At 35.4% G+C, this 55,891-nt stretch overlaps 2 long non-coding RNA genes across 6 annotated transcripts; both read left to right on the top strand.

Annotated features, from left to right (window-relative positions):
• Positions 1-22,121: 22,121 nt before the first annotated feature.
• LOC113303432 lies at positions 22,122-24,792 on the top strand. 5 transcript variants are annotated; one of them, XR_003337482.1, is made up of 5 exons: positions 22,122-22,609; positions 22,716-22,813; positions 22,979-23,337; positions 23,417-23,476; positions 23,681-24,789. It is a non-coding gene; the product is annotated as an uncharacterized LOC113303432 (long non-coding RNA). The 5 variants fall into 5 exon arrangements; XR_003337479.1 differs by having other exon boundaries at positions 22,979-23,109; positions 23,247-24,792; XR_003337481.1 differs by having other exon boundaries at positions 23,417-24,790.
• A 26,692-nt stretch (positions 24,793-51,484) lies between these two features.
• On the top strand, positions 51,485-54,521 carry LOC113306953. The gene is made up of 5 exons (XR_003338933.1): positions 51,485-52,070; positions 52,635-52,835; positions 53,872-53,980; positions 54,174-54,234; positions 54,393-54,521. It is a non-coding gene; the product is annotated as an uncharacterized LOC113306953 (long non-coding RNA).
• The last annotated feature ends 1,370 nt before the right edge of the window (positions 54,522-55,891 follow it).

Genomic DNA, 55,891 nt, shown 5'->3' with positions numbered 1-55,891 from the left:
AGTCAATGATACTGAAACATACTTAAGTAATCATGTTCCTTAGGAAAGAAGTATGAATGCTACTGTAGAAGAAAACCTTAGTAATGTCATTAGATGCTTGCCTGATAACTGTCATATAATCTGCAGTGATGCATCCTTTGACAAGAACACTAATTTATCTGGCATTGGTCTGGTTATGATTGATTCAACAGGTTCATTCATTGGATGCAAGCTCAAAGCTGGGAATGTAAGGAATGCTGAGGAAGCGGAAAGCTTGGCTTTACTTGAAGCGGTGAAGTGGGCGAAAGCGAAAGGACTAGTAAAAGTTTGTTTTGTCAGTGATGCTAAAATAGTCATTGATTCTATCAACTCTAATAATAACCAATTATTTTTGTATAATAATTCAGTCTTAGATGCCTGCAAAACTATTATTTTTAGTTTTAACTTTGTTAAATTCCATTTTCTACGAAGGAATCATATTGTAATTGTTGATCATGCAGCAAAGTATAGTAGAAGGTCTAGAATCTCTGGAGAATGGATGGGTTATATCCCTGAATTTCTCAATTCTACTATGTAATCTTTTCCTCCAGTAATACAAGTATTTTGTCTAGCAAAAAAAAAAAACATCTTACAAAATATAAGTCTATTAAAATTTCTTGTTTCTCATATCTGATTCACGTGCCACTTTTATATTTAAAAATATAATATTTTTTACGCTTCAAAATATAAAGTACTTCATATATATTATAATTTTAAAATAACACTCTCTCCGTTCCAAAATCTTAGTCCGCTTTGACAAAGTCAAAATATTAAGGAGACCATGTGATTTTCCTAAGATACCCTTATCTATTTATCATAATTTATTGAAAAGTAATGAAGATAAAATAATAAAGATATTAATCGTATTTGTTTCCAATTTAAATAGATTTTTTAATGGTTTTTTTTTTAAAAAGAAGAAGATATTATTGAAAATATACTTATAATGAAAATAAATTAAGTATATGTTTGAGATTTAATTGAAAAATATGATTATAAACAGGACTAGGACATAATTTTGGAACTAACAAAAATAGTATAGAGGATAATGAAACAAAGAGTATATATATATATATATCTATATCTATATGATTTAGTTTTTATTGTTATAATATATTAAAAGTTCCATAAAAAAAATTATGAGTTGTTAATTTTCCTCATAGCTTGTCTGATTTATATTACATATATATACTTTCCCGTAAATCTTTGATAGCATCCTTGTTTGAGAGGAAATTGACTTTATCTCTTAGTTTTTATTTCACCAATAATATAATCAATGAAAATGTCAATCTCATGAATGTCTTCTGAATCTGAAGTGTGCATCCTAAGTGAATGTTTTCTGATTAACACATTCGCATCAATACATCCTTGACTTTGTTCGTTGAATGAACTAACATTGTTGAGCTATTGTAAAGGAGTTGAAAACACATTGGCTCTTATTAGAGAGATATGTGGGCTAAGCATTCCAACACCTAGTCATACGTTAAATGAGTTTCATTTAGGATTTACCGAAAGACCGGTTGAGTCATTGTCTTATAGGTTGGATTACATTAAACAAATATTTTTAGGTTCTATCGTGTTTTCCTGCTCTGGTATCAATTTAAATGACGAAGGTACCAAGTACAACACAATTTTTTTGATATCAACCTCTACAAGACACACCTTTTGTAATCTAATACAAACAAGAACCGTAAAGGAGATTACAACAACAAGATGTACATTTAATATATAGCGTAAGTTCGAAACAGAACCAAACTATGGTATCAAACCAAGTGTTATATTAGGTAAAGTGTTATTACTTTAATTACAGTAAAAACTCCATATATTAATAAACTCTATAAATTAATAAAAAAATCATGGTCCCAACTTGGGCCAGTTATCAGTAGTAATAAACTCCATATTTTAATATTAATAGATTTTTCTAGCCCCTCCATAAGGAATTTACCTCCATATATTAATATAATCAACATAATTGGAGAAATACAAGTCTTGTTACATCAAAAATTAAGATGAAATAAAATATTTACCTATGTTTTTAGAGAAAATGATGTAACCTTTTGGATTGTTATCGCATCTTTTGATTTGCGTATACGTAAGACCTCGTTAATATGTGTACCTTCTTGTTGAAGCCAAAATATTTCCAATTTGGCGAGCATGTTTAAAGCTTCTTTACATATATTGAATTGGCTACAAAAACATCAAAAAATTCTTAATAGTCTTATAATTTCATAAATAAATACATGTATTTGTTTATCGAACCTACAAATATGTATATACATTGTATCTAATATTATTTACATACTTTGAATTAGGAAAGAAATAATTTTTTCTGGTATACCTCCTTATAATAATAAACTCCATATATTAATAATATTTTAAAGTCTCAGGACTACTAATATATGGAGTTTTTACTATATAAGTATAACAATAATTATTGTGTGAAAAGTAAAGTAAAGGAACACACCAATATTTTGTTAACGAGAAAAACTGCAAGGCATCAAAACCTCGGATTTTAGTCCAATTTTGAATACTCTCAGAATTAAGCCTATATACAAAGAATACTACAAACTCCTATAGTTGACACCCATGTTACCCAGTTCATTATCCCAGCGCCTACAACCAATATGGTTTATGCACATGAATCATAAAGATAGAATCCACTATCTAAATTCACTTCACCTGCTGTGAAGAGTTTAACCACTCAAATCCTTTGGATCTTAGTCCTAAACAATAAAGTAATAATTTATTTCAGTAACCACTCTATCAATCTCCTTGATAAACGAATTAATCATAAATATAATTAAGCATAAAGATTCCTCCATTTAATCAATATAAACTCATTTGTTTCTAGTTACCCACCAACGGTACTACTAGTACCTCTTTGATCCACAAAAGTTTTTAAACGGAACGTCCATCGAAAGAGTATTCATAAGTGCTTAATTCTTATGTATTTACTACTCAAATTTATATCTATTAGTTCTCCATTATGTACGTAATTGATAGTTTGGTTACTTTACAATTTTTAGGAAATAAAGCTCGATTGACTAAAATGTGGAATTTTTCTGAAGTGATTTAATGGGATAGATCCAAAAGGAAACATGAATTATTGGGCCAATTATTTGGACACGGGCGTATATTAAAATGCGTCGCAGCGTGTGTAGAAGTGTGCCACAACGTGTGTAGAAGTGTGCCACAGTGTGTGGAGACCATGTGCAAGAGATTAATTGAAAAAGCGTGGGTCTAACAACCTCACCCAACATTTCTCTTAGCAATTTGTATGGATTAACTCCAATACACTTTCAAGAGAATCAACTAGACAGTTAGACCCAATCTTAAGAAAGATATATTAAAGAGTTAATATCTCTATTTCTCAATTCAATCTGCAATCAGCAAATAGAAATCTGCAAGCCCGATTGAATAAGAGAGATGAAAACTTGAACGGTACCAAAGACCAATGTTCAATGATCAATCAATTTCAATCAAGAATCAGATGTTGGATTTACCAATTGATCGATACAACGCACAACCTGTGATATTTCAATTATATAACAAAATATAATGCGGAAAAGAAATAACACAGACACTAGAAGTTTTGTTTACAAGGAAACCGCAAATGCAGAAAAACCCAGAGACCTAGTCCAAATTTAAACACCACGTTGTATTAAGCCGCTACAGATTCTATCCTACTACAAACTAACTTCGGTCTGGACTGTAGTGGAACCCCAATCAATCTCACACTGATTCAAGGTACAGTTGCGTTCCTTACGTCTCTGATCCCAGCAGGATACTATGCACTTGATTCCCTTAGCTGATCTCACCCACAAATAAGAGTTGCTACGACCCAAAGTCGGAGACTTTAATAAAAGAATCGGGGTCTCACACAGAAAAGTCTACAGTAATAGATAAATATGTCTCCCACAGAAATACCTACGAGTTTTGTTCCCTCTTTTGATAAATCAAGGTGAACAGGAATCAATCGATAACCCGGACTTATATTCCCGAAGAACAACCTAGAATTATTAATCACCTCACAATAATCTTAATCGACCAGCGAAACAAGATATTGCAGAATCACAAACGATGAGACATAGATGTTTGTGACTTCTTTTATCTTGCCTATTGGAGATATAAATGTTAACACAATTCTTACAATTGTGCTTATACGATAGAAACGGCAAGATCAGATCACGCAACTACAGAGAAAATAGTTGTGTCTGGCTTCACAATCCCAATGAAGTCTTTAAGTCGTTAACCTACAGGGTCTCGTGATAAACCTAAGGTTAACGGAGAATCGACACTAGCTAACATAACTAGTATCACATATGAGGTGTGGGGATTAAGTTTCCCAGTTGCTAGAGTTCTCATTTATATATATTTCAAATCAGAGTTTGCAATCTAAGTTACCTTGGTAAAAAAGCATTCAATATTCATCGTTAAATGAAAACCTGATTAGATTCAAGCTAATATCTTTCAACCGTTAGACCGAACTTAGCTTGTCATACACAAATGAAATGTAACTTCATTTAGGTTTGGGTAACCGTGCCTAAACGTGTACACTTAGTTGGTTCAACAGTAGTTAACCAAATGGTTAGCCATATGAGCACTTTCATATCAACCTTATTCATCTTCACTACAACTAGTTCAAATAACTTCAAACGAACTAGTTAGAGAGTTGTTTAATTTCTTAGATCTTATAGAACTGTACAATACACAATCGAAACAAAATCGGTTCGATTCATGAACATTATAACCACGGTTTGCAAAGATTGCATTCCTTATTATTTAAATGTTTAAGTTCATGAACGGACCGATTTTCAGAAAGTAACCCACTTAAGTATGCGTACTGGTATGCGTACTTAAGTAACCGGATTTGAGTTTGTTTTGGTTTCCAAACTCACCAGAAATTCACGGACGTGAACATTCCGCCAGTATGCATACGGGTACGCATACTTTAGGTAATCGGATATGAGTTTGTCAATTTCCAAACTCAGCAGAAATTCATGGACATGAACTTCTGCCAGTATGCATACTGGTACGCATGCTTACCCAGTCTCCATCAACCATTTTGTACATACACAAGTATGCGTACTTTAGGTTCCCGGTTTATGGACTTATACACTAATGTGCGAATACACTATTCTTATATCCAAAGATGGTTACATAAACTAAACTCTAATTTCAATCATTGAAACTTTCTTAGAGGATGTTATATTGTTGTTATTCAAAAACTATTTTTCATCAAAGTGGTTTTCAAGTTATTGAAATATCAACATGAATTTCGTCACGAGTAAAGATGAACCTGGCTAAAGCGAAATCTTACCAACACATATTTTTAGAAATATATAAGCGAGATAAACTCTGCTCGAAATAACAAATGTGTATAATCGAAGTCTATATAGCTATATGACTTTTGTCTCAAAATAGGAGATAGAATATGTAGACTTTTGAGTGATAGATAAGTTCAAATCTCCACATACCTTTTGTCGATGAAGTTCCACCAGTTTCTTTATTAGTTCTTCATCTTCATATAATGATCGTCGTGGAGTCTGGAGCTCAACTACACTTAACTTTACTAGTCTGAGACTTAGCTATAAGTAGACTAGAAATCAATACATATAGTTTTGGCAACTAAACTTGACAAACAATCTTGAGATAGCAATGCTTGCGAGTTCAACCAAGCAATGATCTAACAATCTCCCCCTTTGTCAATTTTAGTGACAAAACTATCAATACGTATGGAATACAAAATAAATAAACTTTGTAGCTTCTCGTCCACATGCTTGATCTCCTTGGTTCTTCAACATTACTCGAAATCTTCGTCATTTCCAAGTACTCCCATGATTCCATAGATGTTCAATTCATCATCATAGTTGTTGAAGATCTGTAGCCATAACAATGAGAAAAACAAAATCTCTCAACCATTGTTATACAGTATCATAGTATTATTACACAACATCAAAGTTCAATTGTATCACAACTTCGACAAAAATACTATGGTGATATGTATCACTCCCCCTTATTCAATATTTTCATCTCACATGAAAACCACTCTCCCTTACATAACGATCTGAAAACCATATGTATTTATCATATGAACTACACATCAATTCTCCCCCTTTTGTCAATAAAATTGGCAAAGGTACGAAAAATAATGGGATCCTAATGAAATTTTCATGGAGATACTTCATGACCAAAGAAAAGCACATATCAACTTTTTTTAGATGCAATCATAAAGCCGAAGCTAAATGCATTCATCAAGGAGTTTATAAAGATACAAGATAACCCCTATAATATTCCACAGTCGCACTCCCCACAAAGATATGGAAATTAAGTGCAAGTTTTCATTCCCGAAAGAACAACAAGAGCGACCTTACTTTTACAAGAAAAGAAGGATTTATTTGGACATTGAAAAATCACATAAGAATATGAATTTGTATCCAAAAAATCTCAATTAAATTAACCACAAGAGAACCCATAATTAATTTAATCGGAATACTCAACCAAATTAACCACAAAAGAATTCATGATTTATCTAATTGGAAATGCTCACATAAGTAAACTTACGGAGCCGCACAGTATATACATAAAAATGGATCAAGTAAGATCAATATTGCGGAGTAGACAAAGATTCTTTCTATTTTCATCACTATTTGCATAACTTTCTTTATAATAAGAGACCCCGAATCACCACATGTCGGCCTCATAATAACTCTTGATTCTGGTGAAGCCACCTAGGCACTAGGTGACCCTGTCACCGATATATGATTGGCTCTCTTATAAGACAAATTCTACTAGGTAACCCCAACAGTCACTTAACGTCTAATGGACACAATATGCAACTATAGGTCTGGAACAACCACCCAAAAATGACACTTCAAATGTTCAATTGATTCAATTTTAGAAATACATTCGTGTTTGGCAGCCTTGATATCCTAACCTAGGTTGGATTATCCCTTAAATAACCATATATTGTATTTGTGTGGGTGCTTATTCTATGTCAAGATAAGAATAGTGTATCCTACCTAAATTTTAGGAAGCTAAAAAAAGTGAGATTTTGGAATCACCTGAAACCTGGAATAACTTAATCCTTGCTTGGGTTAGACGGTTATTTTTATAACTACTTTTTTTATTTAAATTTTTCTTATGCTCGAAACCATAAATTTATATTGTTTAATTCTTTATTTTTTTCTTATTTTTTTCTCAAAAACGAGTATGTCATTTACAAAATACAAAAGAATTTACCCTAAGTTGTTAGAAAGGGTAGGGAGCCTAGCAACAATCTGCGTCCCAACACCTTTCTAAATAGGTAAACCTATCCTATGAAAGAGAGAATTGCCCACCTAATAATTTTCATCATAGTTGGCAAAGCAATTCCTCAATCTGTTTAACAATACTATAAAATCACCACCCAACTCTCCTAACGCCGAGAAGGAAAGAACTGTAAAATTATTCCCATGAGATAAGCATCTATCAAGATACTTATTGTTCTTGCGCCTAGTAGCAGCGGCAATAGAGCATCCCGGAACAAAACCTCGAGGCCCATCACCTGTAAAAGGGGAGATCACGGTAACATCGAAGCAAGTGTCACGTCCATTTTCCCAATTATACACTAGTATATCATCCGGTCGAATGTTATTACCATCGGACAGAAAATTCAAGTCCACTTCTTTCCTCGCAGCCACTCTAGATATATAACAAATGTCCATAACTACATCTCGCACAATGTTATGTCGGAATTTCCCTCCTATTACATGAGAACAGTGTATGGCATGGTCATCAAACACATCCATGGCATGACCACATCAAGAACAAGAGCTGTCTTCAGAGAAAAGAGGCACTCCTAACCGATATTATAATTTATCTATTTATTTCTTAATTAATTTATTTACTTTGTATACAAGTCTGTTGACAAACAACATACTACATTAACCCAATGTGGAAAACAAACACCATATAAAATAACCATTGTCATGATAGATTTGGATAAACCAAGAAATACCCTAACCTCGACACCGTTTTTCATATCGACGCTGCCAAACAGACCCCGCCTTCAACATTTGCAAACACTTAAATTTTCCATGGATGCAATCTTAAATATATAACACAACCACACCATCAACAGTTTCCTTAAACATTTCCTTATCGCCATAACAGCCCATTTTCTAATGCCTTCAACATTTCCCTATTGCCCTAACCGCCCATTTGCTAAATTTTGGAAAAACTTTTTCCATCATAATGAATTCATCAAATAAGCACCTTTCTAGAAGAATAAGAAGAAGAAGAAGAAGAAGAAGAAGAGAATGGAGGTTATTCTGTAAAGAACAAACCAATGATGATTGTAACCCGAAAATTTAATACTTCTGAATAATGTGGATCTATTGTATGATATGGAGAAAGAAACATCTAATCTGAAATTCTAGATACGTTGTCGATATTGTTGTTTTTAACTAATTATAGTGATTCGAGACACAATTACTTGGTGAAAGTGGTGATTATTAGAATGTTACATAGATTCAATACAACATCATGTATAGTTTAACAATAGGTGGGGTATTCACCAAGCGATGAGAATGATCCGATTGAAGGGAAGGACCTTATGTAGGTATTCGTCAAAAGATTTCATGCATAATACGGAAAATGAAGGGAATATCAATTTGACGGCAACAATAGGTGGGGTGATTAATCCTCTTTGCACAGGGGTTCAGAATGGCAAGAGATTTCCATGAAGAATCTGTAAGGGACACCTTTGAATTTGATGCCATGGCAAAAAGAAGGAAGACTGAATGATACTGTCTCAAGGGTTTTAAGTTTGAATTAAATAAACTATCATGATAATTGTTTCTACATTGTATGCCATACGAATTTCAGAAGCGAGGGCTTTTTCTGGCGTATATTTTGTTGATCCTAATCCTGCATCACAAAGATAAATAAAAGTCGTCTTCGAAATGGTGATAAAATCGTACCAGCAGGAATACCAAATAAAGATACGAAGCATATGAGGTTGTAGTTCAAATTTATGGGTTAGTTGATGCGAATTTTGGGTACAGATATTTACACACTCTCGGTGCGTATGCACCGGGTTAGATGCTTGTGACATATAATATACATAATCTTTGTAAACAAAAATTCATCCTATCTTCCATAAATATTTTCATAATGAAATAATAGGTTTAATTTTTGTTTGTCAAAAGTTCATTCAATCTTTTATCAGTACTTGCATATCGACATGTGAAAGAGATAACTTTTGACCACGTATGGGACAATCATAGTTCACGGACGCAAACACATATATCCCATAACAATTTGCAACATTTAAAACCATAAAGATTAACACTGCAAAAATCATCTTCCAAATAAACTTTAGAATTTAAATAAATAAATCTAAAACCATTGCAAGATGAAAACGTTGGACATAGCTATGTGTACTCACAATAACGGCTATTCCAAAACCTAGTTATCCTTTTTAAATAAAAACAAGAATAAATTTCTCATAAGAAGTTTCCCAGGCATTATAGAGTTTTCTCAGAGCATCTCCCGAGAATTCCTTCTCATTATTGAAGAATCCATTGATTATTAGATCATTCAATTCCTCTAAGTCTTCAGAAATATCAGTCAACTCACTAAGTTCTCCTTTTAGCTCACGCAAGGTGTTCTTAGTTAGAGACAACATTTTTTCATAGTGAGTCATCTTTTCTAAAGAAGAAACAATTTGAGATTTTAAATTATTTCTTTTGTTGATGAAATCTTTCACCATACCTCTAAAATTATTATCAAAATGACAAATAGATAAGAGGCAGTTAGAGGAAGAACCTTCTCCATTATTTGTAGACTTCTTTCTTCATCCTTGAGGAAGTGATTCCTTCACAAAGATACACATTAAATGCATCTCTTTTTGTGGTACCTCTAGTTACAGGAGCCATGAAACTGTATCTTTCAAGGAGAAGGAAGTAGAATGACAAATGATATAAATAGACTTTATAGACACAGAACCCTAGAAGAACTTTGAACAAGTATTTCATGATTTACTATCTATTATCTAAATTATTAGGAGAATATTTTCTTAACAAAAATAAGAAAGTAATACAAATACAAAGACTTGAGCCACCTTGATGCAAACCTCATTTTCCCAAGTTAAAGATGAGGATGCGGACATCACCGGTATTAGAAAATGACAGAGTGAGCCAAGTGCTCAAATATTTTACCATCTAGTGGCTTACCAAGGTTTGTTGTATAAACAGATTTCTTACCTCGTCTAGCTCTGGATTTACTGGATTTTTTAGGAGGGCCTTGATTATCCAGTGCCAAACTCATCCTTTGCATGTTCTCTTAAAGTTTATAGATTCTTTTGTTGTTTATTTTCAATATACAACACATGCTTTCAACATGCTCTTTATTTCCACAAAATGAACAAATCAGTAAGGATTTTTTGTTTTGCTGAATTGCCTCCTGTTTATCACAACAATCAACAACCGTTGTTCCATGATTAGTTGGAACAAAGGAGTTTTTTGAGATTGAAGTTTTGGTTTTAAACACTAAACTATTTGTGTTTCCAAAGGATTTCTGACCAAATAACATTGCTGAGATTTTGTCAGAACTTCCAGATAACCTTTATAGATCATCCTTAAGAGTATTAATCTCTTCTTCCTTTAGAGACAAGGTTCTGGTGAAATCATCATTAAGACAATCTATCTCAAGATTTTTCACCTGGAGTGATGATTCAAGTTTCTTCAAAGATGCCTTTAGTTGAATATTTTCTTGAAGAAGTTCTTTATTCAAGAATTCAAAAATCTCTGTGTCGGACCCAAGTTCTGAATCAGAAATTGAGCAGGTGGAGGATTCTGCTGTAAGAGCTGAAAGACCATCGCACTCATCAGAAGCATCTAAGATGTTGACACTTAGAAAAGATTTTTCTTGTATTGAATCATCTGAAGCATTAACTGAAGAGAGATGTTTATCACATCTATTGCTCTTTCTTATAAATTCTTTGATCTTTTCTGTTATCAGTGATTTATCAAAATCAACATGATTAGAACAACATTCATCAGCCCAAGACAAGTTAGAGGATTCACTTTTTTTTGGTCACAACATTGAATGCAGATGTTCTGACTGTGTTCTGATCAAGATCAAGAATTTTTAACTTTCCAATCAGAGTATTTCTGGAAAGCATATCAAGGTTTTTTTTCCTTCGATGATGGCATGCTTCTTAGAGTCTTATCTAGATGGCAGTGATCTGAGAATTTTCATCATAATATCCTTTTCAGGAATGGTCTTACCCAATGCAACAGATGCATTAACAATTTCAGACACTTTGTGATTAAACTCACTAAGAGAATCTTCATCTGCCATACGAAGGTTTTCCCAATCAGAACTTAGGTTTTGAAGCCTAATTTCTTTTTCACGGGTATTTCCTTCAAATATGGTTTCTAAGATATCCCAGGCTTCTTTAAAATTTATTCGCTTGGTCACATGATGCTGAAGATCTAGGGTAATGGCATGTATGATAGCATTTAAACCGTCAGAATTTTGCTTTGCAGCAAGGATTTCTTCTGGATTATATCTACCAATATCCTTAGGTATAGATATATCGCCTTTTGTATCAACCGGAGGATCATAGCTATTTACAACTCATACCCATGTTTGAAAATGACTAGCTTGAAGAAAAGCACGCATAGCGATTTTTCACCATAAGTAGTTTGATCCATCGAAGACTGGTGGTACGTTTATAGAGATAGAATTTATGTCCATAGAGTTAGATCGCTATAAACACAGACTTTTGAGGTCTTTAAACGTGTTTGCCTGCTCTGATACCAATTGAAAAAACGGGGGTCTAACAACCTCACCCAATATTTCGCTTAGAAATATGTATGGAATAACTCTAATATACTTTCAAGAGAATCAAATATACAGTTAGAATCAATCTTAAGAAAGATATATTAAAGAGTTAATATCTCTATCTCTCAATTCAATCTGCAATCAGCAAATAGAAATCTGCGAGCCCGATTGAATAAGAGAGATGAAAACTTGAATGGTACCAAAGACCAATGTTCAAGGATCAATCAATTTAAATCAACAACCAAAGGTTAGATTTACCAATTGATCGATACAACGCACAACCTGTGATATTTCAATTATATAACAAAATATAATGCGGAAAAGAAATAAGACAGACACTATAGTTTTGTTAACGAGGAAACCACAAATGCAGAAAAACTCCGGGACCTAGTCCATATTTGAACACCACACTGTATTAATCCGCTACAGACTCCATCCTACTAAAAACTAACTTCGGTCTGGACTGTAGTTGATCCCCAATCAATATTACACTGATTCAAGGTACAATTGTGTTCCTTACGTCTCTGATCCCAGCAGGATACTACGCACTTGATTCCCTTAGTTGATCTCACTCACAAATTAGAGTTGCTACGACCCAAATTCGAAGACTTTAATAAACAAATTTGTCTCACACAGAAAAGTCTACAGTAATAGATAAATCTGTCTCCCACAGAAATACCTACGAGTTTTGTTCCGACTTTTGATAAATCAAGGTGAACAGGAACCAATCGATAACCCGGACTTATATTCTCGAAGAACAACCTAGAATTATTAATCACCTCACAATAATCTTAATCGACTAGCGAAACAAGATACTGCGAAATCACAAACGATGAGAAGAAGATGTTTGTGACTTATTTTATCCTGCCTATCAGAGATATAAATCTCAAGACAACTCTTATAATTGTGCTTATACGATAGAAACGGCAAGATCAGATCACACAACTACAGAGAAAATAGTTGGGTCTGGCTTCACAATCCCAGTGAAGTCTTTAAGTCATTAACCTACAGGGTCTCGTGAGAAACCTAAGGTTAATAGAGAATCGACTCTAACTAATACAACTAGTATCACACAGGAGGTTTGGGGATTAGGTTTCCCATTTGCTAGAGTTCTCTTTTATATAGATTTCAAATCAGGTTTTGCAATCTAAGTTACCTTAGTAACAAAGCATTCAATATTCACCTTTAGATGAAAACCTGATTAGATTCAAGCTAATATATTTCAACAGTTAGATCGAACTTAGATTGTCATACACAAATGAAATGTAACTTCATTTAGGTTTGGGTAACCGTGCCTAAACGTGTACACTTAGTTGGTTCAATAGTAGTTAACCAAATGGTTAGCCATATGAGCACTTTCATATCAACCTTATTCATCTTCACTACAATTAGTTCAAATGACATCAAAACAACTAGTTAGAGAGTTGTTCAATTGCTTAGATCTTATAGAAGTATACAAGACACAATCGAAGCAAAATCGGTTTGATTCACTTGAATCGATTCATGAATATTATAGCCACGGTTTGCAAAGATTGCATTGCTTATTATTTAAATGTTTAAGTTCATGAACGGACCGATTTCATAAAGTAACTCACTTAAGTATGTGTACGGGTATGCGTATTTAAGTAACCGGATTTGAGTTTGTTTTGGTTTCCAAACTCAGCAGAAATTCACGGACGTTAACGTTCCTCCAGTATGTGTACGGGAACGCATACTTTAGGTAACTGGATATGAGTTTGTCAATTTCCAAACTCAGCAGAAATTCATGGACATGAACTTCCGCCAGTATGCGTACGGGTACGCATACTTACCCAGTCTCCATCAACCATTTTGCACGCACATAAGTATGCGTACTTTAGGTTCCCGGTTTATGGACTTATACACTAATGTGCAAACACATTACACTTATATCCGAATATGGTTACATAATCTAAACTCTCATTTCAATCATTGAAACTTTCTTAGAGGATGTTATATAGTTATTATTCACAAACTATTTTTCATCAAAGAAATTTTCAAGTTATTGAAATATCAACATGACTTTCGTATTTTGGTCATCTAGATGCTGCCAAGTCAGTAGACATAGGACTTGATTTGGGTGCATCAAGTGAATGTGGGAAAGACTAGGTCTATATCTCCAACGGGAAAAAACCCATTCACTATAACGTGTATTTAGTGGTGTTCGGATCTGGGATGATTTGTTACAAGTTGTACCACTTCTTTTGGGAGTGGAGAGAAACTAGGTAGAGTGGGTTGAAAACGTACTGTTTTCTTTTTCTATAAATGCCCTTGTTTCTACTAAGAAAATCACTATGTCACAGTAAAGCAACCGGTCTCCCCACCTCTAATATATTCTCTCTTATTTTCTTTCATTGTCTCTCTTTGTTTCCACTGTGTTTTGTTTCTCCCTAACCAATATTGCAGATCCAATATTGGTATCAAAGTAAAGATGAACTTGGCTAAAGCGAAAGCTTACCAACACATATTTCGAGAAATAGATAAGCGAGATTAAGTCGGCTCGAAATAGAAAATGTGTATAATCGAAGTCTGTATAGCTATACGACTTTTGTCTCAAAATAGGAGATAAAATAGGTAGACTTTTGAGTGATAGATAAGTTCAAGTCTCCATATACCTTTTGTCAATGAAGTTCCACCAGTTCCTTGAGTAGTTCTTCGTCTTCATTATGATGATCGCCGTGGAGTCTGGATCTCAACTACACTTAACTATCCTAGTCCGAGACTTAGCTATAAGTAGACTAGAAATCAAGGCATATAATCTTGGTAACTATACTTGACAAACAAGCTTGAGATAGCAACGCTTGCAAGTTCGACCGAGCAATGCTCTAACATTAAGGATATTTTAAGGGATTATTTAATAAAAAAATATTTCTTTGTGAATGTGGAGTAATGGAATATATAAATATTTTTGAAAGAATATTACTATTCTTTATGGTTGGAAATAATAGTTAATATTGAAAAGACGAGGGTACCCAAATATACCTCAATATACTTTTCCACCTATAAGTTCTCTTACCGAAAGTGATTGTATGTGGACTCAGTCGAGACAATACAACGAATCGATATTCACACTTTGTGTGATCGTCTATGGATACGATATCGAGACAATACAACAATCAAAGTGTGATTACTTGATAATAGGTTCGTACTTAACCAAACTCTATAGGATCACTATCAAGTAATTCAGAATTAACATTTGTGTAATTTACTTTAAATTATAATAACAACAATTATAATTGTGGAAAATAAAAGTAAATGACACAACAAGATTTTGTTAACGAGGAAACCGCGAATGTAGAAAAACCCCGCGACCTATTCCAGAATTGAATACTCTCAGATTAAGCCGCTAGTATAGTTGAGACCAAACAATTAAAACTATAGTTCACCTAGTTTCTTCAGTATCCCTGTGCTTCCGACATTCAATAAGTTCACACACTGGAACACTTCCTTTGGTTCGTATTCCAAACAGTAAAGGAACAACAAATCTGTTCGGTAACAACTCTTTTCAACCAAGTGATTTGAGTTTGACAAAGGCTCTTCTGTTTAACCAATAAGCTCCTTTGTCGGGTCTAAGATCTGTCTAATATTTAACTACCAATGTAGTTGGGTTTAGATTTTGCAATCAATATTTATATCACAAAGATAAAATATATTGATGCCGATATACACAACTAATCAATCAAATTTATCACAAAGATAAATCGATTGTAATCGAATCCCATACGATCAAGTTTTATGCACACCAAAGATCAATCACGCACATAACGGAGTCTGTTAACAATGGATTATCACAAGACGTCTTTAGAGCTAAAAACAGTTCTAAAGATACCTTCGACCCTTTGATCTAGTTTGAGTGAATCTTATATCAGAAGAGAAGATTCTCAAGCATAAACAAACTAGGTGCAATCAAAGTTCAAAAACCGTTAGTCAATAAAATAAATCGAAAACTAATAATAAACTACAATTATCTAGTTTCCCACCAACGGGTACTCGTAGAGATTCTCGATCCCAAAGAAGGATTTAAAACGAGCGATCGTAAGAGATTTCGCCTAATTAAGGTACTTTCCTTTCCGAATAAACGGCTCCACTAGTAGCAACACAACTAGGTAGTTTTGCTGCTCTTAGGATTAGTTTGCTCGAAATGCAAACACAAAGTATTTATAGACAAAGGAAGTTTGGACACCAAGGAATTTCCAAAACCGAATATTCTCAAGGTATGCAATAAATGCCCAAATTCGGTTTTCATAATTCCGGGAAATGCTATGTCCAATATTGCCCGAAATCTCACTAGAAAATCTCCAGTTAGTAAATGCACATTACTAATTATTATTCTCCAGAGATATGAATTTAATTGCTGGAAATTAAAAGCATATAAAACTAAAAACCTTAATTAAAAAATTATCAATTTATTTCGGTTCAGGGATCTCCTTTAGTTGTTAAGGTATCTCCAGATATATGCATTTAATTACAGAGTCGTTGACAAAGCCTCTTCCGTTTAAACTAATAAACTCCTTTGTCTGGTTAGATCAATCTAAATGTTAGGGAAATGCTCGGTCGAACTTGTTTGTCAAGTTTAGTTGTCAAAACTATAAGTCGTGATATCTAGTCTACATACGATTAAGGCTTAGTTTGGTATTGATGCGGCTTTTATAAAAACACTTTTCTGTTGTGCGTTGTTGTGCTGTGATAAAAAAGCAGTTAGACGTTTGGTAAAATTTTAATTAAAGTTAAAGCTGATTAAAAAAACAATCAAAGTGTGTTTGGTAAAATATCAAATTCAACCATTGTTGTTGTGGCAAATGAGAAATAGAGACATGTCTCTGAAAATATTTTTTATTTTTATTGGGTTAAAAATAATTAATTTTTTTATTCTTAGATATAAATATATAAAATATTGAATTTACTAATTGTTACTATTGGTAAATTTTTTTTTTTTACTTAACCACTTTTAATATATATTTTTTTTCCAAACAAAAATCTCTAAATAAATAATGAGTCGAGCTCATTTTCAGTATGAACCAGAGACGGGAGCCGAGCAACAAGCTATGCTCCAATACCTTTTTGAATAACTACCCCTATCCTATGGAAAAGGAAATCTCCCACCTTGACATTCGCATGTGACTAGCCATGTAATTTCTCAATCTTTTCAAGAAATCTAGGTTTGTTTTTTTTTGGCGATTTTAGGGTTCTTGTGAGAGGGAATTGGATTTCATCCGATCAATCCATTTTCTCTTTATCCTTTAATCTTGTAGTTGTTCTCATATTCTTCCCCTCTCTTAGAGCTTCTGATTCACCCCTCACCCTAGGTTTTTCGCATCCTCTGACATCCTTTTTGTTTAGGGTTTTGGATGTATGGGTTTTCATTAATACCTGCCTCACCGGAAGATTCTCAGCCTTGCTCGGCTGATGTTTCGCAACCTACCTTAGCTGATTCTCAAGGAAGCTTCCTTCAATGTCCCTTTCGTGGATTTGATATATGTACAAATGGGAGAGGACCTAGAGGGTATGGTCGTGCTTCACTGATCAAACATCTTCAGGACATCCACTACCCAGATGAAAGGCATAAACTCCAAGGCAGACAACTCATGGGAAGTAATTTGGGGGTTTACCAGGCATGGGAAGAAGTGTTGAGGGAATTACAGATGTGGATTTGCATGAATTGCATTCATCTTCAGGCATGGCGGAAACATTGCAGAGGTGGCAAATGAGGTGTATATAAGGGGGAAGTGATACTCAGTCCGTTTAATAGAGTTGGTGTAAACTTCTTAACACATGGTTTTCCTTGCCCTGCAGTACCCACTGTTTGCACTGACGCTACACCGGAAATTCCTTCACCATGTCTTACCTTGGATTTATTGGACCAAGTTTTGCAGAAGCAGATCTTGACTGTATCCAGCATTCCTTGAAAGTGTAAACTGCACTTCGCTAGGACATTCAATGCAACTATACAAAAGGTAGTTCGCTGCCCTGGAGATATTTTGGCATGGATACAACTTCTACTTTTCCCAGTCTACACCCTGCGTACTTACTTTCCGAGGAACGGTCAGGAAGAACAATCCCGTTGTCGAAATAAATTGCAGATGGTTTCCATCAATTCAGCCTTAAGTCGCTGGGTGAAACCATCAGATGCATCACTCTAATCCAGAGAGCTTTGGAGGAACAAGAAGAAATTGAAGAGTTACGACGTAAGGCAAAGAAGAAAAAACCCAACAATCAAGAAATTGTTAACATACGGCTCTGGTGTAAGAAGTTGAATTGTGGTTTGTATACAGCTGCTATTAGAACTCTAACCTCCAATGGGGTTGCTCCTAACAGTGCTGAGACATTGAATGACTTGCAATCCAAACACCCCTTTGCTCACCCCCCCATCGATTCCAGCTGACCCTTTAACTCAAGATGTTTTTGTTGCTTCCGGGGACTTGATCTTAGGGAAGATAAAAGTTTTCCCAAGGGTACCTCGTGAGGGAGGGATGGTTTACGTGCTCAACACCTAGTCGATGCACTTAGTGGTTCTGCTGTAGCGGTCTCGGACGAACTGATCACATCTATCACCGCCATTGTCAACCTTTGGCTGGCAGGGAAATGTCCGCCATCCTTAGGTGAATTCATAGCATCATCTGCATTCACCCCCTTGGTGAAACCCGAAGGTGGCATTCGACCAAGTGTCGTGGGGACTATATGGAGACGGTTGGTATCGAAGGTTGCGGCGTCGCACGTAGGTGGAGAGATGGAAGCTTGCTTGAGTGATTATCAGTTTGGTGTGGGGTGAAATGTGGATGTGAATCCATACTTCACTCAGTTAACAGATTGTTAGAGGTGCACGATAATTCAAGGTCCAGGTCGATGCTTTTGGATTTTTCGAACGCCTTCAATTTGGTGGATCGCACTTTAATGTTGAGTGAAGTCAGGAAACAATGCTTCTCGATCTCCAAGTGGGTAGAGTTTTGTTATGCTAAGCCTGATAGATTATATTATATGGATAAAACTCTTGCATATGCGAAGGAGGTGCAACAGGGCGATCCTCTTGGGCCCTTGTTGTTTTTTCTGGTTTTACATCCCTTAATCCACAAGATTGCGATGCAGTGTGATCTGGACCTCCAGGCTTGGTATTTAGATGATGGAACTCTAATTGGTGACACTTTGATGGTTGCGAAAGCCTTGCATGTTATTCAACAAGATGGTGCTTTTTTGGGGTTGCATTTAAATGTCTCCAAAACCAAACTTTTTTGGCCGACTGTTGATAAAAGGGGACTGGTAGATGGTGTATTCCCTCCGAATATTTGTAGAGCAGCTGAGGGTGTGAAACTTTTGGGTGGTCCTGTTAGTCTGAATCCCAACTTTTGTAGTGACATGGTCGTTAATAGGGTACGTAAGACTATTTATTTGATGAATGCTATTACTAATCTTAAGGATCCGCAATGCGAACTGCTTCTTCTGAGGAACTGTAGTGGAGTGTCAAGGTTGTATTTCTCTATGAGAACTACCAAGCCTGAACATTTACGTGGTGCACAACTGTTATTTGATAGCCATCTAAATCAGTTTCTACGACATCTCATCACAGAGGATGGTCCCGGTTACGGTTTGCTCTAACAGAGATTATCTACTCTCCCAATCAAGCATGGTAGTTTGGGTGTGTATACGATGGATGACACAATGAAGTATTGTTTTTTGGCTTCCATCATACAAACCCGAGACCAACAACACATGATTCTGCATGGTGCCAGTGTGATTGGTTTAATCCCAAGTTTTGAACTAGGCTTGAACACTTATAACCAGGTTTGTGGTTCTGCTATTTCTCCTCCTTGCATTAATGACATCCCCCTACTCCATGAGTTCCTTGGCGGTTAACTACTTTGATGCGTTGAAGAAAGTGCTACCCTCTCGGTTTAACATGTCTGAACGTGACATTGCGCTTTGGCAATGTAATGAAACCAAGCACGCACATGATTTTTTGTTGTATATCCCCATAGAAGGTCTTAATCAAAGAATTGGCCCTAAACAGTTTTGTGATAGGGAGATGGATATTTTCGGTGACCATGCCTTGCATTTTTCTCATGAAATTGGTCTTAAGTTTAGACATGATCTTGTGCGTGACATTTTTGTTAACATGTGTTATCGTGCGGGCGTACCAGCTAAGAAAGAGGTTGACTTAGGCGTTCTTTCCGATATTGGTCTAGCTTTAAGACCAGCTGATATTTTGGTTCATAACTGGGATAATGGTCGTCACGTTTGTTTGGATGTAACAGGTGTTTCCCCCCTTTACTGGTGGCGAGGTACGCTCTTTTGTGCCCGGTCAGGCTATTAGTAAGGCTGTCACTCGAAAGCACAACAAATATATAGAAAAGTGCACTGCTCAGGGGCTTGGCTTTGGGGTTCTTGCTTTCACTACCTTGGGAGAGTTGGGTGGAGATACTATAGATTTCTTGAAAAGATTGAGAAATTACATGGCTAGTCACGATGCGAATGTCAAGATGGGAGAATTCCTTTTCCATAGGTTAAGGGTAATTATTCAAAAAGGGATCGGAGCACAGTTTGTTGCTCGGCTCCCGTCTTTGGTTCATACTGAAAATGAGTTATTTAGAGATTTTTATTAAAAGAAAAAGAAAATCAATAATGAGAAAATCAATGAATATACATAATCTAACAAATTTGGTATAACCATGTTACACCCAAAATGCCTAAATTTGGTATGCTACGAGATATTCTCTATATAATAACAGAGTTTTTTGGAGCGTTCTTATTCACCGGAGCTCCACGTTAATTCTGACTTCTGGTTGATTCTGGTCCCACCATTTATCTTTTTTGGTAATAGAATATTAAATTTTAACTAATAAAATAATATTTTTTCTAAATATAAAATAACTAAGTCTTAAAAATCTTTTTCTGCCTCCCATAATAAAATCTTAAAAATCTCCTAACATGCCAATAATATATCAAATCACGATTCCATCATGATAATCAAAAAAATAAATCCAATGATCATCACGTGAAGAAAAAAATTGATCGAATGATCATCAAGTGTCCATTGTCCGTTTACATACACAAAAAACGTTATTTTCCTAATTACATCCCAAACTATCAATTAAATCGAGAAAAAATAAAATTTCAAAAAAACCCTAATTAGCCCTATCATAAATCTCTATTCTGCAAAACTATTGGAACAAAAATTATTTTCCGCAAATCTTTGTTGGTGGTCCTGCACATCAATTAAATTTTTTTAGTAATCTGTATGAATGATTTGGAACAAAAATTATTGTTTGAATAAAGCTAATACAAAAACAAATGCGCTGATACAAAAGAAACTATGATTTCCAAAAATCATTTTTTTTAATTTTTTTTTCTATGACTAAAAAAACATAAAAAATGTAAACAAAATCCTTACGGATTATTTTTTTTATTAAAAAATATTGTTTCATGGTTAGTAATTGATAATTAATTAAAAAAACAAATAAAATGTAAACAAAATCTTGAAAATATTATTTTACTTATTTAAAAAATATTATTTAATGATTAATAATATCTTGCCAAAAAGATACTGCAAGTACATTGCTGATTTCTTTATATTGTTCATTCAAAAATATTAATTTTCCTAGAAAAAACACTTTCAAGTAAATACAATAGGTAAAAAATAATACAATAAGAAAAATCCGCGACCTTATCTTGCTAAAAATATTAGTTATTCTAGATATATTTTGATACTGATTAATATTATTCTCAAAAAAAAATCATTTTATTTATGGGATTGGTGTCTCTATATAAATCATTGGACCAAAAGCTAACCTCGGCCATTTTTTTCACGCTGCTTCTCTCTTGCTTTGATTTTTTTTCTTCATTAATTGTCGATTGACGGGAGTTGTTTGATGTGCAAGTATCTTCGAAATCGTGATGATTGACATTGCAAATGCTATTGTAACAGGAGTTACATGGAAGAAATTGGTAATTTTCTGTTGTCTCTTTTGAATTCTGCTGTTAATATTATTTGACTTGCATGTCCTTGAGGGTGCCACGGTTGCTGCTGATTGGTGCGGCAATCGATATTAGTTCTTTTTTCGAGTTTCGAGATGATGATATAATAAATTCATGCGAAGGTATGTATTTTTTTTTTTTGTGTTTATTGGGAGTTTTTTTATTTTGTGTATTGCATTTGTTGATGGTGAATCTGTTGATTTTGTTGGTTGAAGGGCCCTAATCGACTTAAATTTTTTGATACTCTTAACGAAGATTGCGAGAATTATAGGTTAATTAAGGTACATATCCACTCTACTATTTTTTAATTCGTTGATCACGAGTAATCCAATTTTAAGTTTCTTTGAAGTCTCATTCAGAGTCTTTTAAATTACTCTAGCTTGGAAGTCTAAGTTTGGTGATCATATCCGGTGTGGTTCCAAAGACTGTTATTCGAGTAAGTAAATCTGCTAATTTAGGATATATATTGATAAATAAAGGCCTGAATTTCTTATGTGTTTGCCTCTCTCAAACCCTACTTCATCATCCTCTTCCGAAATTCGAGATTCTGAAACAGAAATTCCGTGTTTCAAACCCTACTTCATTATAACGCCCTATGTGTGTTTAGTTTCTCCTTCTACGTGTTTCTCTAATTCTACCAATCTGTTTCGAATCTCTTTATTAATAAATCGAAAGTCTGGAATTCGAATTGGTATACTATCTAGTTGATTATGATTTTGTGTAACTCGGTTTCAAAGGTTCGTGAAGATTTGGAGTTTCTAATGCCACGGAGAAGAAGGTAAACCCTAGCGCAGATCTTTTTGACTATTCGTTCTAAGGTGTTTGAGTTTTAAGGTGTTTGCCACAAGTTTTGGATTTAACACATCAATGATGTCATATTTCAGCTGTACAGAGAGAACTTGATTTACCAGCTCGAGGTGATTTTTATTGTGCTCGAGGATTGCTTGGGCAGGGAGAAGATCAAATTGAAAGAGATGCACATGTAAGGAAAAATAACTATGAAATTTGGAATTAATAGTAATTGCCTTACTTCTTAACCAATATGCTTTAATTATTGGTATTTTTCTTTGATCCAATTAGTGTTGGTTCTGCTTCCTTTATCATGTATTAAATAGCTATAAGATGGTGAATTTTTGAAATCTGGCAGGTTAAGAAGATACTGTTGCTTCCATAGTTTTGAGAGTGTGCAGCTAGAAGAGGTGAGACTGGTGATGGTGGATAAGCTGGTGGTGATTTGCAGAACAAAGATGGTGTTGTAGCTGCTGTTGAAGTAATTAGGTATCAATAAGAAGTTCTGTGGTTGTTGCTTTTGATAATTTAATGGTTTGTTTCCAGGGATTGTAACTTACTGATGATATCAAAGGTATGCCAATGCCCAATAAATAGTGAGTTTTTGCTTTTTACTATGCAAGCAGAATTAGCCAATTAGCAAAACATTTTTGAATGCAAGCCTATGGAGTGAATTTAACGAGATGGCGATGGAGTTATTATTTACGATATGCTAAGGTAATACTCTTATCCTTAGGTATCACTCGATGATTTTAATCGTCCTCAATTAACTATACATTTATAGTCTGGATTGCAGTGGAGATGCTGGAGGAGTGTTTTGATTCATTATGAATTGGATACTCATTATGTCAATAAGGTTGTCATTTATTCAGTTTTTTGTTGGCAGTGTTTTTTTTTGTCTTGCATCATTATCTTTATAATATACCGGTTTATATAGTATACATGCTGTTGGGAAATCGATATATCCCTTAGACAGTAAAAACTCGGTTTATATACATTTAATTGACATTCAAACAATGAAACTCAGTTTGATTTGTCCTTTTTGGTGAATTACTTGCAGGCTTACATGGCTTGCATTATGCAAGATCATTGGTAAGTCTCTATTTACAGGATATCCAATTACTGTTATGTTTTGCATCGAATTTCAAAGCATATTGATCACATCTTAATTCTGATAATATTGCTTTTAGAACTGAGCAATGTTGATCTAGCGACTCATATAGTCTCACTCTATGAATTTTTTCTGGATATGAGTTTCTTTTGAGTGATTAAACTGGAAAATTATCAAAATTGTAGCATCCATATCACATTAACATTGTTAAGAAAAAAAATGTGAATGTAGTGTGTACCTTCAGGGCATGTTAATGATTTCAATTGCAGAGAAACAATAACAGAGGCAACTGCGAAGAAAGGTAACTTTAATATGCCCAGTAATATTTGCTCGAGCTTGGGTTCTTTAACTCCTCCAGTCACAGATATACAGTTACCTCTTGAAATTGGGCTGAAGTTTTATTCGCATTTCCATTATATATTTCAGTAGTTAATAATTTTATTCGCACTTACACCATTCTCACTGGAACCAAGTACCTGACTGGAGATTAACTTTGGAGATACCACATCGGCATTACTTTGATGTGTATCTTGAGCAGTATTCTGATAGCTTCTATTTTTTAGTTCAACATTACATTGTTCATGCTCATGAAATGAAAATGTGAAGAAATGTGAGACCTACTTCTATGATCAGGAACTATCTTAATTGGGATATTTTTGCAGTATTGCAACTATCTGTATTTTAAGGATTCTTCTTTGTAGAAAATGCTCACGGATGGTATGGCAGAAGCGTTGTGTTTGAAATAAAATGAAGTGGCAAGCTCCAAATACATGTTCAGATCCTTCAGAGACAAAAAAAATGCAAGGCTTGAGAGTAGTAATCATTTTCAAGGTACATGACATGCAGAAAATGACTGTAAAAATGATTATTGATTATCAAGAGTAGTCAATTAAGGATGCTCCCTTCCTTTTAACATTATTCTTTTGTCCTGTGCATGTATTGACTGCACTAGATGATAAACTTGGCATAGAATTCTTAATTTTGTGAGTTATTGTTGCTGGGCACACAATCCGTGATCCATATTATCATTGCAACTGTATGAGTGAATTCATGTGTCTAATAAATGGGAAATATGAAGTGAAGTGCTACTTGAGGAAACGAGAGGACAAGGCTAACTGATTTTAATTTAGGGATCACCTTTGCCACTAGAATTTCAATCCACCGTCGGTCAGTAGGTGCCTAATTTGACCTGACTACCAAAACAAACATGCTGGGATTACTTCCACGGCTAACGGTAACCTATAATGATGTAATAGGAACACAGCAACTCCAAGTTGCACCATGACCTATACGGTAGCATTTGAAACCTATACGGTAGCATTTGAATTTTTTTGATCTCTATCTCACTCGCCATATACACCTATGTCTATGATGTAACATTTCACATCCCGAATATCCCTTAGCCATTACTACGTACTGGCAGCAAGCAATGTGGTTTTCTTAATTGATGCATTGATGCATTCGTTAAGTGTACTATTGACATCTATACATATTAGTGTTATTAAATTGTTGGAGGATGACGTTCGATTTTATAACCTAACATAATTTAGCTATATTAGAATTATGCTACGGGAGAAAACTAACCCTAGCCTTCCATAACACTAAACATGGTTGATCTTGGATTTGCCGGTGAATAAGTTTCTTATATCATTAGATGACCAGTCCACATTTTGATTTGTAGGAAAAATCTTTTGGACAAGCTGGACACATGTGAACTGAATGCTCATCTCAGAGAACCATGCTGTGGTTGTGCCTCACAACCATGGTTGATGGAAGCTAAATATCACAACCGAATGAGGTGATCTTGACTGGAAAAATGGCGTTTATAAATGTGCTAACCAACAAGTAATTTTTATTTTATTTTTGCAGTTGGATTACCTACTTGCTGCTTTACAGTTATCCACTACTACTTTAATCGATAGCTCAATGTCATTTTGCAGGTTGCGCAATTATTTTGCAATTCCCACCCTGCCCAATGATAGGTGTTGTAAAACACCTAATTTTATATTTAGTATTTATGCTTTCTTTGCTATTATCTTTGTGAATTGCATCTCTTATGCTTAGTTTTGAGTTATTAGGTGCAATGGAGTCCTTTTGAGCAAAAGAGAAAGAAATCGTACATTTGGAACGTAAAAGGCAAAAAGGTCAATTCACGACGAGTGATACTTGGAGCCAGCTAAAGTGATGCAGCAAAAGAGGTGAAGAATATCCGTCAATTCCGTGCAACTGATAATTAAGCAAGAAAAAAGAGTGGGCAGTCAGTCCTCTAAAACTGACAAGCCAAATATCACTTTGTGGCCCTTATCAAGGAGTGCAGGGTGCCAATATCAATTGTATTCATTACAACCCTAAAACCTAGAGAATTCTCCTCATTATCGTGTCTGTCTGAAACTGAGAGACTTGAGGAAATAGAGGCGCAGTCGAGAGTAATTGAGAGATCCATGAAGTTTTGATCGGAGATGATGGAAGCGGTGGTGAATAATGGTTCGAATTAAATCTATATATTACACGAGAAGATTGTGGGGGTGATTCTGAGCAATTACAGAGAGGAAGAAGGTTTATTGTGAGAAGAACTGAGATGAATCCGCTGCTACTGGTAGGTCAAGGAAATGGAGGAATATGGTTATCCCTTATCAGAGGCAACCGGGTATCATTAGCTCAATCCCCATCAACCCTAAATCGATAGTTCTCTTTCTCTCGGTCAATCATTTGTTCCTAAAACTGAGAAGAGAAAGAATCAGCAGTTACCGCTGTTTTATCACCTGAAATTAAGAGTAATCTCGTTGCTGCTGCTGTTATTACAAGATCAAGAAGAAAATGATTAATTGTTGTCGATCTCAGAGAGTGGAAAGTGTTGTTCATCAATGACACAGAGGGAAATTCAGAGATTTAATCTGAGAGAAACACTGCAGAGAATGAATCAACAGGGGTTCACTTAAAATCGAGTTTTGTGAGTGATTTGAATCCCAAATGAAGAACTAGAATCTTGGTTTTGGTTAGAATTTGAGTTTGAGTCTTTTACAGAGAACAAGTAATGGTGGATTGTTGTTGAAATTGAATTTAGGGTTCCTGAAATTAGGCCCGAGCTGAAAGTGCTGATGGTCATGGGTATGTGTTGGATTCAAGTTACAGGGAGAGGATGCAACAGTGAGAGATGGGTGTTACTGCCATGGTCACAATGGCGTTGTTGTTGTAAATAATGTGGAATGATGAAGCCACCAGATGCAGAGGAGGTATGAAGTGTAGCTGATGCAGCTCGGTGCCGAGTCGATTGTGTTGTCACTACAATAGCAGATGAAGAAAGAGCTACAACTGATGAATTTGTGAGATAAGAATGAATCAGGGTTTGGTTTGGTATGAGTTAATGTTGCAGAAATTGTAGCTAGACTGGAGGAATTAGATGGATGGGTATGCTACAGATTGATGTTGCTGCTAGTGAGAGTAGAAGCTGAAATGGAAGATGCAGGTAGTAATAGAATGAGATTGGAGATGGTGGTAATTGAGAATATGCAGGTGATGGATTAAGTGAGAGGAAGCTGCAGCTGTTGCAGGTACAGTTCTGGTGAAGATTAATGTTTTCTCCATGGGTACCATATGCTTGAAGGTTTAGGAAGAGGAGGAGCTGTTGCTGTTGTCTCAGATGGTGAAGCTATAATGATGGTGAGTAAATGGGGATTGGTCTGCAATGGGTACTGTGTGAGTGTGCTTTCAAGGGTGAAACAGTGGTTTGTATGGCTGTGAAAGATTGGGACTGCAAGCAAGTAGTTGTTGGCTGGAATGGTTGTTAACCAGCAAGAAAGAAGAATGTGCTTTGAGCTGCAAGATTACAAGATGCTGGGATTTGTGGAGTTGCAGTGGTGTTGGTAGAAGCTATGGCCGGCCAAGATGGTGCAACACAAGGTTAAGGCCTATGCGATGGCCTTGGCCAACACTAACTCAGACAAGTCATCCCAGTTAGCTACTTAACTAGCTGACTCGGTTCTGACTGAGGGGTCAGCTGATTTGAATCGGTCGTTGACTGTGTTGATTAACTCCTTGACCAAGTTAACCCGTTGACCGGTGACCGGACGGACTTTGCTGGTCACCTGAACATTTTTTCGACTGATTTCCGGCGACCCTCGGACCAACTTCCATCCACTTTTCGGCGACTAATTTGGCAGAGTTTTTACATGGTTTTTTTTTATCACTTTTGGGCCATGCGGATTTTCATCTAATAGACTTTGAAGACTAGACCTAATTTTGGAAAGCAAAGGGATATAAAAGGAAGACTTATACAACTTTTGGGATTATCACGTTTTATTATTCTTTTTGGAGCTTTGGAGAAAACTATTTCTAGGGTTTGCTTTGCTTTCATCTTCTTTATTATTTTATTGATCATGATGATGATGAACTCCATTATTATGAGTAACTAAATACACTTGTTGGTTATGGGATAAAAGTTGATTTCTCAATGCATGTTATTTGATTCTATGGATTAGTTTTGTCTCAACTTTATTGTTTATGATTCATGGTTTATAGTGTTTTAGGATTTGATTGTTTGATTGGTTGAGTCCGGAATCAATCCGATTTGCTTTCATCTCTAGAGCTATATTAGAGTTTTCAATACGTAAAAATTTTTTGTCCATGATTTTAAGTAGCATAATTGTGGTTAGTGCTTGTAGTGATAGATCCTACTAGTCACATGTGAATCATAACCTTGGTTAAAACAAATTAGTGCTCTTACACGTTTGTTTGCTTTGATTAGTCTTATTCCATAAATCTTAAAGCTTTTAGGGAGTTAAACTTAATTGTGCTTTTACACTTTGGGTTGCTCTCTACGAAGAATTCACATATGCATCTTTTAATGTGGTTGTGATGAAAATAGGGAATTAGCGGGATGCTCTTGCGATCAAGGTATTCTAGGACTTTTATTAAATAAGAGATTAAATTATCAATTCTATTCAATGATGAAAAATACATGCTTGTGAATGATACTATCCCATGACCAATATCTTCTCCTTATTGATTATTCCAACTATTTACTTTGCTTTACTTTATTTTATTTGATTTGCTAAAACAAAAACCCCCCTTGGTTATCTTAGAAACCGAAAATGGCATAACAACAAAGGCCTCCCTGTGGATACGAACTCTTTCCTACCACTTTCTACATTATTGTAGTTGAGTAAGGAAGTGAAATTATATTTATCGATTGACAACCGATCAAATTTTGGCGCCGTTGCCGGGGAGGCATCGGCTCGTTATTAAGTTTTTAGTTTCTTTTCAGTATTTTTGCTTCCATATTTGCTTTTTGTTTCTTGTCTTGTTTCTTACTTGTTTGTGAGAATTGTTTTCAGGTACCTAATCCCTGGCTTCTAAAGATTGAAACTATCCAAGGTGCGGAATAGCCGCTCGAAGAGGCACAATACTCCAACCAAGTCAAGGTACAACGGAAGAACAATAGCTAGCAGTGGAAGAAGAGTTACAACAAGAGGTACTGGTTGAATAGGAACCACCTTTTGAAGAAGAAGAAGAAGCAATGGGTGATGCAAATCGTACACTCAAGGACTTGGCTTCTCACAAGTTGGATACACAACAAGGGTGTATACAATCAAATTCTACTTTTGAGATCAAGCCGGGGTTGCTTAGAGAATTACCAAAGTTCCATGGCATGGTGAATGAAGACCCAAACAAGCATATTATGGACTTCCACACCATTGTCACGGCCATACTTCCAGCGGATGTTGAAGCGGATGGTGCAATGTTGAAAGTTTTTCGATTCTCTTTGATGGATAATGCTAAGGATTGGTTGTGTTATTTACCCCCCGGAAGTATCACAACATGGAATGGGTTGAAGAAACTCTTTCTAGAGAGGTATTTTCCAGCATCCAAGGCTACTCAAATTCGCAAAGAGATTTGCGGGATGAAGCAAAATGTGGGAGAATCCTTATATGAATGTTGGGAACGATACAAGAGATTGGTGGCAAGATGTCCTCACCATCAATTCAGCGATGCAATGATCATCCAATACTTCTATGAAGGACTCAATTCAAGTGATAGGAATCTTCTTGACGCTGCGGGTGGTGGTGCACTAGTGAACAAAACGGTGGCAAAAGCTAGAGAGTTGATTGAGAACATGGCAGCAAACTCCCAACAATTTTTGAGTCGTGGTTCGGACGTGCTCTTAAGGAGAGTAAATGAAGTGAGCGAGGTAGAGGAACTTCGTCAACAAATGGGTAACGTGACAGCAATGTTGCAACAAGTTGCAGCCGCGGTGATACCAAGTTCTTCTCAAGGGTATGAAGACTCCAATGAACAAGCTAATGTGATCTTCCCAAATCAGCAAAGACGGTATGATCCCTACTCCAACACTTACAATTCGGGATGGAGAGACCATCCCAATTTTAGCTATGCCAACAAGCAAGGAGCGGTTCAACAACCTACTTTCAACCGTCCAAGTGGATTTCAACCACAAGAACAACAATTTCAGCAACCACAACAATCAATGCAAGGTCAAGGTTCAGATATTGATGCAAAACTTCAAAAGATGATGCAAGGCATTGGTACCATGTTTCAAGAGAGCCAACAAGAGACTAAGAGCGCTATTAAGGAGTTGCAGACAAAAATGAGATCCATGGAGATTGAGATAAACAAATTGAAAGCACAAAATAGTGGGAAACTCCCTTCTCAACCTATTAACCCAACAGAGGGTGTCAATGCATTTACGTTGAGAAGCGGTACACAACTTGTGCAACCCGAAGTTACTGATTCGGGCAAGGTGGAAACACCCAAGGAGCCGGTGTTGGAGGAAAAAAGGGATGAAATTCCCCAAACAACCGAGGTACCGATTCCTAACTCTAAAACTCCTATTCCTACTTATGTTCCTCCTTTACCTTTCCCTCGCAGATTTGCAAAGTCCAAAATGGAGGAACTAGAAAAGGAGATTTTGGACGTGTTAAGGAAGATTCATGTGAACATACCCCTCATAGATGCTATAAAGCAAATGCCAAAGTATGCAAAGGTGTTAAAGGACTTGTGTACCAATAAGAAAAAGCTCCAAGGTAATGAAGTGCTAAGTGTGGGAGAGAATGCTTCGGCAATCTTACAACATAAACTCCCACTGAAATGCAAGGATCCGGGTAGCTTTGACATTCCCGTCACTATTGGTAACACTACATTTAACAAAGCAATGTTAGATTTAGGTGCATCCGTTAATGTTATGCCTGCGTCCATATATAATTCACTTGATCTTGGTCCTCTTAAAAAGTCTGGAATTGTTTTGCAATTAGCCGATCGCTCTAATGTTTACCCAATGGGTATTGTTGAGGATGTTCTTGTGCAGGTTAATCAACTTGTATTTCCAGCTGACTTTTGTGTGTTAGAGATGAATGAAGGTTCACCGGACTCATCTCTTCCATTGCTACTTGGGCGTCCCTTCATGAAAACGGCGAAAACCATTATTGATGTGGATAAGGGAACGCTAACTATGGAGTTTGATGGAGAAATAATACGTTTCAACATTTTTGAGACGATGAGATATCCTAGTGACGTCCACTCTTGTTTCTCTATTGATGTTATGGATACATTAGCACAACAAGTGTTTGAATTGAATGGTGGCGATGCTTTGGAAACCGTTTTAACTACATCCATGGATAATGGTGTAGAGTGTGGTAATGAAGTCAAGGAAGCCCTTGGTGATCTTAGTTCACTACAAGGATGCCCGGAAACTCATAATATCTCTTTTATTTCTTTACCATGCAGTGATGAAAAACTTTTACCATCTATTGTTAAATCTCCAAAATTAGAATTGAAACCTCTTCCAAGTCACTTAAAGTACTTGTACTTGGGTGACAAGGAAGAGTTACCTGTGATTGTTTCTAACGAGCTTAGTGAATTACAGGAGCAACAACTTCTAAGGGTGCTAAGGAAGTACAAGACGGCCATTGGATGGACAATCGCTGATATCAAGGGTATAAGCCCTGCCGTTTGTATGCATAAGATTCGTTTGGAGGATGATGCAAAGCCTACAAGGGAAGCGCAACGTCGTTTGAACCCTCCCATGATGGAAGTTGTGAAAAAGGAGATACTCAAGCTTTTGGAAGTGGGTGTTATATACCCCATATCCGACAGCAAGTGGGTAAGCCCGGTACAAGTAGTACCAAAGAAATCAGGTGTGACGGTAGTGGAGAATGATAAGAATGAACTTGTCCCAACTCGTGTGCAAACCGGTTGGAGGGTTTGTATTGATTATAGGAAATTGAATGCCACTACTAGAAAAGATCACTTTCCTTTACCTTTTATTGATCAAATGCTTGAACGTTTAGCTGGACACTCTTACTATTGCTTCCTTGATGGCTATTCAGGTTATAATCAGATTGTGATAGCACCGGAGGACCAAGAGAAAACCACTTTCACTTGTCCTTTCGGTACTTTTGCTTATAGAAGGATGCCTTTTGGCTTGTGCAATGCTCCAGCTACTTTCCAAAGGTGTATGGTGAGTATCTTTTCAGAATATGTTGAAAACATAATCGAAGTGTTCATGGACGATTTTAGTGTCTTTGGTGATTCATTTGACCTTTGCTTGGACAACTTGTCTTTAATCCTTGAACGATGTGTTGAAACAAACCTTGTGCTAAATTGGGAGAAGTGCCATTTTATGGTAACTCATGGCATAGTTTTAGGCCATGTAATATCTTCTAAAGGCTTGGAAGTTGATAAATCTAAGATTGACCTTATTCGTGCTCTAACCCCCCACTACGGTGAGGGAGATACGTTCTTTTCTTGGACACGCAGGTTTTTATCGTAGGTTCATCAAGGACTTTTCCAAGATAGCATCACCACTTTGTAACTTATTGCAAAAGGATGTGGTTTTTAACTTTGATGAAAAGTGTATGGAGGCATTCAATCGCTTGAAAGAGCTTTTGATTTCAGCCCCTATCATTAAACCACCGGATTGGAGCAAGCCTTTTGAGCTCATGTGTGATGCAAGTGACTACGCGGTTGGTGCGGTGCTTGGGAGCGTGTGGGGAAGTTTCCTCATGCCATTTATTATGCTTCTAGAACGTTAAATGAGGCCCAACAAAACTACACAACCACTGAAAAAGAGTTATTGCCATTGTTTTTGCTTTAGAAAAGTTTCGCTCTTATCTAATTGGTACAAAAGTTGTTGTCTTTTCTGATCATGCAGCACTTAGATACTTGCTTACAAAGAAAGAGGCGAAACCGAGGCTCATACGATGGATTTTGCTCTTGCAAGAGTTTGATCTTGAAATCAAAGACAAGAAAGGAATTGAGAACACCGTTGCGGATCATTTGAGCCGACTTGCTGTGGACAAGGAAGTTATCCCATTGCGTGAAAGCTTCCCGGATGAGCAACTATTCTCAATTGCCCTTGGAGAACCATGGTATGCGGATATTGTTAATTACTTAGTTTCTAAAAAATCCCAAAGGACTTGTCTCGTGCTGAGAGGGACAAACTTAAAAGGTTAGGTAACCAATACATATGGGATGACCCTTATTTGTGGAAACAAGGTAGTGACCAAGTATTACGTAGGTGCATTCCCGAATATGAATTTAACTCTATATTGTCTTTTTGTCACTCTTATGCTTGCGGAGGACATTTTGGGAGTAAGAAAACCGCTCACAAGGTGCTTGAAAGCGGTTTCTATTGGCCAACCTTGTTTAAGGATGCACATAAATTTTGCACAACTTGTGATAGGTGCCAAAGAACAGGCAATCTAGGTGCTCGAAATCAAATGCCACAAACTTTTATTCAATTTATTGAAGTTTTTGATGTATGGGGTATTGATTTTATGGGTCCTTTTGTCAACTCTCATGGGAATTTTTACATCTTACTTGTTGTTGATTATGTGTCGAAATGGGTGGAAGCTAAGGCCACCCCAACTAATGATTCTAAAGTGGTTTCAGATTTTGTGCAAGCAAATATTTTTGCAAGGTTTGGAATTCCAAGGGCCGTAATTAGCGATGGAGGTTCTCACTTCAAAAACAGGTTCTTGCAAAGCTTGTTAAGGAAGTACAATGTGTCGCATAAGATTGCAACACCTTATCATCCACAAACGAATGGACAAGCCGAAGTTTCCAACCGAGAGGTGAAGTCCATACTTGAAAAGACGGTGAATCCAACAAGGAAGGATTGGAGCATGCGACTTAATGATGCTTTGTGGGCTTATAGAACCGCATACAAGACACCTATTGGGATGTCTCCTTTTAGGCTTGTGTATGGTAAACCTTGTCACTTACCCGTGGAGATTGAGCATAAAGCGTTTTGGGCTATCAAGCAATGCAATATGGAGATGGATGGGGCTGGAAAGCAAAGGAAGTTACAACTCCAAGAGCTAGAGGAGCTTCGCAATGATGCATTTGAAAGCTCACGCATTTACAAGGAGAAAACTAAGGCATTTCATGATAATATGATTTCTAGAAAACAATTTTGTGTTGGGCAGAAAGTGCTTTTGTTTAATTCTCGCTTGCAATTATTTCCGGGTAAATTAAGGTCACGATGGATTGGACCTTTTATTGTTACTAATGTGTTTTCTCATGGTGCAGTCGAAATTCGTAGTATTGCTACAGGCAAGGAGTTTAAAGTTAATGGGCACCGGTTGAAACCATACTATGAGAACTTCTCTTCCGAAGTGTGGAAAGTTAATTTTGTGGATGCACTCCCTCTGGAGGAGTCATAGAAAGCAAGGAGAGAGTCGGGCTGACGACTTTAAACCAAGCGCTAAGTGGGAGGCAACCCACCGGTTTTGTATCTTTACCTTTATTTTTTTTATTTTTCAGTATTCTTGTCTTGTTTTATTTTTATTTTTTTATTGTCTTGAATTTCCCACCTTGACTTACTTTGGATGATTCAATTTACATTGAGGACAATGTAAAGTTTAAGTGTGGGGGAGTGGTTAAGCTTTTGCTTTGTACCTTTTTCATGCATTTTTTTCAACTTTTTTGTAAATTAGTGAATAAGAAACTCCAACTTGTAGTTAGTTTAGAGTCACATAGTATACATGTCGCTAAGATTACATCGAGAATCTCATAAGAGTGACTGAACTTAGAGATGACAGAGAACGTGATCGGGTTTCTTACTTGTATGAGAGTTAAAGTTGGATTTAACCATCCCAGTGGCAAATGAGGTGCAGATTGAATTCGGTATTAGATTTATGATCCCCTATAGTGGAGACTACCCATATTACATTATGAGAGGCACCGACCTTCAATTCTTTGTACCTGTCTAAATATGTGCTTTTAGAGTGTGTGTCACCGTACGTAAACTCCGGGTAGAATGGTGAGCTACCCAACCTCCCACCATAGAAGCACTATTTTGATCTCTTGAGTGCTATTTTTATCAATCATGAATGGTGACATCGAATTGCTAACTTACATACCACTTGTAATCTTGTTCGCAGTTAGCACCTTCCACTTTATCTCTCTCTACACCAACGGGTCCATAGAAACACCATCATCATCAACAAGAAGAGCATCACAAATTCGAAGGAAAGTTGAAGACGTTCAAGGTTTATGAGCAACGGTACAGAAATGAGCAGATTTCAGATTCAAGTAAAGCAACAAGACAAGGAGCAAATTTTTACAAGTCGAAGACTATTGTACAAGAGTGAAGATTATCAAGATGAGAATTCAAGAAGTTTATGATATCAAGACATACAAGTTGTGAAGAATTGAGTGGTAAATTACTCATACCATGGCCTTTGCATTTTCATTTGTTAGTTTGTATTTTATTTTCTCAAAAAAAAAAAAATCCATTGTATTATATTTTGGTTTGTTTAGTTCATTTTTGGTTTTGTATTCATTCAATAAAGCCAATGGAAAAGAAATCCATAATGAAGTTTCAAGCAACAAGGAATTAGAGGAAAGAATCACATTGTCAAGATTCAACGAAGTTTAAGAGTTATCATCAAGTGTTGAAGACCGAAGACGGAGATGAAGAAAAGTATTGAAGACCGAAGACGTTTCTATGGATGCTGTGAGAGTGGTGCTGACTGCACGCCGAATGGGTAACAAGGTAAGTAAGCATATTCCCACCTTTGTTAAGTGGTTGATTTCCTTTCTAAGAGATCGTCAGAAAAAATGGTTTTCAAAATGATAAAAGATGTGGGTTTTCAAAATACTTCGGAGTGTTTTTACCTTCCTACCATTCAAGGTGTCGCAGGATTTTCTCTTCATTCCTATCTGGACACATGTGTGACCCATAAAGAGCTATTTATTATTGAGAGCAATATCATAAAACCCTTTCTTGTGAGGCAGAGTCGAGACTTTTGATCACTCCGAACCCGATTTTATTTCGAGAAGGGATGGTTATTTCTCTCTCAACTTTTAAGGATGAGATTGTGTTCATTTATGTGTCTAACTTCTTATTGCTAGTGTGCAGAATTTCTATGTCTTCTTAGCGCGTTGGATACTATCTTTTCGGAGAACTAGTAGGTTGGAAAAGTAGGTTTTGTAGGCATACCTCTTGTAAACCTTCACGAAACTATAACTCGTCCACTAGGGACACCTAGGGGTTCAAAAGTCTTGTTATTTATGCTAAAAGTGACCGTAGCCTCGACGACACGGAGTTGTATGTATTTTTGAATTGTTTTGTTTGATTTGCTCGAGGACTAGCAAAGTCTAAGTGTGGGGGAATTTGATAGGTGTTGTAAAACACCTAATTTTATATTTAGTATTTATGTTTTCTTTGCTATTATCTTTGTGAATTGCATCTCTTATGTTTAGTTTTAGTTATTAGGTGCAATGGAGTCCTTTTGAGCAAAAGAGAAAGAAATCGTACATTTGGAACGTAAAAAGAAAAAAGGTCAATTCACGACGAGTGATACTTGGAGCCAGCTAAAGTGATGCAGCAAAAGAGGTGAAGAATATCCGTCAATTCCGTGAAACTGACAATTAAGCAAGAAAAAAGAGTGGGCAGTCAGTCCTCTAAAACTGACAAGCCAAATATCACTTTGTGGCCCTTATCAAGGAGTGCAGGGTGCCAATATAAATTTTATTCATTACAACCCTAAAACCTAGAGAATTCTCCTCATTATTGTGTCTGTCTGAACCTGAGAGACTTGAGGAAATAGAGGCGCAGTCGAGAGTAATTGAGAGATCCATGAAGTTTTGATCGGAGATGATGGAAGCGGTGGTGAATACTGGTTCGAATTAAATCTATATATTACACGAGAAGATTGTGGTGGTGATTCTGAGAAATTACAGAGAGGAAGAAGGTTTATTGTGAGAAGAACTGAGATGAATCCGCTGCTACTGGTAGGTCAAGGAAATGGAGGAATATGGTTATCCCTTATCAGAGGCAACCGTGTATCATTAGCTCAATCCCCATCAACCCTAAATCGAGAGTTCTCTTTCTCTCGGTCAATCATTTGTTCCTAAAACTGAGAAGAGAAAGAAGCAGCAGCTACCGCTGTTTTATCACCTGAAATTAAGAGTAATCTCGTTGCTGCTGCTGTTATTACAAGATCAAGAAGAAAATGATTAATTGTTGTCGATCTCAGAGAGTGGAAAGTGTTGTTCATCAATGACACAGAGGGAAAGTCAGAGATTTAATCTGAGAGAAACACTGCAGAGAATGAATCAACAGGGGTTCACTTAAAATCGAGTTTTGTGAGTGATTTGAATCCCAAATGAAGAACTAGAATCTTGGTTTTGGTTAGAATTTGAGTTTGAGTCTTTTACAGAGAACAAGTAATGGTGGATTGTTGTTGAAATTGAATTTAGGGTTCCTGAAATTAGGCCTGAGCTGAAAGTGCTGATGGTCATGGGTATGTGTTGGATTCAAGTTACAGGGAGAGGATGCAACAGTGAGATATGGGTGTTACTTACATGGTCACAATGGCGTTTTTGCTGTAAATAATGTGGAATGATGAAGCCACGAGATGCAGGGGAGGTATGAAGTGTAGCTGATGCAGCTCGGTGCCGAGTCGATTATGTTGTCACTACAATAGCAGATGAAGAAAGAGCTACAACTGATGAATTTGTGAGATAACAATGAATCAGGGTTTGGTTTGGTCTGAGTTAATGTTGCAGAAATTGTAGCTAGACTGGAGGAATTATATGGATGGGTATGCTACAGATTGATGTTGCTGCTAGTGAGAATAGAAGCTGAAACGGAATATGCAGGCAGTAATAGAATGAGATTGGAGATGGTGGTAATTGAGAATATGCAGGTGATGGATTAAGTGAGAGGCAGCTGAAGCTGTTGCAGGTACAGTTCTGGTGAAGATTAATGTTGTCTCCATGGGTACCATATGCTTGAAGGTTTAGAAAGAGGAGGAGCTGCTGCTGTTGTCTCAGATGGTGAAGCTATAATGATGGTGAGTAAATGGGGATTGGTCTGCAATGGGTACTGTGTGAGTGTGCTTTCAAGGGTGAAACAATGGTTTGTATGGCTCTGAAAGATTGGGATTGCAAGCAAGTAGTTGTTGGCTGGAATGGTTGTTAACCAGCAAGAAAGGATAATGTGCTTTGAGCTGCAAGATTACAAGATGCTGGGATTTATGGAGTTGCAGAGGTGTTGGTAGAAGCTATGGCCGGCCAAGATGGTGCAACACAAGGTTAAGTCCTATGCGATGTCCTTGGCCAACACTAACTCAGACAAGTCTGCCCAGTTAACTACTTAACTAGCTGACTCGGTTCTGACTGAGGGGTCAGCTGATTTGAATCGGTCGTTGACTGTGTTGATTAACTCCTTGACCAAGTTAACCCGTTGACCGGTGACCCGGGGTACTTTGCCGGTCACCTGAACATTTTTTTCCGACCGATTTTCGGCGACCCTCAGGCCAACTTCTGTCCATTTTTCGGCGACTAATTTGGCAGAGTTTTTACATGTTTTTTTTTATCACTTTTGGCCATGTGGATTTTCATCTAATGGACTTTGAAGACTAGACCTAATTTTGGAAAGCAAAGGGATGTAAAAGGAAGAATTCTACAACTTTTGGGATTATCACGTTTTATTATTCTTTTTGGAGCTTTGGAGAAAACTACTTCTAGGGTTTGCTTTGCTTTCATCTTATTTATTATTTTATTGATCATGATGATGATGAACTCCATTATTATGAGTAACTAAATACACTTGTTGGTTATGGGATAAAAGTTGATTTCTCAATGCATGTTATTTGATTATATGGATTAGTTTTGTCTCAACTTTATTGTTTATGATTCATGGTTTATAGTGTTTTAGGATTTGATTGTTTGATTGGTTGAGTCCGGAATCAATCCGATTTGCTTTCATCTCTAGAGCTATATCAGGGTTTTCAATACGTAAAAGTTGTTTGTCCATGATTTTAAGTAGCATAATTGTGGTTAGTGCTTGTAGTGATAGATCCTACTAGTCACATATGAATCATAACCTTGGTTAAAACAAATTAGTGCTCTTACACGTTTGTTTGCTTTGATTAGTCTTATTCCATAAATCTTAAAGCTTTTAGGGAGTTAAACTTAATTGTGCTTTTACACTTTGGGTTGCTTTCTACGAAGAATTCACATATGCATCTTTTAATGTGGTTGTGATGGAAATAGGGAATTAGCGGGATGCTCTTGCGATCAAGGTATTCTAGGACTTTTAATAAATAAGAGATTAAATTATCAATTCTATTCAATGATGAAAAATACATGCTTGTGAATGATACTATCCCATGATCAATATCTTCTCCTTATTGATTATTCCAACTATTTACTTTGCTTTACTTTAATTTATTTGATTTGCTAAAACAAAAACCCCCTTGATTATCTTAAAAACCGAAAATTGCATAACAAAGGCCTCCCTGTGGATACGAACTCTTTCCTACCACTTTCTACATTATTGTAGTTGAGTAAGAAAGTGAAATTATATTTATCGATTGACAACAGATCACCCAAACGTTAAGTTGATTGAGAAAATAGTTTAAAGGTAACTACCATTTCATAATTTTAAGAAATAGAGTTTTTATAGATACTTGTTACAATGAAGATGCAATCTAACTTATTTTTTAATTAAAAGTGGCTAACATTAATGCCAAATATTAATTTTTAAAATAATAGACAACCCTAGTGGACCAGCAAAACTCTTTAATGCCCCGGCCAAAGCTACTATGACATGATTACCTAATCATTATAGGACCGATGTGTAGATGCATTTTTCGGCTATCATGATCCAACTAATGAAACACGCTACTATGACCCGACTAACTAACGCACTATAATATGACACGAACAACTAAATATTTGGCCTGTTCTTCTATGACCCGACTAATAAAATATGCTCCCGACTATTATAGACAAGACCAACTAACACACTAATTTAAATGTGAGCATTATATTTGTTGGTCGTGCTAATTGTATCTCAATTTTTTGAAACAAAATAGGACAAAAGGAAGGTTTGTAACTTTAGATCATCGGAAGGAAGAATTCTAGAGAAGTGTCCTTACTATTAGGAATTTCTTGGCCCAGTTTAACGAATGTTGTCACTAATGGTCATGTGATTGTACACTTAAAAGAATAATCTAGCCTATGATGAATCGATGATTATTAACCGCTTCCTTCTCTAATTTCATCTGCTGGCGGTCATCCCCGACGAGTGTGATTAGACAGTCCAACTAACCCTCAGCTACGAATATCTGTATAAGACACATTTTGTGCATATTCCATTTAACGGTCTAAGAGTGTCACTCTATCATTCTCTACTGTTACAAAAAAATAATAAATTTGAATAGTGCTTCTACATTATTTGCTTGTTATTCCTCAGTCCAGGATTATTCTTCCGCGTTACATATAGGCTATTGTCAATGTTGCTACTTAACTGTATCAATTTCCATGTTTTAGGAATCTAACTAGGTAGTAAAAAGATAGCCTTGGCAGGTGTTAACAAACTGTCGAGTGAATTAGGATCCGTATGTTATAGTTCCTCTACTTGGATGTTATCATCTATCAATCTTCGTGAGCAATAATTTTTGGGTTCAGTGACTGTTGATGTAAATCAGAGGTAATAAAATAGTATATGGAGGAAACTGCCAACGTGTTGCTGAAGAAAAATAAGTCAAGAAACGAACTGCCTTGGTTTTTAACATGCATGGGAAGGAATATAAATTACTTATGTAAATGTTCATAGACTTTGTTGCATGAAAAGGTATGAGCTAGATGGTTGTCCAACTTGTGCACACTATGTCAAGTATCACCATAAATGGTTTTAAAATCTAGGCAGTACGATTCTAATTCAATTTTGTTACTCATTTTTATTTTCCTGCCATATGTTCGCATTATACGGATGCAAGATAAAATTTCACATCTATGCTATCATATGTTCGCATTATTTTTATGTGACAACTTAATGTTTGTAAACAATTTTCTTTTAGGGCTGTCAATGGATATCCAATATCCTACTTCTAGATAATTTCGGGGTTCAATCTATACTTAAAAGCTATATAGATACTCTAGATCCCTGCATAATCACTTGAGTTAAATCTTGATTTTTATTGCGCCGAAATAAAACATATGACTAAAAGTACGATGATTATGTAAATAATTAACATGAACGCAATATATTCACCAGTTTAACTTACACATGATGATATAATTCGCAAATTTACGTATATGCTATATTTATAATTAGAGATTTATATATGTTATTTTTAATTTATTTTAATTTTGGTGATTCCCAAGTGAAAATGTATTTTAGGTTAATGTAGTCGATTGAGCGGTAGGAAACCAAAAGAAGGTCATTTACTAAAGAAATTCATTACTCAGTATCCATTTTGATTTTAATAAAACATTAACAAAATCACAGGAATTAATTTTGATAAAGATTTTATTTTTGAAAGATGTATTGTATCAATATCATGATCTCGATAATGCTTTTGTTCACAAAGTAAAACCAGATAATAATTAGTTAAGATCAAGAAAACAAGAATACATAGAAGAACAAAAGCATGACCTTATAAATAATAAGATTATCGAAATTTGGAAATGGATTTAGGACATAATTTTTGGCCAATCAATTATCGCACCAATAAATGTTGTAGTCCTTTATGATGTTAATCTCAAACTTATGCTATTTTAATAATCTTTCTCAGTTACATTTTTATTAGTTTTCAGGATCATTAACTACTTGAATGAAAGATTGTAATCGAAAGCGACGCGGAAGAAGTAATTCAGAAGATAAACAAGAGAGACTTTTGTGAAAATTATCGAACTCAATCGATTTTATCGGATATTGCATATCTAAACACCAATTTAGGAGAATAAAATTTGCATATGTTAACCGCACCTGTAATACGGTTGCCTATAATGTAGCCCAATGGGCAAAAAATAATAAAAATTGTATGGCATGGTCTTCACCGCCATATCTTAGTGCTGACTACAGTCTCCCATATTTGAGCGTGGAAGTTTAATGTATTTTTGATCTTTATGACTTTGCGTATATATATAAAAAAAATAAAAAAATCTTCTTGAATGAAAACAAACTTCTTGAATGATTTATTAGTTTTTAATAATAGTGTTTTGTTATGAAAGATAATGTGATATAAAATAAGGAGAAAAAATAAAGAGAATTTTTTATGAATGTATGCATAGAATAAATACATGACACAGTTTGGATAACTTTGTCTATGTAAAGAGTGGTCAGGATTTGTCCTTACCAAAGATAAATCCATGGTTGTGGTTGTCCTGGCCAAACCTTTCTTCCGCACATGTGCTTTATTTTTGGAAGTTGAATGAGTAACCGGGTTTGCCGAATCGTTCTCTCTCCCTTTTTTATCTACTGTTTCTTGATATTCAAATCCTTCGTCTTCCTGCATTGAATCATTAAACATGGAATAAGTAGGTTCCATTTTTTAGGATTGTTGTCCAGATTTGTTTTCTCAGTAGATAAACCTAGGCTGTGGTGAATCCTACGGCACTAACCTCATCATGCGTAAGAGAAATATCAGTTTTTCTTCTTAAGGAAATTACTTTTCTCATAAACCTCATCATGTTAAGAGAAGACGAACGGAAACCAACTCTGAAAAATTCCGGTATGATTAGTCCTGTCAACCAAAGGTAGTTCATCTTCCGTCTCTCTCTTCTTAGAAATTTTTTAGGGATGGTAACAAGTTGGGGTTTTCTACGTTTAATTTTCGATTTCATGTTTTTTTGTTCACATGGGTAAACGCCCAAACGATGACAGCCGAAGAATGAACAAATGATTGTATCGCCCATTATTTCTTTTTTCTTCCTCTAACTTTTTCAGTCTTTGTCTTCATCGTCTTCCGAGAACAACTCTTAGTAAAATCACCTTCATCATATGGCTTCAGATCGTCTCGTAAATCTTCCCAAGAAGGAACGATTATGTTAAACCGTTTGGCTATATAGAGAGATTTGTGTTGTTTGTAAAGAGGTATTTGTTCGACAACCTAAATTAGACCTTGAAGCTTTCGGAGTTTACATTTTTTTTATGCTAAAGATTTCGCATTTTTTCTTTTCAGGTTCCCAGAATATGTTGTGCGGCAGTTTGACTATATTTGGTTGTGACTTTCTTGAAGTTCCATCGGATGTTTTGTTAGTCTTCGTTTTATTTTAATGCAGTTTATGTCGCAATAGTTAATTGTCTTGATCTTTAATTTGTCCAAGTTTCATGCTATCGTCCAGGATTAAACTATCATTCAATGAGAGAAATTGGGTTTACTGCTAACAAATTCTCATTCGTTGTCTTCCGTTTCCAATCCAATTCCAAGAAAAAAAGGCAGAATAAAATCAAACGTAGTTCATGAGTACATGATCTTAGGTCCCATGTGGGATTGACGTTGTGATGTTTTTACTGAAGATTGCTTGGATAGTGAAGATGGTTTTGATTCTGAGTTTTGTGTTTTTATTATTTTTTTTATATGCAATTATGTCTTTTGATGTATGAATTTCGGGACTAGCGAGTCTTCTAGGACAATGGTTGATATTGCCTACTGATGGCAATTTCGATTCAAAGTGAATACATGACCCGGTCTTTTTTGTTTTACCTTTCTTAGATTCACTATCACTAATTTTATTTATCTGCAGACAAACATATTATCAGTTAAAACCACAGTTGCACAAATTTTACAGGTTATAGTGGATAATTTTATTGTGGAGCATGTGGTTGAATTACCAGATCCTGAGCATGACTACAGTGTGCAATGTTGGGGAGATAAACTAAGCAAGAAGAAATTAGGAGAATCTCATTAAGAAGGTACGTAATTCAAGGGTTGCATTGCCATAAATGTATGTGGCTAACTAATATGATATTAGGAAATAATATATATGAGAGTCTATATTTAGGAGATATGTCTATGTTTAGAGTTTGATCTTAGTTAGGAAAGTAGTTTGAGTGGTCGACAAGTTTGTGACCAATATAAATTGGTTGTTAAGCCATAAGAATTAATACACCAAGATTATTATCAATGTAGTCTATTGCTTCCGTGCGTTTATGCTCTCCTCTCTCTTGCTCGATCCTTAACATGGTATCAGAGCAAGAGAGAGGAGAGCATAAACGCACGGAAGCAATAGACTACATTGATAACTGTGACAAAATATTCATCTCTGTTTAGAGAAGCTAAGAAGAACTGATGATGTGGTAGTTTGAACAGTGATCGTTGTGGTTTGCTCAGTTATTGTCACAGATGTGGCTTGTCTGCGAAGATTGACTAATAGCGGCTGCATCAATCTGATGGTGAAAATAATGAAAAAAAAAAGAGATGAATATGGGTACGTGAGATTGAAACACGAAATCAGTTGAGAACCGGCAGGTGGTGGAAATTGAGCTTGTTGTGATTGGAGCTGTAGTCTGTGAGAAGGTTTGGTTCGATCCATGAGTAGTACTATATTGTTGTTGCTCGTGTTATTTGTTGTGGTTAGAGGCTTCTAACAACAACGTTGGAGATTTAGGGTTTCACAACCCTACAATCAGAGTTGTTATGGAATTCTTGAGTATGCCATGAGCTTGCTGCTGATGATGATCGTGATAGTGATTACAAAGAAAGTGTTCGAGCTGGTGATAAAACTCGATGGAAGAGAAGAGAAGTTGCTGGTGTTGTGATGGCGTTGACGAGTTGAGTAACTTGCTTAACTATCTGTTAATGGAAGAACTAGAGAAACCAGGGACGTACCATACTGCTGCCCTAGATTTGTTGGGCATGTTCGCTTTCAAAGTTGGATACAAACTGCAGTGAAGAGAACCTGATGCCAAGATGGTCACAAGGTTTATAAAAAAAAAAAAAAAAATCTATGGATGTTACGTGTGAAGATGCAGAATTGTAATTGAATAATTGTCACAGTTGGACAGAAGTGTTACTGGAAAATAGTAACAGTCTGGGTGTTACAAAACTACAAGAGAACTGTTACAAATAAGGAATAGTGTGACTGAAGGAGGTCACAGTCGTTACAGAAGCGTAACGGAAGAAAAGTGTGACAGTTTTGTGGCAGAGGTATTGCAGAAAGCTGTTAAACATGTTGGAAGAAGTGAAGTATGGTTGAAGAGTTTGTGGCAGAAACTTGGAGATCCTACAAAGTGTGGCAGACTTTGTAAAGACGACAAGATTGTGAGAGAATCTTGATGAACAAAGAAGTGTGAAGGTTTCGCGAGAAGTGCGTGACTGGAACAAGAGAGAAGAAGAAACAACATTCATGTTGTGAAAAAAAAAAAAACCAATCACCAAGAGGTGATGAGAAAAAGAACAACAATAGTAGGTTAAAATCCTATGAGTTGTCGAGAGAGTACAAAAAGTATTCTATCGAAGAAACCAAGAAAACAAGAGTACAAGAAGTATTCTTACGAAGATGGAACCGAAATGTTCTAAAACTATGAAGATGGGACCGCAATGTCCTTAAACTAAAAAGATGGAACCTGTATGTTCTAAAACTACTATTGGGACCGAAAGCGTAATGTCCTTAAACTATGAAGGGGACCGAAACGTCCTTAAACTACGAAGAGGACCGAAAGATGTCCTTAAACTACGAAAATGGGACCGAAAGCGTAATGTCCTTAAACTATGAAGGGGACCGAAACGTCCTTAAACTACAAAGAGGACCGAAACGTCCTTAAACTACAATCTGAAGATTTTTTTTTTTCAAAAGCATTGAAAAAAAAAAAAAAAAAAAAAAAAAAAACCGAAGTTAAATTTCTTTGGTCCAAGATGGGCATTCGTGATCTACATGCTCCATCTTGAGGGAGGGTATTAGGAAATAATATATATGAGAGTCTATATTTAGGAGATATGTCTATGTTTAGAGTTTGATCTTAGTTAGGAAAGTAGTTTGAGTGGTCGACAAGTTTGTGACCAATATAAATTGGTTGTTAAGCCATAAGAATTAATACACCAAGATTATTATCAATGTAGTCTATTGCTTCCGTGCGTTTATGCTCTCCTCTCTCTTGCTCGATCCTTAACATATGAGTATTTACTACTTAAGTTTGTACAGGAGGCTTGCATCTTTTGATGGAATTCTTGATAGAACTAAGACCATCCGGGTAGTACTTGAGCAGCTGGTATAGAATTCTTGTTTTGGCTCACCAAGTAGGTCGGTTAATGGGCATCACAAATATCCCTCCAGGTGTTAATCAGGTGAGCTATGTCTTTTGTGAAAATTATGATTTTCTTATTACCACAAACATGCACTTGAATAAAGAAGAATCATTTTAATACTACTTTTCAGTATTCTGGTAAAGATCATAGCGGGGTAATCCCAAATTTGCAATTCAATCTGATGATACAAGTGTTCACTGGCTTATGGTTTGTTTCTAATTAAGCAGTGTTGTAAAGAAGTCTTGGATCAACACCAAGTTTATAGATGGTTTCAAATGGCTTATCGGCCCAAAATATATGATATTTCCATTCTCCGAACACAGACAGGCGTAACTTATGGCATCTTCGAATTTTTATCTTATTTATCATTTCTTATTGTTCCTATTAACATTTTTATTTTTGTTTACAGTTAACCCTAATGAGAAAATTGTGTTTTCAATGTAAGGGTTTCATGTTTTGGATTTGAGGTATTTTTTTTAGTTTTTAACTTGACTGCAGACTCTTATCTTTGCAAGGTAAAATGAAACTCAAAGTAAACAGGTGTATGGGCTGTGGCATGACCAGCATCCAAGAAATATATTCCAAAAAAGAAGCATTAAAAGGTTGCGGGGTGAAACAAAAGATTATGACAACTGATTTAGCATATCTGGAGATGTAAATTTCTCTCAGGTCCATGGATATGAATTATATGATATTCTCAAAACGGCTTCTAATGTACCTCGCTGATCATGAGATATTCAATTTCTGCCATTTCAAATTTCCACTTGCTGCAGTAAATGTATGTATATATTATCCAACTACAATTTCTCATTGTTTAAACCAAATATCCATCCTTTTGGCAGGTCCCGATTATCGACATGGGAGGAATTCGATCTAGGAAGTGCTCCTGTATACTCGAAGACCATGAATAGGTTCCCCATACTTCTAATAAAAACAAAGGGATTCATCTAAAGGTAACTGATTCAATTGACAATACAATTTTCATTGATTCACAGGGTCAGAAGCCAAGCTCTTCTGCAATCCCATAGCGAATGATCTGGTTCCAAATGAAGAATTTGGAATTGCATTTAATGGTATTAACTTTACACTTCCTATAATCAACTGTATAAATAATGTTTCTTCGTAAACTATGAGGTGGTTTTCATTGCTCAAATTTAGTAAACTAGAGTTTTGATATTTATAGGAAGTTTTAACAACCCATTTTGTATGGTGGTGAACCAAGGACTATGCTCAAGGAGACTTGCAGCAAAGTTGATCCTTCATTTTGCACCATCAACTGTGTTCTTAAAACATGGTTGGTAATGTTGAATCGTTTCATATTCCTTGACTTTGGTTGCCCCATACATATGTAGGAGTATATGGCTCTTTCCATGTTTTTCAGGTGTGTAGTTGTAAGCTTGATTATGACTCACAAAAGAAGATACGTGGGATATATAGTATAAAATCCAGTTCGAACGCTTTAAAGCATGGAAAAACAAACCCTAGTGAAGCAATAATTCTGCACAGTTGAAGAGAAATATACAATGTTTTATACTCCACTCATGTTGGGCCATTTAAGTTGATGCACTTGCTTCGCTTTACCTTTAATGCTATACACGACTGGTTGGGTTCTTTGATGCACATTAGTTGAACAAGCTAGAGTTCTCAAGGTTCCACAAATAAAATATTCATGTATCTTTGTGGACAAAATTATTGGTATTTCTGAGTCTGACTGCAGATTTAAATTCTTTTCGAGCGTAAATATAGTGGCATTGTATGTGTTTTATAAATTGTTTGAATAAGGTAATTGCCTAATTGGCAACAGATAAAAGCTTTCATTCTGGTCATTTTGCGATGTGTGATGTTAAAGAAGCTTATTAAGGTGGACGGATGTTGAAGAAAGTATTGGGCTATGAAGATTCTTAATCAATATTTAGCTTTTGTTTAATCGTTATTAAAAAATTATTAGAATCAAACAAGCATCCATTGTTAGGTGGCAGTTGTACCCAATAAATTAGTCTGTCCAGATTAGTTTAAGGGTGCATCTGACACGAGTTAAAAATGTTTCTAGGCTGATCCGGTTCCAATCACTTGGATCTATTTTGTGTGGATGCCTAGAAAGAAGGGCAAATTATCAAACTAACCAACTTCCGCTCATATAATTAATAAACCGGCCAAAAAAATTTAATCTTTTATAAAATGGCATTTCCGTTAAATTTGACACTTGGACCCACCAAATTGGTCTACTCAATTGACTAAGTCAATTATTCATGGTATAAAGACCATTTTATCCTTACAAGTGCATACATTAAAGAAAACAGTACTACCTCTTCTTCATTTAAGTATGTTGTTATTGCTATTGCCATCAAAACCAAAACAGGTAAATCTGCTCAAAAACCCATTATCTAATCTTGTTCTTCATCAACAGCAATAGGGTCTTCTCATTTACATCATCATCAACTTCTTCTTCGTAGTCAATTAGCTCAACACATTCATACAAAACCTTTGCTGCATCATCAATTGTTTAGTTCATCCAATTTAATTCAAGCAGCACCTGCTACATCAGATCTTCAACCAACCCTGTGAATCTCAATCGACGGCACAAACTCCTAATTACAGATTTTGTTGTTCGACTACGGTTATAAAAGTTGAAATTAAAAGATGACGAAGAAGGGAAATTGTAAATTGAAGCAATATGGGTCTTTGATTTGAGTATGTACATCAAACCCAGTGTTTATTTATCTTCGTATTATTCATATTAGATGGTTAATTGTATTAATGTTTACATGGAGTAAAAATCGAATTTTAGGGTTCTTCAAAATTGGGGGTTTATTGATTTATGACTATTTGGTGTTGTTGGATCTGATCTTGGTTTGTAATGATCATTTGATGGTATCTTGATAAAGTAAGGTCGTGATTTGTAGCTTGGTGGTTTTGCTTTGTTGCTATGGGTGGTACTGGATAAGCATCGAATCATGGTGATGAAAAGTATTGCTTTGTGTTTTGTTTTTGGTGATGGGGTAGTGATGAAATTGATTATATGATCTTTTATTCATACCATATAAATCAATCAAGTTGTTTTGCTACTGCGTGAATTGAATGGTTGTAATTTTATGTGGATATAAATTTTCATTTTCAGTTGAATGAATTTGATATTCTGGATATTTTTAATTAGAATTGGTTTTGTAGAGATGTATCGTTTGAATTTTGAGATGAATCGAAGGAATTGAAGGTCGGGGAAGAAGAAACAGGAGACGAATTTAGGTTAGTCAAAATTTTAGGGGCTTTTAAGTCTTCTACAACTGGTGCGTTTGAGATAACCGGTGTCACCCGTTTTTTCAAAAAAACGGGATGGAAAATGTCAAACTTGGCCAGTTTATAAAACAATTTCAAAAAACGGTCAGCTTGTTAAATTATGTACAAAAACTTGGTCACTTCATAAAAAAGCCCAAAACTAAAAGATTACGTAAAAACAAAAATCCATTCCGTGCCGTTACGGCACGGGTTAACCCTAGTTATATAGATAGAAGACTTGGCGTCCAAGATATGTAAATCATAATCTTAGACACGAAAGGCATCTTAGTAAAGTTTATAATATATATATATATATATATATATATATATATATATATATATATATATATATATTTTTAAACATGACTTAAAATTGTGCAAGTGAGAAACATACCTGTTACTAGCACGGGTGAAAAACTAGTTATTGTTCTCTATATAATAATAGAGTTTTTTCGAGCGTTCTCATTCATTGGAGCTCCTGGTTGATTCTTGTTTTTGGTTGATTCTCGCTTTTGGTTGATTCTGGCCCCACTAATTTTTCCTAATTTATTTATCTGGCCCCACGAGATTTATTTTATTGGAAAATAAATATTTTATTAGATAAAAAAATTGTTTACAAAAATACAATGTTGCCAAAAATAAATTAATACAAAACTCAAACACACAATTTCATCGTAAAATCAAAAATTAAATCAATCGCATAATTAATGAATAAATTTTTTTATCTAATGTCCAATGTCTGGTTGCATTTCTCAGAATTAGGAAAAATAAAACTAAAAATAAAATTACAATTTCAAATAAAACTAAATAAGATTACAATTTCAATGAGAATTAGGAAAAGTAAAATTGATCAAATAAATAAAATAAAAATGATTATGGGTACTAACCTTTGAATTTGACGTTGTATCTTTCTTGCAAATAAAACTTTTAGTGACCCTGTCAAAAAGTAGAGAATTACAAAATTGATTAAAAAAATGAAGCAGTCATTGAAATCTCAAGCAAACAAATATTAAAACTAGCATACAAAAATTCAATTGAAAACAAAATACTAATAAACCTCATTTTCACATTATTTTTCTTAATTTTTTTCATACCATAATTAAAAACAAATTAAGTCTAAAATAAAAAATATATGACAATAAAGACGATTTCTAAAAAGTGTTAAGTATTTTTCTTAAAATAATCTCTATTCCTAACAATATTTCAAAGAATAAATATGGCTAACAAAAATAACCGTGGTTGCCCAATATTATTAAAAATGCATAAATTTAAGACTCAAATTTAATACTATTTCCAAAATATCTTCTTCTATTATGGAATCATTCATAACAATATTTCAAAGAATATATATGGGTACCAAAAACAATTGTAATTGCCCAAAATTATAAAAAAAAATACATAAATTTGAGACTGATTTGATATTATTTCCAAAATATTTGTCTTGTATTATGGAATCGTCTTCTATTTATGGAGAATCTGGGCATTGTAAAACACTCCACCAAATTCCCGGATTAGCAACAGCAAATCGTAACGGTTTTCTGTCCGTTACAAAGTTTCCGTTACAACTGTCCGTTACAAAATATTCGTAACAGTCAAGTCGTTACTAATGTTTCGATATTGTGTAACTGATAGCAGCCGTTACGAATTTTCTTATAGGCGTGCCAGCCACACGCTTGGTCACACCTGGATCGTAGCACTTGTAATTTGTGCGTGTGTCACTCACACGCGTACTATTATTTTTCCGCCCAGTATGGGTAATGCTAGAGGATATTTCCTACCCTGTCTGTGCCATTTACATGCGTGATATACTAGAGAATATACTAGATGCAGATGAATCATTTTTTTCGTTTCTCGTTTTCTTTCTCTCTTCTTTTATGCTCTGCCTCTCTTCTCTTCAAACCCTAAATTGAAATCACAGAAACCCTATTGAAATTATTAGCCAAGAAAAGCTTAGATTTGTATTAGGAGTGAACTGAAATCACGATTATTCTCAAAAAATCTCTTGTTTGTTCATCATTTTTTAGATCTGTATTAAGTTTCAAAATATGTTCATCTGAAAGAGAAAAGATAAACCCTAGAAACCCAAACAAATCTGTAATCGGATTGATCCATTGAAGTAAATAGGTTAATATTTATATAAATTCATTCAATTTCTGTTAATCCTAAAAAAAGATATTAAATTTGATTCTTCGGATTTTGGTTTGTCAATTTTTCAGGTTTGTGATGAGAATGATGTTGATATTATTACTTCCAACGTGTTCCAACATTATCGCATCCTCTAAGTTCAATTTCTTAATTTAGTTTTCTTTCCCCTGCTGATTTAGGGTTTAGATATGTGGATCTGGGTACTTAATGATCTGTTTCTGGATATATTTTTTTTTCTTTTCTATGTTTTAGTGTGGCTGGTGGTAGTGTTCGTATTTGAGGCTTGATGTTCTCTGGTGGAGTTGCAGCAGCTTCGGCGGGAGGTGGTTTTGTAGGGGGTTGAGTAGATTCTGAAGTAGAGGTTAACACAATTTTTGGCATCGATGGACTTACCAATCAAAACCCTGACAAATCATGAGGTAATTTAATTTCTGATAATCCTTTTTTATTGTTGTTGTTTTGGTTGTATGTATGGAGGATTGTGAAGTGTGATACTGTGTGTTTAATGTCGTTAATTTTGTTCAACTGGGGGGCAAATACTTTTTCTCTATTTATGTCTCTAAAACTAAATCGAGCTGCAATCTAAATCTCTTCCCCCTTTCTTGATCCCTTCCGTTTCACTTTTAGATCGTCAATTCATCATATTTTTTTCCTTTTTTTTCTTTGATTATCAGCCCAACAATGAAATTATTTGGTAAGAATATTTCCGTGTTATTTCAATACCCATTTTGTTATGGGTTCCTTTAAGAAAACTGTTATTAGTGAGTACGTATCGATATTGAAAATTGCTTTATTTTGTTTTTTGAGGGCATTATTCTAATTTTGTTGATTCGGAATTGTTTTGTTCTTTTGAACATTATTACCTGTAAATGCCTAACAAAACATCGCTGTTTAATTTTATTTTATGAATTGATTTTCCATTTAAAATGTTTTTTGTTAACTTTTAGGACAAATTTTGATTCACTTTTTGGTTTCATTCTTAGATGATTGCAAGGTAATGCTTCTGTTAATACAATCGTGCAAGTCCAAGAATTATCAAGCAACAAAAACAAGATTCTCTTTTGGGATTTGAAGTCCAATAATCATCAAGTACCAAAAATGAGATGCTCATGACTTACTGCATCGCGGTGTTCACTACACAGTAATACAAGATTTAATGCCTGAAGTGAAATTCAGAACAACAAGTAAGTGGTCTGAATACATGTACCTCTTTCTAACATTTTTACTGATTAAGAAAGTAAACATATGTGTACATTTCATGTATCACTGTTCCGTGCATGGCATTGATCGAGTTTTCCTATGTACATATGCAAAAGTCACCTCTTTCAGTATCTTCCAAGAAGACTAGAATTATATAAAAACATTTGATGTACATTTAAGAGGTACCTTTTAATGCACAACTGCTTAATATAAGGTGAAATTGGGTTGATATTAGTATGTTATTGTCAAGTACCAGGGAAAATTTCTGCTCCTAACATTAGTCTATGCTACTACTCTAATGTTGGATATTAGTAAATAATAAAAAACGGGTACCCTGATTGAAAGAGGAAAGAACCGTGAATCTGAAATTTTATATGGTGAAAATTAACTAAATCCATTTTTTTTTCTCCTTAGAAAAGTTAACAAAGGATCCCATCAGTTCATTATAGTTGTGGGATCCAAAAACAGCACTTCTAAATGCAAGATCAGAAAAGTTAACAAAGGAAGCATATTTCAGGAACAACTGATTTTGTATTTAGAAAAAGTTCAATTACATAAGTGCATTTTTCTTATATAATAAGGTCAAGGTCATACCAAAAGAGGAACAAATGTACTCAGTATCTTATATATGATGAACTTGAAACTTTTCGTGTAAGCCAGTGTTGTAGTATTCATTCAGTATCTTATGATAAGCTATGAAGATTATCACAGATGCATCTTATTAATGTAAGCCAAAGCTATAGTGTACTCAATACTTTAATTCGATACGGTTTTTATGGTTCTCCTATCTTAGTTTTGCAGGGATTTTCTTTTCTCTATTTTGATGGTTCTTATAATGCACAATGCAGGTTTCATTCTTTTTTGATGGAAAACGATTTCTCATGCTTAGTCTAGGCCCCATGTAAAGAACCGAAACTTGGCAAAGTTCGCAAGTATCAATCTTGTTTAATGTTATTAACCCAAAGATAAGTTGTTGACATTACAAGTCACTCGATTTATTTTTTTCGTTGTTCTTGGCAGTTTTTTTCGGAGATTAAAGACATGCCAAAGTTATATTGACCATGAGGGCCTTCTCAACAATCTCTTTCAATAGCTACTGCGAAGCATCACAAACGATGCATCCTGCCAAGTAAATACATTTATCCCTGGTCCAGAAGCATCTATACTTCTTATGTTTTTGAGGCATTTACCTAAGCTTTCGAATCTGTTGTGCAGTTGGGGAGACCATGCATGCTTCCAGGAAATATCATGTTATATTTTGATCATTTCTTCTCTTCTAGTACTTTCTTAAGTTGGTTCTAATGAGAAAGTGTTATTTACAGGGCAAAAAGTCTGCAGGTATCTCTGTGTTCGATGTGACAATGAACCCGCTCCTTGGACAAGGTTCTTTATCTTTTCTTTTCATTATGTTTTGGTTTCTTTCGATGGCTCTCTAATAGCATTCCTTTTCTTGTAAGGATTACTATGTGCTCTGTTGTGTAATAGGTAAGATGTCTTATGTCCAAACTTGATCTTATTTTAGGTGATATTGTTTTTTCCAGGTGTTTGAACCATTCGGGCCGTGGAGCTGGTGCCTCTTGACCAGGAGACTGGACAGTGCAAAGGGTTCGGTTTTGTCGTCTTGAAGATGCTAGAACTGCTCAGAGTTTGAATGGGAAATTCGACATTGCAGGAAGGATCATCAAGGTGGGCAACTACCTTTTTTTGACTGAACTTAGGAACTTAGTAGATTTTTATGTATTCCCTTAGAATTTGATAATTAACAACAAAAATTCGTACTTAGAAGAATTTTGTTCTTTTTTTATATGAGTTAATTGAATGTGATTTGAATTGATTGAAGAAGTTACTGTTGATTGTGGATGATGAATGGATTGAATGGTGTTTGCAGGATAATTGATATTCCGGCATATGTCCGGCAGAAAATGAACTGCCGGTCAGCCTTGACCTGGTCAAAATTATATTGACCAATTTGGACCAGGTCAAGTCTGACCGGCAGTAATTTTTCTGTTGTTATGAAAAAGTTCGTAACGGCTGTAAGCTGTTTCAAACTTCCGCGGCTTTAAGCTGTTACAATGTGCCAGGTAGTAACGGCTTGAGCATGTTACGACAGCGTGGTTACAAAAAATTCGTAACGGCCCTAAGCTGTTACCACGTGGCAAAGTAGTAACGGTCCTCAGCTGTTCGAGAGCCGTTAAAACTAAAATTCGTAATGTCCACAGTGCCGTTACAGAAAAAATGTAACACCCACTTTTGCAACAGGCGAAAGCCGTTACAACCCGTTTTAGTAGCGGCTCATCTCTGTTACGGATCCCAGAATTTGGTGTAGTGAAAATCTATATAAACTCTCATCGTTTCCACAATTGTTTTTTTTCTTCTTCCGTGCTTTTATTATTTTGTTTGTATGTATTTTTTGTTGATTAATTTTTTTTTTGTTGATTTTTTTTTGTGGTTGTTTTGTGTATGTCCTCGCAGGTGATGATTAAACAATGAACTGGGGTTTTTGGGTTCACTTTTAAGGTGATGAATCTTTTCCTTTTAATTATTATTCTATATTTTATGTTGGTTTTGATCATACCTCGCAATGAATAATGAAGCCATGAAGTTAAACCTTACGTTTAGTTTGGTATTCTTTTTCCTAAACTAAATATAAACGATCAATCTATTAATTTGGCAGCATAGGAGAAACCCCAGGCATCTAAAAGATCAAATACCAATGCATGTTGTGTCAATGTCGTGTAGGTTAAAATCTCTTATCAACACACTGCTATTAATCTCTGATTTCGTTTATATATAGTAGACACAGGTACGAGTATCATTATGGAAATTAGCAAATAGTGGAGAAACACAGCGTCACCAGCCACAGACACCATCCAAATACGAAGCAAATACCGGGAGAAGAAAAAAAAGAAGAAGCAAACATCAAAAAAACAAAGAAGAAGAAGCAAACAAATAACTCTAAGATGGAGATGGGCACTACTCAGTAGACAGAACTACTTATTTGCCTATCATATTTTTGTGATTTTTAAGAGACATTTTTTTT

The sequence above is a fragment of the Papaver somniferum genome, chromosome 8 (genome assembly GCF_003573695.1).
Source record: "Papaver somniferum cultivar HN1 chromosome 8, ASM357369v1, whole genome shotgun sequence".
NCBI lineage: Eukaryota > Viridiplantae > Streptophyta > Magnoliopsida > Ranunculales > Papaveraceae > Papaver > Papaver somniferum.
The sequence above is the reverse complement of the archived record's forward strand: the minus strand, read 5'-3'. Positions and strand labels throughout refer to the sequence as shown.